This window comes from Taudactylus pleione, unplaced genomic scaffold (genome assembly GCF_031769625.1).
Source record: "Taudactylus pleione unplaced genomic scaffold, aTauple2 ptg000178l, whole genome shotgun sequence".
In the NCBI taxonomy this organism is placed as follows: domain Eukaryota; kingdom Metazoa; phylum Chordata; class Amphibia; order Anura; family Myobatrachidae; genus Taudactylus; species Taudactylus pleione.
In genome coordinates, this window is record NW_028284580.1 from 5,244,025 (window position 1) to 5,314,163 (window position 70,139).

General features: G+C 45.4%; 1 protein-coding gene across 1 annotated transcript; it reads right to left on the reverse strand.

Moving 5' to 3' along the window:
• Positions 1-46,271: 46,271 nt before the first annotated feature.
• LOC148520031 (sulfate transporter-like) lies at positions 46,272-59,086 on the reverse strand. Its single transcript, XM_088475794.1, has 3 exons — positions 59,051-59,086; positions 52,408-53,007; positions 46,272-48,681 (listed from the first exon to the last, which is right to left on the reverse strand). The coding sequence occupies exons 1-3, from the start codon at positions 59,057-59,059 to the stop codon at positions 47,083-47,085; spliced, it is 2,208 nt and encodes a 735-aa protein (XP_088331920.1). The 5' UTR covers positions 59,060-59,086; the 3' UTR covers positions 46,272-47,082.
• Between the last annotated feature and the right edge of the window lie 11,053 nt (positions 59,087-70,139).

The window sequence follows — 70,139 nt, forward strand, 5'->3', positions numbered from 1 at the left end:
CGGACCAGATGTCCAAACCAGCCCTTGACTTATGACACAGGCGCATGCTTGGCGCTGCTACTATGTTGATGCACGTGCGGCTACATTGCACACAAGTCACAAACACATAAAAAAAATAGTTTTTTATTTTTTGGAGCACTTTGAGGGTTACACCACCCTTTAACAGACAGACGCACGCTTGTCGCTGCTGCTTTGAGGATGCAAGTGCGGCTACAGCCCACACAATTCACAAAGACAGAAAAAATAAGAAAAATATTTTTATTGTTTGTGTAGCACACTTTGAGGGTGTCACCACCCTCTAACAGACAGACGCACGCTTGTCGCTGCTGCTTTGAAGATGCAAGTGCGGCTACATCGCACACAAGTCACAAACACATTAAAAAAATAGTTTTTTATTTTTTGGAACACTTTGAGAGTTACACCACCCTTTAACAGACAGACGCATGCTTGTCGCTGCTGCTTTGAGGATGCAAGTGCGGCTACAGCCCACACAATTCACAAAGACAGAAAAAAAAGAACAATATTTTTATTGTTTGTGTAGCACACTTTGAGGGTGTCACCACCCTTTAACAGACAGATGCACGCTTGTCGCTGCTGCTTTGAGGACAGTATCATATGCAGTGACAGTAGACTTGTCAGAAATTGTTGGCACGTCCTTCAGTCCGCACCAGATGTCCAAACCAGCCCTTGACTTATGACACAGGCGCACGCTTGGCGCTGCTACTATGTTGATGCACGTGCGGCTACATCGCACACAAGTCACAAACACATTAAAAAAATAGTTTTTTATTTTTTGGAGCACTTTGAGGGTTACACCACCCTTTAACAGACAGACGCATGCTTGTCACTGCTGCTTTGAGGATGCAAGTGCGGCTACAGCCCACACAATTCACAAAGACAGAAAAAATAAGAAAAATATTTTTATTGTTTGTGTAGCACACTTTGAGGGTGTCACCACCCTCTAACAGACAGACGCACGCTTGTCGCTGCTGCTTTGAAGATGCAAGTGCGGCTACATCACACACAAGTCACAAACACATTAAAAAAATAGTTTTTTATTTTTTGGAGCACTTTGAGAGTTACACCACCCTTTAACAGACAGACGCATGCTTGTCGCTGCTGCTTTGAGGATGCAAGTGCAGCTACAGCCCACACAATTCACAAAGACAGAAAAAAAAGAACAATATTTTTATTGTTTGTGTAGCACACTTTGAGGGTGTCACCACCCTTTAACAGACAGATGCACGCTTGTCGCTGCTGCTTTGAGGACAGTATCATATGCAGTGACAGTAGACTTGTCAGAAATTGTTGGCACGTCCTTCAGTCCGGACCAGATGTCCAAACCAGCCCTTGACTTATGACACAGGCGCACGCTTGGCGCTGCTACTATGTTGATGCACGAGCGGCTACATCGCACACAAGTCACAAACACATTAAAAAAAAAGTTTTTTATTTTTTGGAGCACTTTGAGAGTTACGCCACCCTTTAACAGACAGACGCACGCTTGTTGCTGCTGCTTTGAGGATGCAAGTGCGGCTACAGCCCACACAATTCACAAAGACAGAAAAAAGAAGAATATTTTTATTGTTTGTGTAGCACACTTTGAGGGTGTTACCACCCTTTAACAGACAGACGCACGCTTGTCGCTGCTGCTTTGAGGATGCAGGTGCGGCTACAGCCCACACATTTCACAAAGACAGAAAAAAAAAGAACAATATTTTTATTGTTTGTGTAGCACATTTTGAGGGTGTCACCACTCTTTAACAGACAGACGCACGCTTGTCGCTGCTGCTTTAAGGATGCAGGTGCGGCTACAGCCCACAAATTTCACAAAGACAGAAAAAAAAGAACAATATTTTTATTGTTTGTGTAGCACACTTTGAGGGTGTCACCACCCTTTAACAGACAGACGCACGCTTGTCGCTGCTGCTTTAAGGATGCAGGTGCGGCTACAGCCCACACATTTCACAAAGACAGAAAAAAAAAGAACAATATTTTTATTGTTTGTGTAGCACACTTTGAGGGTGTCACCACCCTTTAACAGACAGACGCACGCTTATCGCTGCTGCTTTGAGGATGCAAGTGCGGCTACAGCCCACACAATTCACAAAGACAGAAAAAAGAAGAATATTTTTATTGCTTGTGTAGCACACTTTGAGGGTGTCACCACCCTTTAACAGACAGACGCACGCTTGTCGCTGCTGCTTTGAGGATGCAGGTGGAATCTAGACGGGATTTGAAACCGGGGACACACTACCTCCATCAATTGTCTAAATCCCACTGCACTAATGGCGGATACCGAACGCACGTCTAACACCAACATAGCAGTCATGGCCTCAGTTATACGTTTTGCTTCAGGATGACTGCTGTCGTACTTCATCCTCATCGCTAGGGACTGTTGGAGGATCAATTGTTTAGTAAAAGTAGTGATGTTCCTACTTCCTCTCTGGGATGATGAACAACTCCCAGCAGCAGCAACAGCACTAGAAGGAAGTGGTTCTTCATCTTTCCCTATTTTATTTTTATCGGAGAAAGTTTGGTCATCCATTTATGTTATATTGATATATACGTGCGGCTAAAGCGCACACAAACACAGAAAATATTTTTTTATTTTTGCTGGAGAGTAGTGCACTTTGTGGGTTACACCACCCTTTAAGAAATGAGCCAGCCGGCTCTTTACTTATGGGACACAGGCGCACGCTTCACGCTGCTCCTTTGTTGATGCACGTGCGGCTACTGCGCACACAATTCACAAACACAGAAAATATATATTTTTTTGGTTTGGACTGGAGTGTACTTTGGGGGTTACAGCACCCTTTAACGGTCAAGCCAGCCGGCCCTTTACTTATGACACAGGCGCACGCTTGGCACTACTTTGTTCATGCACGTGCGGCTACTGCGCACACAATTCACAAACACAGAAAATATATATTTTTTTGGTTTGGAGTGTACTTTGGGGGTTACAGCACCCTTTAACGGTCAAGCCAGCTGGCCCTTTACTTATGACACAGGCGCACGCTTGGCACTACTTTGTTGATGCACGTGCGGCTACTGCGCACACAATTCACAAACACAGAAAATAATTTTTTTTTTGGTTTGGACTGGAGTGTACTTTCGGGGGTTACAGCACCCTTAACGGTCAAGCCAGCCGGCCCTTTACTTATGACACAGGCGCACGCTTGGCACTACTTTGTTGATGCACGTGCGGCTACTGCGCACACAATTCACAAACACAGAAAATAATTTTTTTTTTAGTTTGGACTGGAGTGTACTTTCGGGGGTTACAGCACCCTTTAACGGTCAAGCCAGCCGGCCCTTTACTTATGACACAGGCGCACGCTTGGCACTACTTTGTTGATGCACGTGCGGCTACTGCGCACACAATCCACAAACACAGAAAATAATTTTTTTTTTGCTTTGGACTGGAGTGTACTTTCGGGGGTTACAGCACCCTTAACGGTCAAGCCAGCCGGCCCTTTATTTATGACACAGGCGCACGCTTGACACTACTTTGTTGATGCACGTGCGGCTACTGCGCACACAATTCACAAACACAGAAAATAATTTTTTTTTTGGTTTGGACTGGAGTGTACTTTCGGGGGTTACAGCACCCTTAACAGTCAAGCCAGCCGGCCCTTTACTTATGACACAGGCGCACGCTTGGCACTACTTTGTTGATGCACGTGCGGCTACTGCGCACACAATTCACAAACACAGAAAATAATTTTTTTTTGGTTTGGACTGGAGTGTACTTTCGGGGGTTACAGCACCCTTAACAGTCAAGCCAGCCGGCCCTTTACTTATGACACAGGCGCACGCTTGGCACTACATTGTTGATGCATGTGCGGCTACTGCGCACACAATTCACAAACACAGAAAATATTTTTTTTTTGGTTTGGACGGGAGTGTACTTTGGGGGTTTCAGCACCCTTTAATGGTCAAGCCAGCCGGCCCTTTACTTATTACACAGGTGCACGCTTGGCACTACTTTGTTGATGCACGTGCGGCTACTGCGCACACAATTCACAACCACAGAAAATAATTTTTTTTGGTTTGGACTGGAGTGTACTTTCGGGGGTTACAGCACCCTTAACTGTCAAGCCAGCTAGCCCTTTACTTATGACACAGGCGCACGCTTGGCACTACTTTGTTGATGCACGTGCGGCTACTGCGCACACAATTCACAAACACAGAAAATATTTTTTTTTTAGTTTGGACTGGAGTGTACTTTGGGGGTTACAGCACCCTTTAACGGTCAAGCCTGCCAGCCCTTTACTTATGACACAGGCGCACGCTTGGCACTACTTTGTTGATGCACGTGCGGCTACTGCGCACACAATTCACAAACACAGAAAATATATTTTTTTTGGTTTGGACTGGAGTGTACTTTTGGGGGTTACAGCACCCTTAACGGTCAAGCCAGCTGGCCCTTTACTTATGACACAGGCGCACGCTTGGCACTACTTTGTTGATGCATGTGCGGGTACTGCGCACACAATTCACAAACACAGAAAATAATTTTTTTTTTGGTTTGGACTGGAGTGTACTTTCGGGGGTTACAGCACCCTTAACGGTCAAGCCAGCTGGCCCTTTACTTATGACACAGGCGCACGCTTGGCACTACTTTGTTGATGCACGTGCGGCTACTGCGCACACAATTCACAAACACAGAAAATAATTTTTTTTTTGGTTTGGACTGGAGTGTACTTTCGGGGGTTACAGCACCCTTAACAGTCAAGCCAGCCGGCCCTTTACTTATGACACAGGCGCACGCTTGGCACTACTTTGCTGATGCACGTGCGGCTACTGCGCACACAATTCACAAACACAGAAAATAATTTTTTTTTTAGTTTGGACTGGAGTGTACTTTCGGGGGTTACAGCACCCTTAACAGTCAAGCCAGCCGGCCCTTTACTTATGACACAGGCGCACGCTTGGCACTACTTTGTTGATGCATGTGCGGCTACTGCGCACACAATTCACAAACACAGAAAATATTTTTTTTTTGGTTTGGACTGGAGTGTACTTTGGGGGTTTCAGCACCCTTTAACGGTCAAGCCAGCCGGCCCTTTATTTATGACACAGGCGCACGCTTGGCACTACTTTGTTGATGCACGTGCGGCTACTGCGCACACAATTCACAAACACAGAAAATATTTTTTTTTTAGTTTGGACTGGAGTGTACTTTGGGGGTTACAGCACCCTTTAACGGTCAAGCCTGCCAGCCCTTTACTTATGACACAGGCGCACGCTTGGCACTACTTTGTTGATGCACGTGCGGCTACTGCGCACACAATTCACAAACACAGAAAATAATTTTTTTTTGGTTTGGACTGGAGTGTACTTTTGGGGGTTACAGCACCCTTAACGGTCAAGCCAGCTGGCCCTTTACTTATGACACAGGCGCACGCTTGGCACTACTTTGTTGATGCACGTGCGGCTACTGCGCACACAATTCACAAACACAGAAAATAATTTTTTTTTTGGTTTGGACTGGAGTGTACTTTCGGGGGTTACAGCACCCTTAACGGTCAAGCCAGCCGGCCCTTTACTTATGACACAGGCGCACGCTTGGCACTACTTTGTTGATGCACATGCAGCCACAGTGCACACAATTCACAAACACAGAAAATATTTTTTTATTTGGTTTGGAGTGTACTTTGGGGGTTACAGCACCCTTTAACGGTCAAGCCAGCCGGCCCTTTACTTATGACACAGGCGCACGCTTGGCACTACTTTGTTGATGCACGTGCGGCTACTGCGCACACAATTCACAAACACAGAAAATATATTATTTTTTTAGCACTTGGGGGGAGCACCCCTGATGGACAGAGCACCCCCTGGACAACACTACAGCACCCCTTTAGGACTGGGACACTGCACAGGACTTTGGAGTGGACACAGCCCCTATGGAGAACTGACTGCACAACACAGTCCAGCCAGCCCCTATGGACTTTGAAGTAGTGGACACAGCCCCTATTAACAACAGCAGCACAGCACAACACAGCCAGCCCCTATGGACTTTGAAGTAGTGGACAACAGCAGCACTATACTACACTACACTACACAGCCCTAACTCCCACCCTCCCTCTTCACAGTCCACAGCCGAGTGAGAAAATGGTGCCGACGTGGGTACCTTATATAGGATCCAAAACCCGCGAGACTCAGAAGGCGGGATGATGACGTTTTGCCTCGATTTCAGATCCGAGTCAGGCGGGAAAAGTCGAGCCTGACTCGGATCGGACTCGGATCGGGGGGGCTCGGATTTCAGAAATCCGAACCCGCTCACCCCTAAGATATATATATATGAAAAGAGGTGGAAAACAGCGCCTCCTATTGCAGTAATTTTAAGGTACAAATAAAAATCCTTCACCAGGACTTATCACCCTCTATGTGCTGGAGGTGTACCTTATATGGTGGACTACACCACTTGATAATTCACATGTAATGACTGCAAAAGCAAATCATCAGATCCTTATCCCTTTGGCACAGTGCTTTGATAACCATCCAATAAGGCTCAGAGCAAGCATGTAAGAAATTTAGAATAACATAGTGTAATTCCACACACACAAATTTATTCACAAATCACATCCAATAGCAAATGCCCGTACATGAAATAAATTCAATAAAAGCTTATCTGAAGTGTATCGTCTCCCAATCGGTGGAGGATATAGTATATGACTTTGTCACCTCAACGCATTTTGTCCTTGTGTATTTAATCCTTGGACTTCATCAGGAGGAATGACATACTGGTATGCTTATGCACTTATAAATACCCCTATCTATTAGCCTAATTGATAGGCGTGTGTACCGAGGAATTGCGGTTTACGTTCCATACACCGGAAAAAATGATATAAAATTTATTAAATACATTAAGAACATATAAGAGAAGGTTATATAAAAAAATATTGCAAAGATAATATGATCGCTAAAAATCTCTCCAAACAATGGCTACAATAACAATGTAAGATCAATAAATGAGCATAAATATGTAAAATTAGTTTAAAAAAATTCATAAAAATGGGGCAATTTTCGTAGTTATCATTAAGACCATGAGGGACAAGGGTATTTAACTCATAAATCCAAAACATTTCTCGTTTGGACAGCTTATTATCATGATCCCCCCCTCGTTCACCTAATAACACATGTTCAATGGCCTGAGGCCTTCTAGAGTTATGGAATAGATTAAAGTGTCTCGGGATACTATGTGTTTCTAATCTATTCTTAATACTCTGGACATGCTCCTGTATCCTTATTTTCAGTAAACGCTTAGTTTTACCAATGTTTTTAAGTTTACATGGACATTCAAGAACATAGATGACCCATGTGGTCGTACAATTAATGGATTCTTTTATTTGATAACTTTTAGACTCATTATAATTCCCAAAGACACGACTATTGGGATGAATATATTTGCAAATATTGCAATGACCACATTTATGGAAACCTTTGCATTGGTTCTCCCAGGGAACCTTATTTTTGGGGACAATCTGTCACAATTGGCTAGGGGCCAGAATATCCTTTAAATTCTTAGCCCTTTTATAAACTACCTTAAGTTTTTCTGGTAGGAAAATATTAAGTACTGTATACATCTGTAGAATACTCCAATGTTTAGTTAGCACCTTACATACTCTTTTTTCATCCCTATTAAAGGGAGTAATAAATAGTACCTCCTCACTCTTATTTTTAGTTTTACTCTTATATTGTAACAGGTCTAAACATTCAGTATTCCTTGTTTTGATAATGGAATCCCTAATAAGTTCTTCTGGGTAGCCCCTGTCCCTGAAGTTATTCATATATTCTTTCAATTGAACTTCACAATGTTCTTGAATACTACAGTTCCTTTTTACCATGCATAATTGAGAATATGGTATATTAGTTTTCCATTTTTTAGCATGGCCACTCTTGTAGTGCACAAAAGAATTAGTATCAACTGGTTTGACAAAGCTCTTTGTTTGTATCTCATTATTTACGTTCATCAATACCAGATCTCGATATTCCACTTGATGTTTATCAATCATATATGTGAAGGCTAAATTATAGTTACTATTACCAATAAAATTCATAAAATCTTCAAAGGTACATTTTGGCCCCCTCCAGACAATTAAAATGTTGTCTATATACCTTGGGTAAAGAACAATATTAGCACTAAAAGGAGTTACACCATAAATAAATCGATTTTCCCAACTGCCCATGTGTAAATTAGCAAAACTAGGTGCAAAGACTGTCCCCATAGCAGTCCCGCAGGTCTGTAGATAAAAATTGCCCAAATATATAAAATAATTATGCTTTAGAATAAAATCTATTAAAACACAAGATTCAATACCCTTCCTATGGTCTATTGACGTATAAAGGGACTGAACATCAATAGTCACCCAGAAGAAATTTTGTTCCAATTTAAAGTCTTTTAATATTTGTGTCTCTAGTATATGACCTTAATCCTTGTACATACTTTTTCAAGAAAATATCCACATATTCTGAAATATTTGCCATCAGTGAATCAATACCGGCGATGATGGGCCTGCCAGGTGGATTAATTAGACTCTTATGTATTTTGGGAAGAAAATAAAATATAGCAATAACTGGATTATTTTTGACCAAGTACTGATATTCATCCTTATTGATGATCTCTTCTCTTAATGCCTTTAATAGGATCACTCTAAGTTCCTCTATATATTCAGACGTAGGATCCTTCTCTAGTTTATTATAAGAGGTCAGATCATTCAATAATCTTAGTCCCTCATTCTCATAATCCTTGCGACTCATGATTACCAGACCTCCCCCTTTATCTGTTTGTTTCAAGACAATTTGATTGTTATTTTTCAATTTCTTTAGAGCATTCTCAAAGTTAGTTAGATTACTTTTAATCGTTGTCTCTTCAGAATTATCACACTCTCTACAGAGGTCTTTTTTTGCTAATTTGCAAAACATTTCTATTTGACTGCTTTTTGATTTGATAGGATAATATTTAGATGGTAATTTTAAACCAGATTTAGATATATTACCTATATTTTGTTCTCTTGTTTCTTTCCTCAAAAAATGCTGTTTCAATGTTAATTTTCAAATAAATGTATTTAACTCAGTAAATAACTGAAAGTTATTTGATTTTTCTTTAGGGGCAAAGGATAAACCCTTATTTAAAAGGGAGATCTCAAATTCTGTAAGTACATGGTCAGACAGATTAAATATACCCTTTGGTTTGAGATCCATACTAGCTATTAGCTCTGAAGATTTCTCCTTTTTTTGTACTCGCTTAGTGCCCCCCCTTAGTTTGAGATCCATACTAGCTATTAGCTCTGAAAATTTCTCCTTTTTTTGTACTCGCTTAGTGCCCCCCCTTCGTCCCCATTGTCTACATGTCTTCTTTTTAACGGTGAGGATCTCTTCACTAGTTCTTGGCAGTCTATAAACCCTTTGTATTTTTCTCTGGGGTCTGAGGCCATTGGTGATAAAAAAATCGGAGTCAGAGTTAGAGTCTAACCGACTTAGTGCAGAGAATCTGTTTCTATTTTCAAAATTGACCCTTTTAGGTGTCCCTATTTTCTTCTTATATCCAAAGTTTGGTTTAGATTGTACCCTCTTCCATTCATTCTGTCTATTAGGATAGGGATCAACTCTATGTCTGTACTGAACCTTCTCTAGGTTACCATTCCATTTGAACACTCTACCTTTCTGGTAGTCCATTTTATCCCGTGCAAATTTCATCTCTTTTACATGTATAACCTCTGTTTCAATCCTCTCCAATTTTTTGACTAATACTATTTCATTTGTTTTATATCTTCACTATTCTTATATATCTCCATGCTTGCTTCTTTGTCTTTTAACTCATTCTCTATGACACTGAGATCTCTCTTTTTCTCTTCTATAATCAATTGTATTAACCTGGAGGAACATTCATGTAGCACCTTGTCCCAGTCTTTGTGAAATTGTTCATTTTTACTGGTAAAAACTGGACCCTCTTTCTCTGACAAGAGCCACATTACTCCCAGGTGTATCACTCCGCCCACTTCTTCCATAGTGCATGTCCATTTACTTCAACTGAGCATCAAAACAGCATCCTATACCTACACAACATATATTTACTATCATACATATCTCAAACAATAAATTGATTAAACAGGATTCATATATTTACACAAAAACAATATATATACATATATATATATATATATATATATATATATATATACAGTGTATATATATATATATATATATTATGTATAATATGTTGTATTGTATAATCGTGATTGGTATGGGATGACAGTGTTTGGGGTCTCGGCGGTCAGAATTATACAATACAACATCCTAAACCTAACCTCCCCCACATGCAGCCTAAACCTAACTCTCCCCCTAGTGTCTAACCCTAACCCACCCCCTAACCCCAGTACTTACCTTCAGGATCTTGGCTGTCGAGATGCCGGTAGTCTGAATCCAGACACCTGCATTCCTAATGTAATACAGTGTATAACTAATTAGGTAGAGTTTAGGTTTAATTAATATATTTACACAAAAAAAAAATATATATATATATTTATATATATATAAATATATGTATAATATGTTGTATTGGATAATCGTGATGGGTATGGCATGACAGAGCTCAGCTTCCCAGTGGTCAGAATCCCAAAGCTGGCATCCTGATGCCTAAAGGTAAGTACTCCTAACCTATCCCTAACCCTACTCCTAACCTTCCTTCCCTCCCCGCAGCCTAAACCTAACCTCCCTATAGTGTCTAAACCTAACCCCTGAAAAAGTGGGCTTGGCCACATGCCACAAAGGGCATGGCCACTGAAAAAGGGGAGCATGTCAACATGACACACCACCATTTCTCGTCACTCTGGGAGCATTCCTTTTCATTCCATATACACCTTAATGCCCGCAGTAGTAGTGCCCCTTATAAAGTGCCCCCTGTTGTAGTACCCAATATACAGTGCCCCAGTAGTAGTGCCTTTTACACATAAAACAGACATACACAGACAGACAAAAAACTTACCTTACCTCCATCCTCCCGCTCAGCACTATGGGAGAGACGTCATGACATCTCTCCCTTCACCCAGTGTGGGTTCTGGGAGGTGTAGCTCATGAGTGAGCTCCAGCCTGGCTCTGACACTGGGTGCAGCAGCCAATAAGAGTCTGTCTTACTCTCACTGGCTGATAAAACAAACACACCACCACCGGGTAGTATGAGTGTACTACCTAGTGCCGGCATGTTTGTTTTACTGTGTAGTGCGGAATGCTCTCACTATGGGCCGCACTACACACTAACCACTGACCTGAACACCGGTCCCCTGCGCCGCCTGTCCAAGGGCACCCAGGGCGCAGATCCCACCCAACCCCCCTTAGTTATGCCACTATCTGGTGGTCAGCTGAAGGTGATTACCGGCTCCTGCTGTGGCATATCCAGCTGTGAGTATCACTACCCTCTAACCCTAACCATCCCCTCCAGCAGCCTAACCCTATCCTCCCATTAAGTAGCCTATACCTAACCCCCCCAGTGCCTAACCCTAACCATCCCGTTCAGCAGCCTAACCCTAACCATTCCTCAAAAAGCCTAACCCTATCCCTCCACCTAGTGCCTAACCCTAACCATCTCCTCCAGCACCCTAACCCTAACCATTCCCTCCAACAGCCTAACCCTTACCCTCCCCCTAGTGCCTATCCCTAACCATCCTCTCCAGCAGCCTAACCCTAACATCCCCTCCAGCAGCCTAACCCTAATCAAGCTGCCTATTCCTGTCTGAGAATGTCAGTATTTCACATGTCGACATTTAAGATGTTGAAATTGTGCACATGTCTACATTCTGCAGGTGTTCACATGTTCCATGTCGACATTTTAACAATGTCGACATCATAATTATCTACATTGCGGTGTCAACATTATGATTGTTGACATTGTAAATGTTGACATAATGACTGCATCCCTTTCATTTGTCCTTTCTTAACTAGGAGCATCAGAGCTTATTGGCCTTGCCAGGAAGCCATGTATGTTGGGAATGTTGTCCACCTGGCACCCTTCCAAGGTGTTTATGCGGCTCTCAGCTACCCTGATTTAACAATAGTTAATAGTTTTTGGCCTATGAGCATGTAGCTATACCACATATGTAGCTCTTATCATAGAGATAGTTGCACAGTGCTGGTTACTTTAAATCATTGTAGCATTGTTACCCCATCTCACTTTCAACTTCACATTTATACTTGTCACTCCACCAGTGATAGCATATAATATAATGAGATTATGGTGCTGGAATAAAGATAATGGCAAAGTAACATTTTCAAAAAGACCAAGGGGTAAATTTACTAAGATTCAATTTGGTCCCAATTTGCATTTTTGGGTGATAATATAACTTTTTTGCAAATCGGGAATTTACTATCATTAAAGTCAGGTGATTTCTTAATTTTTTCAGGTTGAAATCGGGTGGTTTAATGCCGCAAATTCGGACATTTTGAACAATAGAAATTATATCACCATCGGCTCAATTTGGAAGTTCTTTTCACTTTTTTAATACAAATCGGGAACTTACCTTTATTCGTTTTGTTAAAGTCGCCCATTGTACACTCAAATCGGGGACTCAATAGAAGTTTTAAATGCACCACCTCCTGAGCTGCGAGTTGCCATCGAACATATACAAATCAGTGTGATTTGTGTATGTTTCTGAATGGCAAGCGTGTTCTAAGGGTTAATTAAACAAAAAAAATTACGTGTGGTTCCCCCCAAAAGGCTAACTTTGAAGTCAATGGTGGGAACCGCAGAATGAACTTTAGTAACCTGCGGCTCTCCATTGACTTCAATAGAGGAGCCGTTCAATGGCTGAGAGAGGCAGGGGCTCACCTCTCTCAGTCAATGAACGCGCAGATACAGCTCTATAAAGGCAGAAGCCGCGTCTGAGTGTTTCATTTTAGAGATATCAACCATCCTGGTTGGTATCTGTTGTGTGGGTCAGAAGTTTTCTTTTTTTGTTTTAAAAAAACATTGGATGCCTACTTTGGACAAGGGGACCACTCCTGGTAATGTAGGTGAGTATGTGTGTGTGTGAGAATGTATGTAATAAAACTGTTCTTTCATGGTGTGTGTTGTGTGTTGTTTACACATTTCACTACAGGTGAACTACAGGTACCAGCGGACCTTTAATGCCCCGCATGCTGGTACTTGTGGTTCTCCAAGTACCAGCATGCGGTGAAGGCTTGCTGGGACCAGCAGTTCGACTGTAAAGACACTGTTGTTAATTCTATTTTTTAGACACCACATACACTATCATATCGCCACCCACTACCCAGGGGCGGCGGGGATAGCCCCGGGCTGTCAGCCTAGGCCAGGTGTGCCCTAGTTTATCTTTAAACTGGATACTGTATCCCCAAAGGGCCTCAATGAATACCATCCGTATAATATCTTCTTGCGGTAATACCCATAAGCCGCTTGCGACCGATGCTTTGTGGTGTGCCTTATATGGTATATGAGGATTTCGATTGCTGGAATTGATATATATTTTTTTCTTTTTTTCTTTTTTGTCTTGTTTTGCAATGTCAGCACATGGTTATTTTTTCATTCCATTTGGATTATTTGGTGATTATTAGTGACAGTCCAATATTCTGGATATTTAACCCTTTAATGTGCACTTCGGTGCCTGTTTTTATATATTTGGTGTCTAATATGTTGGTTTTGTATGTTATGTGTGTCTCCATGTGGTTATCCCTTTGTTGCCTGTTGATCTAGCCACCTATAGTATTCATTGTTGAATATGGTGATGTTCAATATTCATCGATGGTTTCATCTTTGACATCGATGGTTGTTGTTGCCACTATTTTGAATGGTTTGAATGGTTTGTGTAGCTCTGTCTTGGTAATTTAGTGTCGTTTGTCTTTTTTGTAGTAATTGTCCTAATGTAGCTTGTAGTGGTGAACATCTTCGATTTACAGTTCACTCTGATATTGGTTTGCTGCTGTGCCACGTTACTTAGTAATTATCTATGCGATCTATCTGTTTGATTGATCTTATTCTTTCTGTGTAGTGCGTTTTTTATGAGGGGATTGTCCCTATACTAACTGTAGTTGTGATTATCTATGATAGGCCATGTAGTACATTACTGGCTTATTGTTATGCTGTGTTACCTAGCAACTGCTTAGGCGTTTGGCTGGCACTGACCTGTCGCGTCACTTCCGGGGCTGGTGCGTTCCACTTGGTGGAGCGCATGCTATTTCCGGTCTTGACGCGATGCAGGCATGAACTGTATTTGTTGACTAATAACACGCTAGCGGCTGATGCTGCATTAGCGGTATGTCTGCTTAGCACAATATAGTGTTGTAAGTATTCCCATAGTGCTCTGATGCAGTGTATGTGATAGTAGTTTCCTTATGTTCACTCATTGTGTTGATTGACAGGGTGGAGCTTACTAATTGATGTGGCTATATCAGCAGGCACAGGGGATAGTGTTCTGTGTGTCTTGTTGGTGGTAGCTTTGTGGCGATTGTCTCTGTCTTGACAAAGGTCCTGGTAGGACCGAAACGTCGATTTCATCATGCTATATATGTGAGTTATTAAAGATTCCTTCTACTGAATGGTGAGTGCCTATTCTCTCTTCCTTATGCTTTGGACTTTGCTGTCTCTAAATAGAGCACCCCACATGGTGAACTTGATGCTATGAGTGCAGCTCATTGGATTAACTGTATATATATATATATATATATATATGTAGCTATATATCTGGATATATATTCTGCAATAGTAATAGGATATTAGGGAACAGTGTTGTTATTCCACATAGATGAATGTTCAAATGTTATGAGATAATGGGCCTGATCCAGAGCCACTCGCGAGCACACACCACTTGCAAGCGGCTCGATGTGTGTGATCTGTGCATGCGCCGCATCCGGCATGCGCAAGCCCCGCCGGGCGACTGAATTTCAGTCACTACGGGGCTCGCTACAAGAAGGGGTGGCTGGCGATGGTGACTGACAGCTCACCCCGTTTTCTAGGCGGGTAGGGGGGTGGTTGGCCAAACGCAGGCATTCCCTTAGGAATTCCTGGCTTTTGGGGGAGGACCTACTGACATCACAACTGATGTCAGTAGTAGACTTCCTGCTCTATTAGAGCAGGTAGTCCGCTCGGTCTTGCGGCAGCCAAGACCCTACCACAGGGTCTCGTCGCAAGGCCGCTGGTCGCAATTATCGCGACGGGCTCCTTGCTGCTCGCACAAGCTGTGGATGGGCTCCAACAGCTTTGCGAGTGGCAGGAGACAAAAAATAAATAAAAACGCCCACATTACCTGCGAGCGGACCGGCCCTTACGAGTGAGTCTGAATCAGGTCCAATATGTCCTCCTCTTCAGGGTCAATTTAAGATAGTCCTCACATTCAGTTTATATAATTCCCCTCAACCCCCAATATATAGAGGTATTCCTGCTATCTTTGGCCGTTTGGCTGGCACTGACCTGTCGCGTCACTTCCGGGGCTGGTGCGTTCCACTTGGTGGAGCGCATGCTATTTCCGGTCTTGACGCGATGCAGGCATGAACTGTATTTGTTGACTAATAACACGCTAGCGGCTGATGCTGCATTAGCAGTATGTCTGCTTCGCACAATGTAGTGTTGTAAGTATTCCCATAGTGCTCTGATGCAGTGTATGTGATAGTAGTTTCCTTATGTTCACTCATTGTGTTGATTGACAGGGTGGAGCTTACTAATTGATGTGGCTATATCAGCAGGCACAGGGGATAGTGTTCTGTGTGTCTTGTTGGTGGTAGCTTTGTGGCGATTGTCTCTGTCTTGACAAAGGTCCTGGTAGGACCGAAACATCGATTTCATCATGCTATATATGTGAGTTATTAAAGATTCCTTCTACTGAATGGTGAGTGCCTATTCTCTCTTCCTTATATATATATATATATTAGGGGTGTGCACCGGCCACTTTTCGTGTTTTGTGTTTTGGTTTTGGATCTGGATCTTTCTTCGTGTTTTGGATCTGGATTGGTTTTGCCAAAACCACCCTTCCGTGTTTTGGGTTCTGGGTTTTGTGTTTTGGATCTGTATTTTTTTGAAAAAAAGCATAAAAACAGCTAAAATCACAGAATTTGTAGGATTTTCTGCTCCTATGCTATTATTAACCTCAATAACCTTAATTTCCACTCATTTCCAGTCTATTCTGAACACCTCACACCTCACAATAGTGTTTTTATGTCCAAAAGGTTGCACCGAGGTAGCTGGATGACTATGCTAAGCAACACGAGTGGGTGGCACAAACACGTGACCCATCTAGGCGTGATACTGCAGTGGCAGACAGGATGGCAGTTAGAAAAACTAGGCCCCAAACTGTACATAATGCAAAGAAAAAAAAGAGGTGCAAGATGGAATTGTCCTTGGGCCCTCCCACCCACCCTTATGTTGTATAAACAGGACATGCACACTTTAACAAATAAATCATTTCAGCGCCAGAGTCTGCCACACAACTGTGGCTGAAATGATTGGTTCGTTTGGGCCCCCACAAAACAAGCTGGCAATTAATGTGTCCCTGCACAAACTGGCTCTACAGAGGCAAGATGTCATCCTCATCCTCTTTATCCACCGATTCCTCACCCTCTTCAGTGTGCACATCCTCATCCTCACAAAGTATTAACTCGTCCCCACTTGAATCCACCACCACAGGTCCCTCTGTACCTTCTGGAGGCTGGTCTACCTGGAAGAGCTGATAATTCATTTTGATGAACATCATCTTCTCCACATTCTGTGGAAGCAACCTCCTACGCCTTTCGCTGACAAGGTTCCCGGCTGCACTAAACACTCTTTCGGAGTACACACTGGAGGGGGGGCAACTCAGGTAAAATAGAGCCAGTTTGTACAGGGGCCTCCAAATTGCCTCTTTTTCCTGCCAGTACAGATATGGACTGTCTGACATGCCTACTTGGATGCTGTCACCGATGTAATCCTCCACCATTCTGTCAATGGTGACAGTATCATAAGCAGTGACAGTAGACATGTCAGAAATTGTTGCCAGGTCCTTCAGTCCAGACCAGATGTCCAAACTTGGTCCTGCCTGCCCTGCATCACCGCCAGCGGGTTGCTTAGGATACCTAAGTTTTTTCCTGGCAGCCACAGTTGCGGGAGAAAATGAAGAAGGAGCCGTTGACGTGTCACGTTCCGCTTCAGCTGACAGTGTGTTCACCAGCAGGTCTTTGCACCTCTGCAGGCTTGTGTCGGCCGGAAAGAGAGACACCACATAGGCTTTAAACCTAGGATCGAGCATGGTGGCCAAAATGTAGTGGTCTGATTTCAACAGATTGACCACCCTGGAATCCTGGCAAAGCGAATGAAGGGCTTCATCCACAAGTCCCACATGCCGAGCGGAATCGCTCCGTCTTAGCTCCTCCTTCACTTTCTCCAGCTGCTTCTGCAAAAGCCTGATGAGGGGAATGACCTGACTCAAGCTGGCAGTGTCTGAACTGACTTCACGTGTGGCAAGTTCGAAGGGCTGGAGAACCTTGCACAACACGGAAATCATTCTCCACTGCGCTTGAGTCAGGTGCATACCCCCTCCTTTGCCTATGTCATAGGTGGATGTATAGGCTTGTATGGCCTTTTGCTGCTCCTCCATCCTCTGAAGCATATAGAGGGTTGAGTTCCACCGCGTCACAACCTCTTGCTTCTGGTGATGGTGGGGCAGGTTCAAGAGTGTTTGCTGGCGCTCCAGTCTTCGGCACGCAGTCGCTGAATGGAGAAAGTGGGCACCCAAAGCGTCTCCTGCACGCCCCTGTCGCTTTTCAGAAAATTCTGCACCACCAAGTTTATTGTGTGAGCAAAACATGGGACGTGCTGGAATATGCCCAGATGTAATGCCCGCACAATATTGGTGGCGTTGTCAGATATCACAAATCCCCAGGAGAGTCTAAGTGGGGTAAGCCACTGGGCGATGATTTCCCTCAGTTTCTCTAAGAGGATGTCGGCGGTGTGCCTCTTACTGAAACCGGTGATACACAGCGTAGCCTGCCTGTAACGAGCTGGCATTTCAGAGATGCTGCTACTGGTGACGCTGCTGCTGTTGCTGCGTAAGGTGATACATCTACCCAGTGGGCTGTCACAGTCATATAGTCCTTAGTCTGCCCTGTTCCACTTGTCCACATGTCCGTGGTTAAGTGGACATTGTGTACAACTGCATTTTTCAGGACACTGAGGACACTTTTTCTGACGTTTCTGTACAGTCTCGGTATCGCCTGCCTAGTGAAGTGGAATCTAGACGGGATTTGGAACCGGGGACACACTACCTCCATCAATTGTCTAAATCCCACTGCACTAATGGCGGATACCGGACGCACGTCTAACACCAACATAGCAGTCAAGGCCTCAGTTATACGTTTTGCTTCAGGATGACTGCTGTCGTACTTCATCCTCCTCGCTAAGGACTGTTGGAGGGTCAATTGTTTAGTAAAAGTAGTGGTGTTCCTACTTCCTCTCTGGGATGATGAACGACTCCCAGCAGCAGCAGCAACAGCAGCAGCGGCAGCAGTAGGCGCAGCAATGCAGGATCCTCCGGAGGAATCCCGGATAGGAGAGTCAGTCATGCCAGTGACATGGCCTGCAGGACTACTTCCGATCCTGACTAAGGAGGAAATTGACGAGGAGGGAGTTGACGGTGTGGTTTGCAGGCGCTTGGATACAACAGGACAACAGGATTTAGGTGTCCCTGGACTGCTTACGGTCATAGCCAAAGTTTCTGAACTTGACAGTAACTTTTTATGAACGCGCTGCAGGTGCCGTATAAGGGAGGATGTTCCTAGGTGGTTGACGTCCCTACCCCAACATATTTCACCTTTACATATGGTACATATGGCAAGACAGTTGTTGTCCGGATTTGGATAGAAATATTGCCAGACCAAAGAGGTGGAATGTTTGGTCTTCTGCCCAGGCATGACCGTGATGGGCTTTTTTATCCCACGGATAACAACTGTCTCCCCCGGAGCCTGATTTAAACAAACCACATCACCATCAGAATCCTCCTCGCCAACTTCCTCCTCAGCGCCAGCTACACCAGTATCCTCATCCTGTTGTACTTCAACAGTGACATCTTCAATTTGCATATCAGCAAGTGGACTGTGGGTGCTCCTTTCAGCACTTGCAGGGGGCGTGCAAATGGTGGAAAGAGCCACCTCTTCCCGTCCAGTGCTGGGAAGGTCAGGCATCGCAACCACCACCACACTTGGACTCTCCTTGGGGATTTGTGATATCTTCTTAGAAAGCACAGTTCTTCGCTGTGCTTTTGCCAGCTTAACTCTTTTGATTTTTTTAGTGGGAGGAGGGCTTCCATCGTCATGTGAAGCTGAACCACTAGTCATGAACCTACTAGGGATCGACCTTAGCCGTTCCTTGCCACTCCGTGTCGTAAATGGCATATTGGCAAGTTTACGTTTCTCTTCAGCTGATTTAAATGTCTTTTTCAAGGTCATTTTCCTGAACTTTGCCATTTGGGATTGTATGTGCCCTCTACTATGACATTGGGCATCGGCCTTGGCAGACGACGTTGATGGCATGGTATCGTCTATGTCATGACTAGTGGCAGCAGCTTCAGCACAAGGAGGAAGTGGTTCTTGTTCTTTCTCTATTTTATTTTTATCTGAGAAAGTTTGGTCCTCCATTTATGTTATATCGATTTGATATATACGTGCGGCTAAACACAGAAAATAATTTTTTTTTGGGTTTGGACTGGAGTGTACTTTTGGGGGTTACAGCACCCTTAACGGTCAAGCCAGCCGGTCCTTTACTTATGACACAGGCGCACGCTTGGCACTACTTTGTTGATGCACGTGCGGCTACTGCACACACAATTCACAAACACAGAAATTAATTTTTTTTTTGGTTTGGACTGGAGTGTACTTTCAGGGGTTATAGCACCCTTTAACGGTCAAGCCAGCCGGCCCTTTACTTATGACACAGGCGCACGCTTGGCACTACTTTGTTGATGCACGTGCGGCTATTGCGCACACAATTCACAAACACAGAAAATATATAATTTTTTTTTTGGTTTGGACTGGAGTGTACTTTCAGGGGTTACAGCACCCTTTAACGGTCAAGCCAGCTGGCCTTTTACTTATGACACAGGCGCACGCTTGGCACTACTTTGTTGATGCACGTGCGGCTACTGCGCACACAATTCACAAACACAGAAAATATATAATTTTTTTTTTGGTTTGGACTGGAGTGTACTTTCGGGGGTTACAGCACCCTTTAATGGTCAAGCCAGCCGGCCCTTTACTTATGACACAGGCGCACGCTTGGCACTACTTTGTTGATGCACGTGCGGCTACTGCGCACACAATTCACAAACACAGAAAATAATTTTTTTTTTGGTTTGGACTGGAGTGTACTTTCGGGGGTTACAGCACCCTTTAACGGTCAAGCCAGCTGGCCCTTTACTTATGACACAGGCGCACGCTTGGCACTACTTTGTTGATGCACGTGCGGCTACTGCGCACACAATTCACAAACACAGAAAATATATAAATTTTTTTTTGGTTTGGACTGGAGTGTACTTTCGGGGGTTACAGCACCCTTAATGGTCAAGCCAGCCGGCCCTTTACTTATGACACAGGCGCACGCTTGGCACTACTTTGTTGATGCACGTGCGTCTACTGCGCACACAATTCACAAACACAGAAAATATTTTTTTTTTTGGTTTGGAATGGAGTGTACTTTCGGGGGTTACAGCACCCTTAACGGTCAAGCCAGCCGGCCCTTTACTTATGACACAGGCGCACGCTTGGCACTACTTTGTTGATGCACGTGCGGCTACTGCGCACACAATTCACAAACACAGAAAATATTTTTTTTTTGGTTTGGACTGGAGTGTACTTTCGGGGGTTACAGCACCCTTAACGGTCAAGCCAGCCGGCCCTTTACTTATGACACAGGCGCACGCTTGGCACTACTTTGTTGATGCACGTGCGGCTACTGCGCACACAATTCACAAACACAGAAAATAATTTTTTTTTTGGTTTGGACTGGAGTGTACTTTCGGGGGTTACAGCACCCTTAACGGTCAAGCCAGCCGGCCCTTTACTTATGACACAGGCGCACTCTTGGCACTACTTTGTTGATGCACGTGCGGCTACTGCGCACACAATTCACAAACACAGAAAATAATTTTTTTTTGGTTAGGACTGGAGTGTACTTTCGGGGGTTACAGCACCCTTTAACGGTCAAGCCAGCCGGCCCTTTACTTATGACACAGGCGCACGCTTGGCACTACTTTGTTGATGCACGTGCGGCTACTGCGCACACAATTCACAAACACAGAAAATAATTTTTTTTTTGGTTTGGACTGGAGTGTACTTTCGGGGGTTACAGCACCCTTAACGGTCAAGCCAGCCGGCCCTTTACTTATGACACAGGCGCACGCTTGGCACTACTTTGTTGATGCACGTGCGGCTACTGCGCACACAATTCACAAACACAGAAAATAATTTTTTTTTTGGTTTGGACTGGAGTGTACTTTGGGGGTTACAGCACCCTTTAACGGTCAAGCCAGCCGGCCCTTTACTTATGACACAGGCGCACGCTTGGCACTACTTTGTTGATGCACGTGCGACTACTGCGCACACAATTCACAAACACAGAAAATAATATTTTTTTTGGTTTGGACTGGAGTGTACTTTCGGGGGTTACAGCACCCTTAATGGTCAAGCCAGCCGGCCCTTTACTTATGACACAGGCGCACGCTTGGCACTACTTTGTTGATGCACGTGCGGCTACTGCGCACACAATTCACAAACACAGAAAATAATTTTTTTTTTGGTTTGGACTGGAGTGTACTTTCGGGGGTTACAGCACCCTTAACGGTCAAGCCAGCCGGCCCTTTACTTATGACACAGGCGCACGCTTGGCACTACTTTGTTGATGCACGTGCGGCTACTGCGCACACAATTCACAAACACAGAAAATAATTTTTTTTTTGGTTTGGACTGGAGTGTACTTTCGGGGGTTACAGCACCCTTAACGGTCAAGCCAGCCGGCCCTTTACTTATGACACAGGCGCACGCTTGGCACTACTTTGTTGATGCACGTGCGGCTACTGCGCACACAATTCACAAACACAGAAAATATATTATTTTTTTAGCACTTGGGGGGAGCACCCCTGATGGACAGAGCACCCCCTGGACAACACTACAGCACTCCTTTAGGACTGGGACACTGCACAGGACTTTGGAGTGGACACAGCCCCTATGGAGAACTGACTGCACAACACAGTCCAGCCAGCCCCTATGGACTTTGAAGTAGTGGACACAGCCCCTATTAACAACAGCAGCACAGCACAACACAGCCAGCCCCTATGGACTTTGAAGTAGTGGACAACAGCAGCACTACACTACACTACACTACACAGCCCTAACTCCCACCCTCCCTCTTCACTGTCCACAGCCGAGTGAGAAAATGGCGCCGACGTGTGTACCTTATATAGGATCCAAAACCCGCGAGACTCGGAAGGCGGGAAGATGACGTTTTGCCTCGATTTCAGATCCGAGTCAGGCGGGAAAAGTCGAGCCTGACTCGGATCGGACTCGGATCGGGGGGGCTCGGGGGGGTTCGGATTTCAGAAATCCGAACCCGCTCACCCCTAATATATATATATATATATATATATACACAGTATACTGTATATAAAATTCCAAATGGCTTGCCACTCTCCTTCCCATATGCAATATACCCAGGGCAGTTTCTAGGGTCTGAGGCTCCCAGTGCGAGCAGTCAAAATGCGCCCCCCACCCTCGAAGCAGTAATATTGTGGAGTGGGCATGGCGTCATCGTGAGGGGGTGTGGTATCACAGTAAGGGAGCATGATCTAGAAAGACCACAGAATGACAGCCACCGTGACTACTGAGTACAGGGGTGTCTAACCTGTCAGAGGCAAAGCGCTGAAAAATATAAGTAGCTAAACAAAAGATAGACTGCATGCGCTGTCAAAAAATGGGGTGTGGCCTAGCTGTCACAAGCCCACGCCGCAATTCTGTGTGCATGCCTGTGGTGTGAGATTTGCAGAAGTATGACCTTGCATCACACCCGGTTTTAGTCGCGTTGGGAGCGAGCCCAGCCAGATCCACATAAAATACACTGCAGCAAACCACTTCCACATAAAATATATTGGAAAAGCCAGAGGCACATAAACTACGTTTTAAAACCACATCCACCTCAAATACATTATTAAATCCAGAACCACATAAAACACATTGAAAAAACATGATTCACATAATACACACTTCATTCCAGCCCCCTCCCTTGCAATTCCATCCCGACAGGTCTTAGGCTTCCCCCCCACTGGCTCTCAGGCAAAAGTGCCCATTATGCAGTGCCCCCTGTAGTTGTCCCCATCTGCAGTGTCCCCTGTATTTATGCCCCTTATGCAGTGCCCACAGTGGTAGTGTAACTTATGCAGAGCCCCCATTAGTAGTGCCCCCTGTAGTCATGTCCCCTGTAGTCATGCCCCCATCAGTAATGCCCCCAATAGTAATGGTCCCTGTTGTAGTGCCCCAGTAGTAGTGTCCCCAGTTGTATTGCCCCCAATAGTAATGCCCCCTGTAGTAGTGTCCCCTTTATAAATTCCCCAGTATTAATGCCCCTGTATTAGTGCCCCCAATAGTAATGCTCCCTTTGTAGTAGTGCCCCAAGTAGAAAAGCCCCAAGTAGTAGTGCCCCCAGTAGAAGTGTCCCTGGCCCCTGAGTAATGCACCCAGTAGTGGTGCCTCCTAAGCAATAACCCCAGTAGAAGTGCCCCCCGAGTAATGTCCCCAGTAGTAGTGCCCGGGTGCCCCCAGTAGTGGTGTCTCCCCCAGTAGAAGTGCCCCCAGAGCAATGTCCCTAGTAGCTGTGCCCAGGTGCCCCCAGTAGTGGTGGCTCCCCCAGCAGAAGTGCCCCCAGTAGTAGTGCCTCCCCCCAAGTATTGTCCAGGCTGCCTGCACACACACAAAAAAAAAAAACAGTACCACTTACCTTCAGCCCCGCTCTGGCCCCAGCTTTGGCGTCCGCTCTGCTCGGCTGCTCCTCTCTCTGCACTATGGGAAAGACGTCATGACGTCCTCCCATAGTGCACATTGTGGGAGCCGGAAGCCGGAAGCAGGAGCCTCCGTCTCCGTCTCCGGCTGCTCTGCTCTGCCGGGCGCCCGCTGGTAACTGAATCTCAGCGGGCGCCCGGCATTTAACATGCTGTTTCTACAGCAGGGGTAGGAGGCAGCGCGCCCCGTGCGATTGCACGGGTCGCCTGCCCCTAGAAACGGCCCTGAATATACCATGGTGCATGCTACAAACTCACACATACAGTTCCAGTTGCGGCACTCAGCGGTCTCTTTTCACAATAAAAAAGGCTCAAATTGTCCGGCAACATTTCGGGCTTTATTTGCCCATTGTCGGGCTACATATAAACAAGTGAATAAACATAAATCTTATCTTAAATACCCACTTGGGGAAGAACAGCGGATCTTTAAGGTAAGATTTATGTTTATTCACATAAATATATATATATGTATATATATATATATATATATATATATATATATTTATTTATTTTTTTATCTCATACACAAAGCACGATGCAGCAATATATCGGGTATGCCGCACAGCCATTGCGTTATGTCTCTGAATGACGTTGTTCACAGACATATCGTCTGTACACACTGGCTGATGCACACATGATATACCAGCTGTTTAATTGAACGTCCGTTTAATCTGCCAGTGTGTACCCAGCAGGGCCGTAGGGAGGGTGGTGCGGCCAGTACCTCCGCACAGGGCAGAATCCTCCTAGGTCACCAGCTGCAAACTACCGGCTCCGGAGGTCTGCATGAAGAGATCTCCTGCAGTGCTGCGCGGTGCTCGCAAAGCGACGTGATGAAGATCCCCGCACTCCAGCCTCCACCTGGCGGAAAGCACTGCTGTCCTGATACGGTGCTAGGACCCAGCATTACACAACATTTTATTACACTCCTCTCTCTCCCCAATATCTCCTACATAACACCATAAGATTACCTACACCCCACTAAGGGCCTGATTCGGACCCGCTTGCTAAGCCGCTTTGGGGCGATAGTCGCCTGTTTGTGCATGCGTATGCGTCAATATGCGCATGCGTGCATCACTCAGTGCGATCGGGAATTGTGTGCTCGTAGTACACAAACTGGACGCTATTTTGAGTTACAGATAGCGCTGTTTGTGGGTGGTAACAGGGGAAGGTGCTTGTGAACGGGGAGTGGTGCTGCGAACACAGGCGTGTTTGGTCGTCAAAACTGAGTTTTATGGGTGTGCATAATTAGCATGGAGGCATCATTGTACACATCACTGAGTTGTATTTCAGCCTGCAGTGATCGCAGCGCTTGCGGTGGAGTAGGGTCGACCTCAAAGGCTGCGTGCAGCTCCGATGGCTCTAGATGGTTCCGATTGTTCCTACACTTTCTGGAGATGACGTGTATTAAGAGAGAAAAGTGGGCGTCTTTATATCGGTGTGCGATCGCTCTGCCGTGGCTCTCTAAGACATAGAGGGCGTCCTTTGAACAGACAGTGCGATCGCAGCATTTGCATACCCAGCGCCTTTTAACTGTGTGAGATCGCAGCTTAGCGTCCAGGTCTGAATGAGCTCCTAGGTTCTAGCTTACAGACAAAGCACATCATTCAGTGAATGACACCCACTGTACATCCACATAATCACAATACACGCCAGAACAAAAACAAGCAGTCTTATAGCCAGCCAAATTTGAACAATCCCAAGGCTTAAAGTATCTGCTAAAGTAGCTGACAGGAACACTCCCCATTGCCCAAATTTCATGGGGAAAAAAACTGTGGGGTCAAAGCTAATATAAAAACAACAACTTACTTTTACCAACTAATTTCCATTTCAGTAGGCTCCTCCTCAGCCAGCTGAGCAGTTCTGCTTTACAACTGGGAGTGCAGCTTCAGGCAAGGAGACTGTGTGGGGAATGGGATCCATGTGGGTAGAGGTGGGGCTTAGAGTACCAGACAGGATGGGTGGAGCTTCTGGTAAGGGGGGGTGAATAGGCAGAGCTCCAGGAGCACAAAGGGGTTGGGCTGAGCTTAGCAACACTGGCGATGGTGCTTCTGACAGCTGCAGTTGAGTAGGCGGGGCTATTGTTGACAGGGAGTGGGGCTTAAGACAGCCGCGGGTGTGGGCGGAGCATCGGTTGAGTGGCAGAGCAGGTCATTGATTCATTTCATTCTCTGTAATTGAATTGACTGGGCTGCCGGGCGTTAACGGGGCAGAGTCTGCACTGCTGTATTGTAGTGTGGGGGAGGGAGTGACTGAGCTGCAGAGCCGAATGCCCCTAGACATTCCAGTCACCCTAGGCATTTGCTTAGAATGCCTATGCCTAGGGCCGGCTCTGGATGTAGAAACTACCCAAAGAGAAAGACTATAGATAGATAGATAGATAGATAGATAGATGTAGAACCCAGAGAGAGAGAATGTAGTGTCACAAGCTGCCACCGCATCTTGTTGGACAACGGTGCGCCCAACAGTTCCCTTAGGCCTGTTGCTGGAAGACGGAGTCATTGTATCGTCTATTCATGAAAGTGCTCCCTCTAGCCATAAGGCATCTCTGTCGGGACCGGATTCGTTACTCCTTCTAGTTCTTTCCTGTTGATGCATTGCTCGGAAGCCGGTGATAGCATTTCACGTGTTTCCAGTTCTGGTGTCTGATTCCTGTTAAGTCGAGTGACTTGTACCTCAGCCTGTCTTGAGTGTCTCCTACCGTTTGTGTAATCTCGGCGGCACAGGCCATAATTCAGTGTCTCCTGCTACTTGTGTCATCTCGGTGGCACAGGCTATTATCCAGTGTCTCCTGCCGCTTGTGTCATCCCGGCGGCACAGGCCACAATCCAGCAACTCGTGCCTACGTAATCCAGCGTCCTGCCGCTTGTGTCATCTCGGTGGCACAGGCCATAATTCAGTGCCCCCTGCTACTTGTGTCATCTCGGTGGCACAGGCCATTATCCAGTGTCTCCTGCCTCTTGTGTCATCCCGGCGGCACAGGCCACAATCCAGCAACTCATGCCTACGCAATCCAGCGTCCTGCCGCTTGTGTCATCGCGGTGGCACAGGCCATAATTCAGTGTCTCCTGCTGCTTGTGTCATCTTGGTGGCACAGGCCATTATCCATGTCTACTGCCGCCTGCGTCATCTAGGTGGCACAAGTCACACTCCAGTGCCTCCTGCCGCTTGTGTCATCTCGGCGCCACAAGCCGCACTCTAGAGTCTCCTGCCGCTTAGTCATCCCGGCGTCACAAGCTGCATTCCAGTGTCTCCTGCTGCTGTGTCATCTCGGCTGCTCAAGCCTCACTCCAGTGTCTCCTGCCATTTGTATCATCTCGGCGGCACATGCCGCACTCCAGTGTCTCCTGCCACTTCTGTCATCTTGGCAGCACAAGTCACACTTTTGCGTCTTTTTGCCGACGCAACTCTGCATCCTGTTACACGGCACAAAGGCCGTACCTTGCCAAGCACTACCAGCCCTCACGGCTGCTACACAGCCCAAAAGCCTCACCTTGCCAAGCACTACCAGCCCTCAAGGCTGCTACATGGCCCAAAGGCCGCACCTTGCCAGGCTCTACCAGCCCTTAAGACTGCTACATGACCCAAAGGCCACACCTTGCCAAGCGCTACTAGCCCTCAAGGCTGGTACTAGGCCAAGGCGCACCAAGCCAAGCACCACCAGCCCCCAAGGCTGCTATTCGGCCAAAGCCGAATATTGTTAACATTACCAGCCATCAAGGCTGTTGCTGCCCTTCATTCTTAGGGGTACCCCGACAGTCATAACTACATAATCCTTAGCACTATAGCTAATCAGTGGTGAATCTAATCCTAGATTCATAACATTATCACCGGCCTTAAAAATTTTAGGATGATCACAGTGTTTAAGGTTTGTGATCATCGAACCCATCCAGAATCTGGCTCAAATCTTCACAGCACAGATCCAAGCCCTGAACCAGAAGGTTCAGGAACATTCTCTTCATGTAGAGGAATCCTGAGCTGCCTCCGCTCCAGCAGATCCTCAGGAGCCCAAATTAAGTTTGCCAGACCGAGTTTCAGGCAGACACAAGGACTTTCTGAATTTTAAAGAGAGCTGCAAGTTATATTTCAGACTACGACCTGGGTCATCTGGCTCCGAAACCCAATGAGTTGGTATTATAAACTCGTTGCTTCAAGGTGATCCCCAGACCTGGTCCTTTGGTCTTTCTCCCATGCACAGTGCACTTCAAACTGTGGATGCATTTTTCTTCACATTAGGTCTCCTCTATGACGATCCGGATAAGGAAGCATTGGCGGAGTCTAGTCTTAGATCCTTAAAACAGGGACAGAGAGCTGTGGAGGATTACTGCACTGAGTCCCTGATTCAGAGCTGGACACTATGACAGAGCACTCCCTCTGAATCAGGGCCGTCCCTCTGTTTTTTTTTAGCGGCCTCCTGGCACTCGCATAGCTGTGACCACCCACAGCTATAGCGAGCAGCCAAAAAGATGGTCGCGATGATCACAACCATCACAACCATCGAGCTTGCGACTAGACCCTTGCGGTAGGGTCTCGTTGCCGCAAGCCCTGGAGTGCTTTTGGCTCTATCAGAGCCAAGAGCACTCCCACTGACATCACTTGTGATGTCAGTGGGGCCGGCCCCAGATGGTAGGCGTTCCCATGGGAATGCCTCCGTCTGGGCAGACACGCCCCTGGCACGCCCACCAAAGGGGGCGTGCTGTCACTCACCATCGACAGCACGCCCCCTTTGTAGCGAGACCCGGAGCGACGGCATGGCCGTCGCTATCCGGGTCTCGCGCATGCGCACGACGGAGCCGGCTCCCTCGTGCGCATGCACACTGGGCCAACATCGACCCACTTGTGAGTGCTCAGCGCTCGCGAGCGGGTCTGAATCAGGCCCTGAGTTCCGCAAGTGGTCTATTGACTCTGGGTTAAACGACCCAGCACTACGGAGTCAATTTCACTCAGGCCTTTCAGACCAGATCAAGCACATTTTAGTGCAGCACTCTGTTCCTGAGACATTTAATGACCTTATGCATCTAGCCATCCACATTGATCGTCGACTTTGGGAATGAAGGTTTGAGAAGGAGCTCCCAATGTCCTCTCCTCAGTCGCCAGTGTAGGTGACTTTGCCGGACCCAGGGAAACACATGCAGTTAGGAGCTTTCCACCTATCTGCTGAAGAGAAACGTAGAAGATGGTCACAAGGTCTTTGCATGTACTGTGGAGGAAAAGGACATACCGCCTTCTTTTGTCCAGTCAATTTGGAAAAAGGCACGGTCTAGGTATATTGGGAGAGTTGTATCTAGGCCTTGCATCTGTCTCTCCCTCTAATTCAGTCATTATTCCCACAGTAATTCAGATGGAAGATCTTCAAGATCCCGTTCTGCCTTTCTGGATAGCAGTGCAGCTGGCAACTTTATGGATATTTAGTTCTTTAACACCCTGGGACTAGCGTCCGAGTCTTTACCACAACCTCTCTCAGTTGTTGGCCCTAATGGCAAGGAACTGTCCAAGATTACAATTTTCACCCAAACACCTCCCTTTCGGTTGTCTATAGGAGCCTTGCATTCAGAGGAAAAAACTTTCCTGCTGTCTATAGGAGCCTTGCATTGAGAGGAAATAACTTTCCTGCTGCTTCATGTGTCTGCTAGCGCCATTGGTTTTAGGCCTACCATGGCTCAGGAAACAACCCCATCATCCATTGGCATACTGGAGAGATTCTTCAATGAGGAAGCACCTGCTCTTCCCACTTCACCACCTTTCCTGTTCTCCAGCTGCCACCGTCCAGTCCAAGTTGGCCTCCAAGATTCCGGCTCCTTATCGAGACTTGGAAGAGGTTTTATCTAAGAAGAAGGCAGACACTCTACCTCCTCGCTACCCTTATGACTGTGTAATTTACTTGCTTCCTGGAGCAAGGCTTCCCAAAGGCAGACTATATGCACTGTCTCTTCCGGAAAGCAAGGCGATGCAGGAGTACATTCTAGGATGCTTTAGAGAAGGGCTTCATTCGACCCTCCAAGTCTCCAGTTGGAGCAGGCTTCTTTTTTGTGACCGTGCATACATTTTTGAGGGATGAACAAGATCACTGTGAAGAATTCCTATTTGCTGCCTCTTATTTCTGTCGTGTTCGACCAGCTTTGTTGAGCATTCATCTTCTGCAAGATCAATCTTAGAGGAGGGTATAATCTTGTTCGTATCAGGAAAGGTGATGAATTGAAAATGGCCTTCAACACTCATTCTGGCAATTATGAATATCTGGTGATGCCGTTCGGCCTGTCCAATGCCCCAGCCATCTACCAGGATTTCATCAATGATGTATTGAGAGAATATCTTGGAGTATTCAAAGTTGTCTATCTTGATGATATCCTGTTTTATTCTAGCTCCCTGGAACACTCCCGTCAGCACCTGAGACAGGTGCTATTGAAACTCCTAGAGAACAATTTATATGCTAAACCAGAGAGTGTGAGTTCAAGATCCAAGAGGTACAGTATCATTCCTTGGATATATAATCTCATCTTGAGGGTTCTCTATGGATCCAGGCAGAGCCAATGCCATCTTGGACTGGGTTCAGGCTATCAATTTGAAAGCTGTGCAACGCTTTCTTGGCTTTGCCAATTACTATAGGAGATTCATCAAGTGTTTCTCGTCCATTGTCACTCCTATCGTGGAGCTTACTAAGAAAGGAGCTGATGTTGCTAACTGTATAATTTCGAATAGGGTTTCCTGTTGCACTAGATACCATATATGCCTATATAAATCAATATCGTAAACCCCACATATATCACTATCTCTCGTTCGGAAAACGTGGGGGTGCTACCACGGACAATGTATAATACCACAAAATAATACAAAAAAGAAGGAAATGTCCATTGCGGTGCACTAATCAGACAACATGACATAAAACATAACTTTTATTAATTAATCAATAATATAAGGACTAAAAAGCGAAATATTTAAAAAGGGGATGGTGATGTGTGTGATATGAATGAATGTATGAATAAAAAAGCGTGCGCTCCTCTTATATTATGTATCCTGATGTCAATATCATTGGACTGGTTAGCATGTATGATCCAGGATAGGTAAAAACCTTATCCTCTTGTTACTAAAATCCATGTATGGGAGTGTAGTACAATCTATATCATGTAGGTTGAGGTTTACGTAATTTGTGGGATCCTATTCCCTTGCAGATATCTAATGGGGTGATTCCCTTTACTGCAAGTAAAATAGTATTGTCCTCTAATATCACAGCCCACGCTACCTAAATTGTATCATCAATTGGAGCGTGTAAGGATTGCCATTTCACTGTTATAAATGATGATATAGATTGTACTACACTCCCATACATGGATTTTAGTAACAAGAGGATAAGGTTTTTACCTATCCTGGATCATACATGCTAACCAGTCCAATGATATTGACATCAGGATACATAATATAAGAGGAGCGCACGCTTTTTTATTCATACATTCATTCATATCACACACATCACCATCCCCTTTTTAAATATTTCGCTTTTTAGTCCTTATATTATTGATTAATTAATAAAAGTTATGTTTTATGTCATGTTGTCTGATTAGTGCACCGCAATGGACATTTCCTTCTTTTTTGTATTATTTTGTGATGTTGCTAACTGGCCTGTCAAAGCTCTCCAAGTTTTCAACTCTCTGAAGTCCACCTTCACATCTGCTCCGATTCTTCGTCACCCAAATTCAGATCTTCCATTTACTGTCGAGGTAGATGCCTCCGAGGTAGGCGTGGGTGCAATTCTATCACAGAGGGATCCTGGAGATATTAAGTTACATCCCTGCACCTTCTTCTCCCAGAAGTTTGCCTCAGTGAGAGAAACTATGATGTGGGGAATCGTGAACTATTGGCCATCAAGTGGGCATTTGAGGATTGGAGGCACTATCTGGAAGCAGCAAACCATGTGATCATGGTGCTCACTGACCATAAGAACTTGTCATATATAGAGACTGCTAAGAGGATGAATGCCAGACAGGCACAGTGGGCATTGTTCTTCACCCTCTTCAATTACATTATTTTGTTCTGGCCCGGCTCCAAGAACCTCAAAGCAGATGCGTTATCTCAAAGTTTCCAACCTGTTCAGCCTCTCACTGTCCTGGAAGAGATCATTGTTTCCATTTCTAACATCCATTTTAGCATGACCAGGAGTCTTGCAGATTTCTTCAGTGCCTGTCCATCTGAAGCTCCAGCTGAGAAGCCACAAGGGGTGTTGTTTGTCCCTGAGAGATTCCGGAAGGTAGTTCTGTTGGACTTTCATTCTTCCAAAGCAATTGGTCATCTGGATATCTCTAAAACAGCCGAGTTACTATCTCGCTCAGTTTGGTGGCAATCCATGGTTCAAGATGTTCAGGAGTTTGTGTTAGCCTGTGACACATGTGCTCTACACAAATCTTCTTGCGCCGCTCCTGCCGGTCTCCTGCTTCCTCTTCCTACTCCTTCTAAGCCCTGGACCCATATCGCCATAGACCTTATTGTGGACCTACCATCTCCTTCCATTGTTCCATAAGGAGTTATCTTCTCTGTTTATTTTACACAATTACAAACTCAATGGTTTACCCGAGGGACTCAGACCCTGATTCAGACCCGGACGCTCTTTCAGGGAGCTCGCTCTGAATCAGGGTGTTTTTTTTTTTTAATTGGAGCTGGCCTCCTTTACAAGTGGCCAGGTGATGTTCGCGATGGTCTCGACCATTGGGCTTGCGACGAGACCCTTGTGGTAGGGTCTCGTTTTCGGCAAGCCCCAGTGAGTTTCCGGCTCTAATAGAGCCGGAACCTCACCACTGACATCACAAGTGATGTCAGTGGGGCCGCCCCCAAATGGCAGGAGTTCCTTCGGTAACGCCTCCATTTGCACTGCCACCCCCCTCCCTGCCTACAAAATGGGGCGAGCTGTCAATCAATATCGACAGCCGCCCCCATCTTGTAGTGAGCCCAGGAGTGACGGAGCTGCCGTTGCTCACTGGGGCTTGCACATGCACGCGCCAGACCTGGCTCCGGTGTGCGCATGCGCAGTGGGGGACCAGTGACCCGCTTGCGAGCGCTGTGTGCTCGCGAGCGGGTCTGAATCAGGCCTTCAGTTTGTGGCATGTTTTTGGAAGAATTTTTGCTCTGCCTTAGGCATCAACATCAGTTTATCCTCCGGGTACCATACACAGTCGTACGGACAGACGGAACAGGTGAACCAGTCTTTGGAGTAGTATCTCCAATGTTTTTTTTCCAAGTATCAGAATGACTGGGTTTCTCTTCTTCCCATTGCAGAATTTGCTTTCAATAATTCCTGCCACTCATCATCCTCCATTTCTTTCTTTTGTAACTCTGGGCTGCACCACAGAGTTAACTCTTTTGACGTGGTCTCAACTGGTACTCCATCCTCAACATCAGTTTCTAGATTTCAGTCTGTCTGGAAGAAGGTCTGCCAATGTCTCTTTAAGGCTTTTTGTTGCTCCAAGACCTGGGCAGATAAACGTCGGAGACCATGCAACTTCAAGGTGGGAAATCTGGTCTGTTTGTCCTCCAAGAACATCAACATCTGCCAGCAATCACAAAATTTGGGTCACAGATTAACTGGGCCCTTTATAATTATCTCCCAGATCAATCCAGTGGCCTTTCATCTTAAATTGTCTAACACCCTCAAGATAAATAACACGTTTCACTGCTACTTGCTAAACCGGTGTTCTCTTCTTCCAGGTTCGGCTCCAGATGGTCAGTCAGATGGCCTGTCCTCATCAGAGGCCATCAGGAATTTATTATCGAGAGAATCTTGGATTCCAGGTTTACACATGGGGGTCTTCAGTTCCTGGTTCATTCTAAAGGGTATGGACCAGAAGAGTGGTCCTGGGTTCCCGTGAGATGTTTGCATGCACTTGACTTGATAAGAAAATTATTTCAGAGCTTCCCTGAGAAACCTAGTGCTAGGGGTTTGTTAGCCCCTCGTCAAGGGGGGGGGTACTGTCACAAGCCGCCGCTGCGTCTTGTTGGACAACGGTGCTCCCGACAGTTCCCTTAGACAAGTTGCTGTAAGATGGAGTCATCATACTGTCTATTCATAATAGTGCTCCCTCTAGAAATATGTTATCTCTGGCGGGATGGGATTCGTTACTCCTTCTATCTCTTTCCTGTTGATGCGTTGCTCAGATGCTGGTGATAGCATTTCACGTGTTTCCGGTTCTGGTTTTTGCATCCTGTCAAGTTGAGTGTCTTCTACCTCAGCCTGTCTTGAGTGTCTCCTAACGGTCATGTCATCTTGGTGGCACAAGCCACACTCCAGTGTCTCCTGCCACTTGTGTCATGCCGGCGGCATAGACCACAATCCAGCATCCTGCCGCTTGTGTCATCTCGGCGGCACAGGCCATAATTCAGTGTCTCCTGCCACTTGTGTAATTTCGGCGGCACAGGCCATTATCCAGTGTCTCCTGCCACATTTGTCATCTCGGCGACACAAGTTGCACTCCAGTGCCAACTTCAACTTGTGTCATCTAGGCAGCACAAGCCACACTCTAGAGTTTCCTGCCGCTTGTGTCATCCAGGTGGCACAAGCCACACTCCAGTGTCTCCTGCCACTGTGTCATCTCGGCAGCTCAAGCCACACTCCAGTGTCTCTTGCCATTTGTGTCATCTCAGCAGCACAGGCCATTATCCAGTGTCTACTGTCACTTGTGTCATCTCGGCGGCACAAGTTGCACTCCAGTGCCACCTGCCACTGTGTCATCTTGGCAGCTCAAGCCGCACTCCAGTGTCTCCTGCCGCTTGTGTCATCCTGGAGTCACAGGCCACAATCCAACAACTCCTGCCTACACAACCCAACGTCCTGCCACTTGTATCATCTCGGTGGCACAGACCATAATTCAGTGTGTCTTGCAGCTTGTGTCATCTTGGCGGCCCAGGCCATTATCCGATGTCTACTGCCGCTTGTGTCATCTAGGTGGCACAAGTCGCACTTCAGTGCCACCAGCCGCTTGTGTCATCTTGGAGGCACAAGCCACCGTCTAGAGTCTCCTGCCACTTGTGTCATCCCGGTGGCATAAGCCGCACTCCAGTGTCTCCTGCCGCTGTGTCATCTCAGCAGCTCAAGCTGCAGTCCAGTGTCTCCTGTGTCTTCTCAGTGGCACAAGCCGCAATCTAGTGTCTCCTGCCACTTGTGTCATCTTGGTTGCACAAGTCGCACTTCTGCGTCTTTTTGCCAATGCAACTCTGGATCCTGCTACACTGCCAAAAGCTCGCACCTTGCCAAGCACTACCAGCCCTCAAGGCTGCTACAAGGCCCAAAGGCTGCACCTTGCCAAGCACTACCAGCCCTCAAGGCTACTACACGGCCCACAGGTCGCACCTTGCCAAGCACTACCAGCCCTCAAGGCCGCTACACGGCCCAAAGGTCGCACCTTGCCAAGCATTACCAGCCCTCAAGGCTGCTACACGGCACCAAGCCAAGCACCATCAGCCCCAAGGCTGCTACTCAGTCAAAGCCGAATCTTGTTAACATTTCCAGCCCTCAAAGCTGTTGCTGGACTTCATTCTTAGGGGTACTCCAACAGTCATAACTACATAATCCTCAGAACTACAGTATAGCTACTCAGTAGTGAATCTAATCCTAGATTCATAACATATAGACAGATAGAGTAGAAACCCTCCAGAGAGAGAGAGAGAGAGAGAGAGAGAGAATGTAGATAGATGGAGTAGAAACCCCCACAGAGAGAGAGAATGTCGAAAGATAGATGTAGAAACCCCCCAAAGAGTGAGACAATGTAGATAGATAGATAGATAGATAGATAGATAGATAGATAGATAGATAGATACTGTGTAGTTCCCAATAGAAAGAAGGTAGGCAGCACTCCAATGTTGAACAAATAGCCAAAGTGTATTAAATAGAAAACATCTTTACACAAACGGTGTCAACATTTCAAGGTCAACAGCAAACCTTTTCATCAGGACTTGTGTATAAACAGTGAACGAACGAAGTGTCTTGCCTTAAATAGAGTGAGCTGTTAAGACGCGTGTGTGATCACGCTGGACTCTCCCGACAGCTGACCAGCGCCTGGAATCAGGGAAGCTCCAACATGTCCGTACAAGTTGACGTCATCCGCGTCCTAGGCAACCAAGATCCGTGGCGTCGTCAGACCAATCGGGGGAGATTAGAGTGAAAATACTGGCTGTGCTGAATACTAGTAAACAAAGAAGTGCATGTGCTTTAAAAATATGATATAAAAATGCTGGTGCATAACAGCATGAGCTTTAAATAACAATGTGCAATAATGTAAAAATATGTTATTTCAATAATAAAACAGGATAAAAACTCGTCTATTAATGGAAAAATGAACACAAGAAAATATACATCCTAAATCCATATAAAGCATGAAAGAAATGCATATCATGTGTATACACTAACACTGGACACATATTTATAAGTCACTGGGTTAAAACATGACTTGTAGAAATGAATAATGCCCTGGACATGTCACATGTCTACTAAAATAGTTCCAAGCAATATTCAGTAGTGTGGCAGTGAGTCAGGTGCTTATACTGCACCAACTGAAGACTAGCAGAATGGATCTCCTGAAGATGCCGCAATGAATATTGCAAGCATCTAATTTGAAAACATGGCCAGATTAAGTGGCTACTGCGTTACTGAAGCCGTCGATTTGTTATAAGAAGACATTCCATGCTATAGTTTCGTTTAAGCCCCGTGGTGCCTGAGTCTCCAACAGGTGTATCCATTTGGATTCGCATAGTGATAGTTTTTTGTTGCGGTCCCCTCCATGTAGAGACAATAGTATATGATACTGTATATGATTTTATATTTTAGGCTTGATAGTGTGTGGTTCTGTGCTTTGAAGTGTCGGGCTACTGGTTGATCGATGTTTTTATAACCATAAAGGGGCGCAATTATGAGGTGGTCGCCGTGGTTGATCTTAAGGGGAAGCAATCGGGAAGCCGACTGCCTATATACCGGCAGCCGGCTTCCCGACTGTCTTATCCCGGCAAGGGTGAAATGCCGGGCGTCTAGATGTAGACGCCCGCATTTCCCCGACGCCGGGAGACCGGCGCCCGGCATCACGATCGTAGTGATGCCGGGCACCGCAAGCGGACAGCCAAGGGGGGGGAGGGTTAGGTTTAGGGCTCCCGGGGGGGACTTAGGGTTAGACACCCCCCAGGAGGGTTAGGGTTAGGCTAGGGGGAGGGAGGGTTAGGGTTAGGCACCCCCGGGGGGGATTTAGGGTTAGGCACCCCCCCGGGGGACTTAGGTTTAGGTAGCGGGGAAGGGGGTGGTTAGGGTTAGGCACTTAGAGGGGGGATTAGGGTTAGGCACTTGGGGGGGAAGTTAGGGTTAGGCACCCCTAAGGAGGGTTAGGGTTAGGGAGGTTAGGTTAGGTTAGTGGATACTTACCTATCCACGATCGGGATTTCCAGCACTGTCGGGCTTCCGCTGCGTCGCACTCTGCTCCTGTCGGGCTGCCGCTGACGGGAATCGTCATACCCATTCCGAACCTAAGCTCCCCGATCCTATCATGTTGGAACGCAATTTCCCAGGATTTGTTGAGCTTGTGGAGGAACCACAGACAATGCCAATGTAAAGTCTCCAAGGCCCTACCTCAGAAAAGGGAGAAGAGTGAAACAGCACGGCTAGTCCTCTTTGGAGAAGGAATGTCTGACTCACCAATTTTCAGTGAGAATAGCCCCAGTCCAGATTGGGATATGCTGCCGTCTGACATAGACCTGTGAAGTTTTGCCCAAGATCAACAAAATTATGCTGCCCTTGGGATTGTCATGGCTAGTGTTATAGAAGTTAATGGCATAAAAAAAATGGCTAACCACCAGAGGGCACTCCATATTTTGTCCTTAAAGGCGATCTACTATATAGAGTCAAAGTGGAGCAAGTGAAGAAGATTGAGCAGCTGTTAGTGCCCCGGGTACTTATAACACTAGTGTTGCAAGCCGCTCATACCCATCTTTGGGGAGGTAATCTCGGAGAAGAGAAACACTGGAACGTATTTTGCTCTGATGCTTTTGGCCAAAAATCACGGCTGAAGTAAAATGATACTGCAAATGGTGTCCTGTGTGCCAAAAGACCAGCCCAAGGCCTCATTTGAGAGAACCACTAGTGCCAGTGCCTATTGTTAAGGTACCATTTGACCGTATTGCAATGGATCTCATTGGTCCACTGAAAAAATCAAAGCGGGGTAAACAATATGTTCTGATGATCTTGGATTACGCCACCCGCTATCCAGAAGCAATACCCTTGCAGAATACCAAAACAACTACTATTGCCAGGGAGTTGATGCTCCTCTTTTCTCTTCTTGGGTTCCCTAAAGAAATCCTTACAGATCAGGGGACTCCATTTATGTCCTAAGTATTGGAAGAATTGTATAAGAAGTTGGGAATAATACGACTGCATGACTCAGTATACCACCCTAAGACGGATGGGTTGGTGGAAAGATTTAACAGGACCTTAAAGTCTATGATATACTGGGCTGTCCTGGATAATAAATGGGAGTGGGATGAAGTACTCCCTTACCTCATGTATGCCATACGTGTGGTACTCCAATCCTCAACTGGGTTTAGCCTTTATGAGCTCCTCTTTGGAAGGCAACCAAGAGGCATCCTAGACATCTTGAAGGAAGGCTGGGAAAAGCAGAAGATAGAGGAACCAAACATTGTAAATTATTTAGAAAATTATATGAACAGCTGTATGAAATAGGGCATATTGTTCGAGAAAACCTTATAGAGGCCCAAACTCGTCAGACACAAGCCTATGATGCCACAGCTCAGGTCAGAAAGTTTCATCCAGGGGACAAAGTTCTAGCGTTGGAGAAAGTAAGTTGTTTGCCCATTGGCATTGGCCCTACAATGTGGTAGAACCTGTAGGACCGGTAAATTACCATGTCAGGCAGCCAGTATTTTTTGTTGCCAGTGTTCTATGGAAGATTTAACACATGTGAATGCCACATTTTGTGTTTTCCCCTAACCCTAATGAGAGAATAACACACATGTGACTGTACATTTTCAGAAAGCTTATATTTTTATGACAAGGGATTTATTCAATATGTCTCTGGCCCTGATTACAAATATTGCTTTTGTGTAATCTTTGCTGCCAATGATTGCTAAGAGAACATAATATAACAGTCAATTCTATTTTTGTTTCCCTCTGAAGATTTACTGTATTTTTATTTTTACCCTAATGAGGGAATGTCACACATGCAAGCTTTTATACTCCTATATAAAATACTCTCATGTACCTAAAAATGTGGATTGATTTGACAGCTTTAAGTAAGAGTTCAATGCAGTTATATGTTTGCTATTCTGATTATACAAATGCAGTATACAATTTCTATTGAAGAAAATATGCATACTTACCGACTTCTGTGTAATCCTTTCCGGGAGCAGCCGGAGTAGAGCTGCTGCTCTCAGCTTCGGGGGGCGGAGCCAGACTATAGCTGTTATTAGGCCCCACCGCCCTTACAGGACAAGCCCAAGAATCACGGGTCCGTAAGAAGGGGGGGTGCTAAATGACTTACTTTGTGACATTTAGACCCACCCCCTCCCTAAGGACCCACAAATTTCTTGGAAAATCTCCCTATCCTGCCCACTTCACTAGGAAGTGGACGGAATGTGGGAGATCTGCCTAAATTTTTGGGGTTGCGGGAGGTTACCCGAAAAATCGTGAGCCTTCCGCGACTCCCATGAGTGTAGGCAAGCATGAATATATTTGGTAAATATATTTGAACCAAAAACATTGTATATTAAGAAACAGCGTGCAGTAAACAATAACCTATATATGCAAACAGTGTATGCTCCTCAGAGCCAGCCCTAGCCAAATTAGTGCCCTAGGCAAGATATTGGGTGGTGCTCTCTCCTCTCACTGTGCTGTGGCCCCTTTCCCCATTGTGCTGTGCTTCCAGCGCAGATCACATCACAGCACCCATCCCCCAGTACAGCACCCCTCTCCCAGCACAGATCACAGATCACTGCACTCATCACCCAAACAGCACCCCTTACCCAGCACAACACCCATCTCTCAGCATAGCACCCTTCACCAAGCACAGCACCCTTCACCCCTCTCCCAGCAAAGCGCCCATCTACCAGCCCAGCACCCCTCTCCACAGACATATTAAGATAGGAGGGGGCCCATGTTCACTCTCCAACTGGGGCTCCCTGCTCTCCCTGGCTGCCATCAGCAAACTGACAGCAGCGGTAGACTCTGGGTGTCCGGAATCTACTGCTCACATGCAGATCACTGGGAAAATGATGGGGCAGCCATTTTCCCAGTGATTTCCTACTGGTCATGACTGTGCCCGGAGTCTACTGTGCTTGCGCAAAATGCCGGGAGAATGTCTGTGGCGGCCATTTTCCAGGCATTTTCTCTAGCACTACTCCATGGGACATTGAAAAGCTACGTATAAAAAAAAAGTATGGGTGCAGGGTTTGTGATGCGGGACTTCCCTGGACCCAGGGGTCCATGTGCACCACACTCCCTACACCCATTTTAAATATGCCCCTGCCCCTCTCCCAGCACAGCACCCATTACCTCTCTCCCAACACAGCACCCCCTCTCCAGCCCTAACTCAGCACAGCACCCCCTCTCCCAGCACAGCACAGATCACAGCACCCATTTCCTCTCTCCCAGCACAGCACCCATCACCCTGGCCCTCACCCAGCACAGAACCCTCTTTCCCAGCACAGAAAGGTGTCATCGCCCCTCATCTGACACATCGCCACTATCCCAGCACTCCCCCTCACACAGCACTACACAACTCACCCAATACCCTGGTGCTCATTCAGCCCAGAACCCCACTCCCAGCACAGCACAGATCACAGCACCCATCACCCCTCTCCCAGAATAGCACCCATCACGCAGCATCCAAGCTCTCTGTCACTGTCCGCAACAAGGGATTCCTCAGTTGGAGGTTTGGGAGCCGGGTGGTTAGGGTTTCTGGAAGCAACAGATAGTGTTTCAGTAATAATGTCCTCTTTATTAGTCAACCCAGATGTTGGCTGGGCCTGACTAGAGGCGCGGAGTCTAACCCACTTGGTGGTCTTCACCAGTGACCCCTCCTATTGGGATTTGAGTTTCGCCGCACCAAGTGAGCAGGTCGTGGTCCTCTGGTCAGGTACCTGGGAGTGACAAGGAGACTGTGAGATGATATTTTAAATAAGATGGCTGAGAGCCTGCGAACACCATGTTATGATATGGAATGGAGATGAGTATGCAGGATAATGAATGCAGAGAATACTGTGAGTTCATACACTGGACTACAATAAAGGGAACTTGAAATGTGAAAACACTGGAGATCCCAGGAAGAGCTTGCACTAGAGAGTATCTCTGGTGATCCGGACACAGGACTGGTATAGACAAGTGGCAGTAGGAGTCAGTACTCAGATGCTGTACTACGTACACATGCAGGACTGGTGCAGGAGAATGGCACTAGGAGTTAGTACACAGATGCTGTACTGAGTACACACACTGTAGATCCAGATGCAGGACTGATGCAGGATAATGGCGCTAGGAGTCAGTACATGGATGCTGTACTGAGTACACATGCTGGTGATCCAGACACAGGACTGGTATAGATGAGTGGCACTAGGAGTCAGTACACAGATGCTGTACTGAGTACACAAGCTGGAGATCCAGACGCAGGACTGGTGCAGGAGAATGGCACTAGGAGTCAGTGCACGGATGCTCTGCTGAGTACACATGCTGGAGATCCAGATGCAGGACTGGTGCAGGAGAATGACACTAGGGAGTAAATTTACTAAGAATCAAGATTGGTCGAGTTTTGTTTTTTTAATCTCAATTTGCATCACCAAATCTCGGGTGATTTTCCCATTTTTCATCTCGCAAATTTACTAAGAAGTGAGTTTAGGTGAAAGTGGGTTTTCCGATGGTGATGCAGATTGAGATATCTCCCCCAAGTAGCAAGTTTAGATGAGATTACTCACCCGAGATTGCAGTATTTTCTCTCTACAAATCTCTCCCGAGCTAGCAGTGATATATGTGAAGGCTGTTTGCGTGTTGTACCTGTAAAAAATGGGTTAAATGTGTTAAAAAAATGACGTAGGGCCCCTCCTCCCAAAGCATAACCAGCCCCAGACTGGTCAGCTGGACCTACGTGGAACCAGCCAATGAGCGGCCACTACATGTAAAGCAATCACTGATTGACTAGCGGCCCATGAGAAATAACAGGTGATTTTTTGTCATCTGTCATTTCGCAAGGTGTAAGTATGTAACAGCATATACTTACACATGTTTGGCATGGTTCACTTAAGTTGTCTTTTTGTTTTGACAAGACCCTGGATGCTACGGAGAGCAGCGCCAGGATGGAGGTGAGTATAGGATCTTTTTTGCAGGTACATCCAAACGGATTTCTACATGGGACAAGTGAACCGATCGGCTGATACAGGTAAATATGTGTGATTGAGGTAGGTGTGTAATAAATTTATACTATCTACGGTGTGTGTGTTGTGTCTTTGTTTAACAATTTTTTTTACAGTGGAGGTACGGGTGCCGGCAGCCTGCTGGCACTTGTAGTTCCACAAGTGCCAAAGGGCAGGCATGCTGGCATCTGTAGTTCCACAGTCAAATACAATAGTTTACTTCTATTTTACACTTCATACCCCCATACCCACTGCTCCAGGGGTGCGAGGAAGACCCATGGGCTTCAGACCAAGCCTGGGGTTTAGGGAGAGGGGGGACCCCTTCTTCGGGGGTCCGCACCTCCCCTGATATCCCCGACTTGGCCTGACCGCCTTGGGGTGTGAATGCATTGGCCATGGAGACCCGGTAATAGGGTGTTCTGGCTGTGGCATTACACCCTGGTCGGTTTGGGTCCGGTGCTGGTTTTAAATATAGGGGGACCCCTATGCAATTTTTCCCCCCTATATTAAAACCAGCACTGGCCCTACAGCCAGGTGCTGGTTCCTAAAGTATGGTGGAATCATACTCGTTTTGTTCCCCATCATTTTTGGAACCAGGACTGGCTGACAAGTCCATGGCTGGTTAAGCCTTTTGGGGGGGACCCTATTTAATTTTTTGTTTGAAAAAAAAACCTAAGTTTAATATGTACAGGCAGAAACATACACAAATCACACTGATCTGTGTATGTTTCTGGCAAACTCTCAGCTCCGGCGGTGAGTGTTTAAAACTTCAATTTGACAGAGAGTTTGCTGTCATCTCACCCGAGATTGTCATCTCGAATCTTGGTAAATTTGCGAGCTGTATATTTTAGGTGAATTGTACTTCCGAGTTTTCCCAATGGTGATAAGATTGGAGTTTGCGATCTCACCCAAGTTTTGAGTGAGAAGAGAGAACTCTCTCCCAAACTCACCAGAGTTTGCCTTTAGTAAATTTGCGAGATGAAAAACATGCCTAAACTCACCAGAGATTGTCATCTCAACCAATCTCGATTCTTAGCAAATCTACCACTTGTAGTCAGTACATGGATGCTGTACTGAGTACACACACTGGTGATCCAGTGTGCAGTAGAATGGACAGGTGCAGTAGAATGACACTAGGAGTCAGTACACGGATGCTGCAGCTCCAGCAGTGAGTGTTTAAAACTTCAATTTGACAGAGAGTTTGCTGTCATCTCACCCGAGATTGTCATCTCGATTCTTGGTAAATTTGTGAACTGTGGGCCTGATTCAGAGCCGGACGCTCTGACCAGAGCGCTCGCTCTGAATCAGTGCCCTCCTACCTGAAAATCGAGCGGCCTCCTGGCCGCTCGCATAGCTGTGGGTGACCATATGCGAGCGGCCAAAAAGATGGTCGCGATGGTCAAGACCATCGTGACCATTGGGCTTGCGATGAGACCCTGCGGTAGGGTCTCACTGCCGCAAGCCCAGGAGTGATTTTGGCTCTATCAGAGCCAAAATCACTCCCACTGACATCATAACTGATGTCAGTGGGGCCGGCTTCAGACGGTAGGCGTTCCCATGGGAACGCCTCCGCCTGGCAGCCATGCCCCCGGCACGCCCACCAAAGGGGGCGTGCTGTCACTCACCATCGACAGCACGCCCCCTTTGATGCGAGACCCCGAGCGACGCATTCCTCGTCGCTCGCCGGGTCTCGCGCATGCGCACGACGGAGCTCCCTCCATCGTGCGCTTTCGCCCAACATCGACCCGCTTGCAAGCGTCCTTTGCTCGTGAGTGGGTCTGAATGACCCCCTGTATATTTTAGGTGAATTGTACTTCCGAGTTTTCCCAATGGTGATAAGATTGGAGATTGCGATCTCACCCGAGTTTTATGAGTGAGAAGAGAGAACTCTCTCCCAAACTCACCAGAGTTTGCCTTTAGTAAATTTGCGAGATGAAAAACATGCCTAAACTCACCAGAGATTGTCATCTCAACCAATCTCGATTCTTACTACAAGGGGTAAATTTACTAAGTACATGGATGCTGTACTGAGTACACATGCTGGTGATCCAGACACAGATTAACACTGAAGTTTATAACTAGAGTTTCAGCACACAGACAAGTGCTGAAGTAATCACTGGAGAAGTCTGATGCTGATTAGTACTGAAGTTGTTTAACTGGAGTTAGGACACAGACAGGGACTGAAGAACTCACTGGAGAAGTCAGACGCTGATTAGCACTGGAAGGAGTCACTGGAAATAAATAGAATAAAGCCAGGAATGAATCCAGACACTAGGATATAACACTGTTAGGAAAGAACGTGGATCCTGGAAAGCTGCAACAGCTAGTGATCACTGGAAGTAGCGAAGTTGAACAGCAACTTCCTGTTCCTGGAATCAGACTAAATACCCTAAGGTAGTGGTCCATTAGAGGATAGTGTCAGCTGACAGCAACCAATGCTACCATTGGGTGGAGGGCCGATCAGGTGATGTAGACTGTCATGGTTGCAATCATGATGGTATCTGCAGGAAACTGAATCAAGGAGCAACACATGGAAGTCCTAGGAGAACCCAGGCATAATCCTCAGTGCATCACCCGCTGCAGCACCTGGCATCTGACAACTCGAGAGGTCAGGAGAAGCTGGCGCTGAGGTAAGTAACGGCCAATCCCAGGCCGCATTCTGACACCCTCACCCAGCATAGCACCCCACTCAGCAGAGCACGGTGGCTCCCCTCACCTGACCTAGCACCCCTATCCCAGCACAGCACCCCACTCATCCAGCATCCCAGCCCTCACCCAGCACAGCACCCCCATCATCCAGCACAGCACAGTGTCAGCACCCACCCTAACCCAACACTTTGGGTTAGAACTTTACATTTAAAGGGAACAAATCCCGTTTATCCAAATAGGAATTGGTGGTACCAGTGCATTTAACTCTGCTGATGAGACATCTGGAGCATAAAAATGCAGCTTAATGTAACTACTTGTCTGTTAGGTCAGCTATAATATATACTATTGCTCTTAAACCATAATAGGGCAGCAATAATACACAGTTGAATTTCCAAGTGCATGCTATTCCTCCTCATAAGGTATACTGGGCTGTTCATAATATACATCTTATACAATCTGAGGCCACAGATGTTCCGAAGGTTTTTTGCATACACATGGGATTGAATTTCATAAACTGTTCAATTAGTCAGTGTTTTATATGATTGTGTATTGGGTATTAATCCTATGATCATAGTAATAAATGTTTGTATATTTTATTTAAGCTCTTGTTTATTTTGTTTTGTGTGTTTGATACTTTGTTGGCAAGTTTTCAGAACTTGTCTTACGAGTGCTGCAGCATTGGCTGCTTTTTAACATAGACTTAGGCTGGGTACACACCTGAATGATTTGGCCAAATGTGAACGACAAATCGGGTATATCGTGCACTGTGTATGCCCGATTTGCATGCTCCCGTGATCGCATGTGATATCGTGTGATTGGCTGTGCTGCACGCCCAATCACACGATATCGCATCCGAGCAGGTACATATTAATGAAGGACAGAACAGTGATCATTCCATCCTTCATTAAATCTTTTAAGTTTGTGCCGGCAATCATGCGATGTCCAGGGTAAAGGCAAATCGCCCTGAACATCGGCTCGATTCCCAGTCGTTTAGGTGTGTACCACTACCCACCCTTACCTTCCCTTTCTGTTCTTTTTCAATATACGTATAGCGCCTTCTACCCACTTTTTTTTATTACTTAGATCTATAGTTACACCTTAGATGTCTCCTTACATTTGCCAATAAGCTGTATTGTGCAAATATTAGAGACAAACTGTTTTTGTTAGTGTGACATTGGTCAACAAATATGTAAGAAACAACACAGTGAAAACAGTATGATTAAATGTGATTTATTCATTTGTTATTTATAACATTAGACTTATACCAAACAAAAATTCCTTTATAGCTTATTAATAACTAGAGCTACATATGGACTTTTCTATTTATACTAAGGATGGCCTTAGTATATAAATTAGCACTGGATTAATTAGATTAGTACTGGATTAATTAGATTCTACATTAAAATCCATAAACTGTAGAATATATCATGGGCAGCAGCCTCCTTATATTTAGTTTCTTGTCTGCAGTTATTGTGTCTTCCTTGTGTGCCCCTGTTTTCGGTATGCTTTGTTTTTTCCACTGTCCTGCACTGTGGATTGCTTGGGCACCTTACAAATCAACAATAATAATTTAGTGCTTCTGTAAGCAAGACATGTTGACTCGACACACAGTTGTATATACAGTAGTTATGATACCTGCAATATTTTGTCAAGATGAGAGCAGTCAATGAATATCAAGTTTTCTTTTTACTTAAACTAGGAAACATATTGAAAATATGAATATGATGATATACAAATGCATGCTAGTACAATGTCTTTATTTTCACTTTTGGCTTTTCTTTTGACCTGTTTAATAATCACAACTAAAACTTGCATGCAAGGTTTTTGTTATTTCCTTATTTTGCACCGTCAGCACTTCAGGGAAATATAGTCTATTTTTGAGTGATTGGTGCAGACTGGTAAATGCTGTTTTGCCTACACAAGGCAGACAAAGTCATCATTGTTAGATGTATTTTGAGCCAAATAAACATACTATAGGAAAAGGTGCATTTGTAAATTCAGCAAACCATTTTCTAAACTTGTACCTAAGATTCTTTCTCCAATTTTAATTCCTAAGGTCGTCACTAATAGTTTGATTTGGATCAAAGGAGAAAGCATTGTCCATTAGCTGAATTTCTTTCTGTTTCTCTCGGAACTTTCTCTCAGCAAATGTGACTGCATCATGCACACTATGAAAGGCCTGGAACTCAACATCCCCAGTGCTACTAAAATATCCTCCATCATGAAGTGAGCGTCGCACTGATGGGTTGCAGTTTACAAGGAACACATGGACTCCAATCTCCTCATAGTCTTTGCGGACCTCTTTGAAAATGCCGAGACCCACTGTGTCTATAAACTGCATGGCACCGCAATCAATGATGAGTGAGTGAATGTCAAGTTGTGGGACTGAGATTTTAGAAGTTGTGGCTCTATTTTTTACAGTTTTAATCAAGTTAAACCTGGCAATAAACCTATTACTTGTTTCCCTTGAAGCAGCTTCCTCTTCATTCTTGGCCTTCCTTCGTAAAGCAGACACCAAAGAAGGGTTAATACCTGTTTTGCTATATAGGGAATTTCTAAAATAGTCTTTGTTGGCATAATAGAGAGAGGCATCAAAACGGAATATTTTAACATTTGGTATATTGTTTAGTTCTTTGTATGTGAATTGGTCTTCATAGATCTCTGTGCCACTGACTTTACCCAGTAAAGTAGCCCTTGGCCTCTGAGTGCGAAAAATCACACAGAGCAAAGAGAAGCATACAGATACCAGCAGCCCAATCTCAGTTGAGATTAAGGCAGAAGACAACATGCTGACCCACCAGACCATCGTATCAATTCTGCTAATCCGCCACATGTTTGGAGTGTCTGCAAATTTCCTTAGTGCGCCCCTGAGACTGGTAATAGTGATGACTCCTAAAATGCAGTTTTGAAGTGAGTAAAACAGTGGAGCAATGGCAAGCAGTACCAGCAGCAGCACAGCAGAGCTAATGACGCCATTGAGCTGCGTATTGGCACCTGTAGATTCTCTTAGAAGACTTTTGGCAAGAGCAGCACAGCTTGAAAAGCATGAAAAGAATGATGGGATCAGGTTGCACATGCCAATAGCTATCATCTCCTGATTGGTGCTGATGGTGTACCCATGTTTCTTGGCAAATATTTCAGCAAGGGATACTGTCATGGCAAACCCAATTATTGCTATTGGGACAGCATCAGCAGCTATACTAGGAATCATGCTCCAATCTGGGGCTTTCGGGGTCTGGAACCCAGTAGGAATGTAGCCACATATTAAGGACTTATATTTAGTATTAAAGCTAAAGTAATGGGAAACCAGTGTGGCAACAATAATGACAATCAATTCTACTGGAAATGGGATCTTCATCTTACTCTTAAATCTATCATTAATTTCTTTGACAGGTATAATAGTGATCAGTGCAATTAAACTAGTTACTAAATCACATATGTTTGTGTTCTTAATATATGAAAAGATATCAATCCAAGTGAAAATCAAAGCTCCAATCCCATCACGCCGTGGAATCTTTAATCCAAGCAGATACTTCATCTGTGAGGTCAGAATGGTAAGGGATGAACCAGTGACAAAACCACTCAGCAAGGGTTCTGACAAATACATGGAGATGAAGCCTAACTGACAGATTCCCATAAGGATCTGGAAAACAAAGAACATATAGTATTACCAGCCATTCATAAACAATATCATATAAAAAATAATAATTTACTATATCTATATTCTTTAATATAGTCACAGGAATCATCCATAGAGCTACCCTCTAAGATAACATATAATAATATATAATTCTAACCTTAGATACACTTACTATCTGATATAATATACCAAATATCTATACACCTGCCATCTACTATATTAACAACTATCTACATACACCTACCACCAACATAAACCAACCATACAAATGCCTAACATCTTACATATATTTAAAAATCATTGGTCTGTTTATTTGTCTGTCTGGTTATGCATTCAGACACCCCTGCACCATTTGGGATGAAACCAGCGTGAAGTGGTCCAATTGGATCCTGTCCAGGTTTTAGGAGGGTTGAGGTCCCGGTCGGACCTCCCGTTGGTGTAAGCTGGGCAGAACTTTGACCCAGTGAGCCTTTTCTGCGCCTCCACTGGATGGATTTGGATGAAAACTTCACAGGGGGGTGGCAATTGGTCTGGGATGCCTAATGGAGTGGTTGGAGTCCTGGTCAGACCTCACGAAAGAGTGCACCATGCAGAACTTTGACCAAGGGAACCTGTTCTGGGCCTTCCACTGGATGGGTTTGGACGACATCATATAATAATCTTAAAACAAATAGAATTTAATCTTATATATAAAATTCATTGGTCTATTTGTTTGTTTGTCCATTTATGAATTTGGACACCCCTGCACCAATAGGGATGAATCCAATGCGAGGTGGTCTAGTTGGATCCTGGCCAGGTTTTAGGGAGTTTAGGGTCCCTGTCGGACCTCCCGTTGGTGTATGCTGAGCAGAACTTTGACCCGGGTAGCCTGTTCTGAGTCTTCCACTAGATAGATTTGGCCAAAAACTTCACAGAGTGGTAACATTGGATTCTAGAAGATATACTAGGGGGTTGAGGTCCTGTTCAGGCCTCCCATTGGTGTACGCTGGGCAGAACTTTGGCCCTGAGTCAGAAGCGCTTGCTATTTGTGAGTGCTCGCTCTGAATGAGGGCTGGCTGTTTTTTTTTTTTTACACCGCCCTTCAGGCCACTTGCTAAGCTGTGGGTGACCACCCACAGCTTTAACGGGCAGCCTGGCGATGGCCACGATTATCGCGACCATCGGGCTTGCGACGAGACCCTTGTAGTAGGGTCTCATCCACTGCAAGCCCCAGTGAACTTCCTGCTCTAATAGAGCAGGAAGTTCACTACTGACATCACTAGTGATGTCAGTAGGGCCACCCACAAACGGCAGGCATTCCTTTGGGAACGCCTCCATTTGTGCAGCCACCTCCCCTCCCCGCCTACAAAATGGGGCGAGCTGTCGATCAACATCGACAGCCGCCCCGTCTTGTAGTGAGCCCTGGAGTGAGTGATTTCTCACTCGCTCCGGGGCTCGCGCACGTGCAGTGCGCACGCCGTGCATGCGAAATGGCCCACCATCGACCCACTTGCTAGCGCTATGCACTCGCGAGCGGGTCTGAAATAGGCCCTTTGACTCGGGAGCCTATTCTGGGCCTTCCATTGGACGGATTTGGATGAAAACTTCACAGAGGAGTGGCAATTGGTCTGGAATGCGACAACCCATAAAAAAAATGGCACTGGGCAGCCACATCATGGGTGTGTTGGAAAAGCTGCTAAGCTTCTAATTATTTTTAAAATGTTGACAATTACATCCAACTCATTGAAAACATAAAGTGAAAATTTAAACCCGGGCAGTGCCGAGAATTACAGCTTGTCTACTATATAATTTTACTAGATAGTGTGTCTATGACATGCAGAGACAGTGCGAGTCAGACGGTGGACCACACGTGCACCGGTCAGCACACCCCCTGTTGTGAGACGCAACTGCCACTAATATAAAGAACAAAATGTACAATATTTATGTTTAACCACCCTCGGCTAGCTTGGACAGCGCACTTATCTACCTCACCGCTTACTTAATTATCACCAAACCACTGTTGATTCACCATGGCAGCTAAAGCACACACATGCACATTTGTGATTTTGCGCACACTGCAAGTGGCCACCAGCATACAAAATACTTTCTAATAAAAAACAACTACAGCCTGAACAGAAGTTAGAGACTGAAAAGGAAACAGAGTGAGACGAAATAGAATAAAAAGAGAGAGAAAGAAAAACTAAGGAGAAAGAAGATATACAGTAGTAAAGGAGAGACAAAAAAAGAACACACAACATGAGGGAAGGGTTCGCGATGAAAGTGTCTTGGGCGATCGGGGCATCAGTCCCAAATGGAGAAAGTCCCGGGAATCTGCAGCCTCACTAAGCAATGCCCGACTGCAAACATTGGACAGGGCCACAACTGGGGGTAGGGGCATTAGAGGGCACGTGCCCCAGGTGCCGGATTGGAGAGGGTGCCGAAAGCATGCTGTGCTGCCACAGCGCGGCCCACACATCATGATCACTGCCATATTTACAAGCCAAGCTCCATCCTCCCTTCCCGGCACATAACCCGGTCCTGTCGCCATCCGACCAGTAACAGTGCCCATCCCAATGCCAGAGTATCTGCCCAGCCGGCAGCAGGTGCCCCAGCGTGCCTGCACCAAACCTCCACCGGCCCTAGGCAGGCTTAGATGCCCTATGGCATTCCAAATGCCCTAGGCATTTGTTTAGTTTGTCTATGCCTAGGGCCGGATCTGAGTTAGAAGAAGGGGTTAAGAGCCACTCGCTGCTTTACAAACTCCATTGCAACCATCAAAGAAGCCAGGGAGGCTTATATTACATTCAAATGGACCATTAATTCTCTACCTCTACTTCAAAATCATCATAATAAGCAGCTTTAACATCAAACTGACAATTTTTTCAAAGACAGAAATAAGGACTATTCATCATAAGTTGTGAAATATAAGAACTACAATAAGCATAAACCATTTTTCTGTACAATGTAATGTTCTAAAAAATAGTCAGCACAATAAAGTTTTTTTTTCCCTATCAGCGCTGGAGTGGGGGTCACCAAATTACTGCCTTGCCCTGGGTGACAGGCGACTGTCTCTCCATTTGGAGGTCTGATATCTGCGTTGGTTCACTGGCAAACAGCATCCGCTGGTGAGTAATACTCAAATTTCTAAGAGATCTTCTGAGACCCATGGTGGAGAAAGCAGCTTGCGTCCCAGTGAATGATAGATCAGCAAAACTGTTCTAATATAATATATCAGCTATCCATACACCTACCATCTAATATAATATACCAACCAAACATAAACCTGCTATCTAATAATAAATAAAAAAACAACCAACCGTATACCTACAATATAATATAATACCAACCATCAATACACCTAGCAACAAGAGATGAGTGGCTCAGATTTGATGGGATATGTTCGGATCTCAAAAACGTCATCTTATTGTCTATCTGGCTAACACGTGTTTTGGATAGCCAATAAGATAAATCCGAACTAGCGCGATAGTTGGCGAAAAGAACCGAGTAAATCATTCATGGACAAAACCAACATCTAATATAATATTTTGTATTATAATATAATGCATTAAAGGTTATTTATCCTTATATCTTTCATATACCCAATTTTTTAAAAGTTGTTTGTTAAATACAAGATCTTACATAATTTGTGATTTTTAGCTTTGTAAAATATGTCGCTGAAAGTGCTAGGTACTACAAGATTCAGTTTTCCTGTTTCCTCAATTATTATACTTCAGTTTCCTTTTGGCTTACCTGGTAGACACCGACAATGAAGGTTAATGATGTGGCCACAGTAATGGCATAGCAGCTTTTATCACATACAATTCCATTAGCTAGTGTTGTGTTCATTACTGCTGTGGTGGTCCCATCTGTAAGATACCCTGCTGCTTTTAACTGTTTGTTAACAGCTTCTCCTACCATAAGGCACAGCACTCCATACGTCCCTACACAATTATGACGAGAAGTGGCTGTGAGGAAATAGATAATGCAGCAGAAGAAATTGGTGTATAGTCCATATATTGGGTCCTGATTTGCTAACAGAGAGTAAGCAATTGACTGTGGAATGGTAACAATACCAACTATGATGCCAGATGTGATATCGCCGGGCAGGTACTTCTTGATCTTGTAACGTGGAAGCCATTTGAGTACTGGAAAGAGTGTTAGGAAGAAGTTAGTAAGCACTGTTGGGCCACTTGTGCAGACTTCTCTGGCTTTCTTAGTGATGAGCTCTTTGGTGCTGAGTTTTGGTTGTACATGTTCCTCTAGCTTCACATGCATATAGTTAAATGACTGGGACTCTTGATGTTCACTTTCCTCTGAAATGTAATTGTTAGAATCCTCAGGGTCTTCAGGCTAAGACAGAACATATAGATAATCAAGTGAAAAGTCTAATTAATTGTGTACAATATAGGAATCAGCAAAATAGAACTGTACACAGCTCCAAAAGTGAGTAAATGAGACACCCCAAAATGCCAACTCCCATTCTTCATATTTTTATGAATGAAATGAAAATAAACAAGAAAAAAAGAAAAAAAGACAATAGAAAATAAACAAGAAAAAATAATTCTAAATTAAATAGTGACTGTAAGGGATATATTTACTAAGATTCTTGTCTGTCAGAGTTTGAAACACACTGTGCATCGCAGGGACACGAGTGAGTTTTTCCCAGTCAAACACAAAAATTTACTAAGAATTGTGTCTGACTGAATCATGTTTTCCGATGGTGTCATAGAAGCCAGCAGCTGATTGGCTAAGAGCAGCTGGACTCATAGCCAGTCATGGCTATTGTGCAGGAAACCTTGTGGGCTCCCTGTCAGTTGAGTAGCGCTATACTGTACAGACAGCATACCTGTGTGTGGGGTCCGGGCAACTAGGTTTGTTACTTTAAGAAGACCAGATTTTACATAGAGAAAAGGGCCGACCAGCGCAGGGAGTAGTAGTGTGAATGTGCGTGCGAGTGAGTGCAAGTGAGTGAATGTGTAATAAAGTGTTAACATGCGGTATCTGTGTACTGTCTTTTACATGCGGTGTGCATGTACTGTCTTTTTTTGTATGTTTTCTTCACCGTAGGGGTAAAAGCAGGGGCGCCGAGAGGGGGGGGGCGGGTACAAATTACCTGGGCCCGGGCTTCCTGAGGGGCCCGGAGGGGGCCTCGGGTCAGATGCCGCCCCCCCTCCCTCACAGCAGCCCAGCACACAGCGTGTGCTGAGCTGCAGTTAGAGACTGCTCGTGGTTGCTGAGCAGCAGCCACAGCAGTCTCCTATGCCTGTGGGGGGGGAGCGAACACACTGATCGCGCCCTCCCTGGCTTTGCGCCAGGCTGAGGGGGCTCAGAGCACCCCCCTCGCCAGCGCGCAAATCTTTTTTTTTTTTTCGAAGGGGGCATGGCCACGCCTCCCGTGATTAGCCCATGCCCCATGTTACCCAGGCCCGCCGCGGCTCTTGGCGGGACGGGGTACAGGTGCCAGCGGCCTGCTGGCACTTGTGGTTCTACATGTGCCACAGGGCAGGCTTGCTGGGACCTGTAGTCCCACTGTGAAGAACAATATTTTTCTCTCACACTTTTTAAACTCTCACCCTATTACATTTGGCCCTGAGACTGAAAATGGAACTTGGTGTGGAAAAAAGCTACATAGCACTTCGTATGCTGATTAAGAGACTAAGGGGGCCTATCATGAACAGCTCCCGATAATTAACTTTCTGACTCACCACGGCTATCATTGCTCCTGTGTGGTGACAGCTGTTGTGATATTAGCTGTCCCCATGAGCCGCTTCACTGCTCCTTTTCAGAGCCGGGTGCTTAGTTGCGGTACCCTGCATTCTCCGACTAGAGTGCCGGCCATAATGCTGTTAGCACACGTGCTAAGGATTGTATTCAATTAGAAGCAAAAAGCCGAGATGCGCGAAAAAGTATCGCCGATTGCAACTTTTTGCAGGCGGAAACTTATCTCTGTATTCAATTCCATCCGCTTTTCGCGTACGCGGAAACTCAATGTAATGTAATAGGCAAAAAAGATTCGCCTCTGAATAGCAGGAGAAAAGAAGTGCACATTTTTATTTTGGGGTGCAAAGGCGGGGACACCTCTCAGCACTCTTGGGACAGTCCCCCAAAGGACAACTGCATCATAAAAATCCTGAAAAAACTTAAGAACACCCCAAAAAAGTACTTTGAAGTTGGGGGCAAAAAAGCAAAAAGTGGGGGGATAAGTTCGCAAACTAGCAAAATAAGGTTCTGGGGTGCTCTAAGAAGGGGCCGTGTTTTTGGGATTGCAGGTGCTTTTATGATGGTGGAAATTCACAATTATTAAAACAGCACTTTAGAGACATTACAATATTCTAGCACCCATTTTCAGGTACCCCAAATTTGACAGGACTACTTATTTTCTCCAAAAAATACTGCGTTATATCATTCTTCACCACTTGTGCAAATACACTAATTAGTGGCAATTGTGCAAACTTAAGTACCCCAAACAGTTGTATTAGGGGTAATCGGGCACTACTACATTGATCTCCAATGTTTCTGCATCTCTTGGGGGGGTTCAGGCTGATTTCCCCGATTCTGACACCACTTTTCACCTGTTCTGACTTCGCATGTCTCCGTTTTCGCATCTTTTCGAACTGAATAGGGCGAATCGCGGGTACGCGCACAATAAGTTACCGCGGCTAAAATCCGCGATATATAGGTGAAAACTCCGTGATGTGAAACTTTATCGCATACGCGAAACTAATTGTCTAAGCCGGAGACCAGCATTGTGGCCCTAATTTAGTCGAATATCTGCTCGCACCTCAAGGGCAGCCATTGTAGCATAGTCTAGTATCACAATTTGTTTCGTATATATATCCTATGAAATAGGAATATATTGCACAATTTATACTCACCATGTAACCTTAAACTAATGTTTGCATATTTAATGCTGTCCTAAATTTTTACATTACCATAATTTAAGTGCATTTTTATTATATAATAAGGGCCTCATTTATCACCGAGTGTTATCATTCACAATGTGTTTTAAAACTCATTGCGTATGATAAATGGTGCTTAAGCCAATCAGCTCCCAACCGTCATTTTTCAATCAGATGACAATTAGGAGCTGATTGGCTGGAGCACCATTATCATACGCCACGAGTTTTATCACTTGGTGCATATGACAAAACTCGTTGATAAATGAGGCCCTATATATATTACATATTAAATATTCTGGGTGTGAATCAGAGTTGCATGTAATTGCATCAAGGTTACTCAGATGTCCGATGTTCACGCAGCTGATCCACTGCTGCCTCCTTCGGCTTTTGCAACGCGTTGAGAGGGATACCTTTGCGTTCTCATTACACTGGATGATCTTTGGACTTCATTTACAACCCCCCTGGCAAGGATTGCGCAGCTTTAAGAGACCTGGATGTTTCCACTTCACTAAACCTATGAACAGCACACAGGATGCTAAAAGGGACTTTTGGAACACATGCCACAGACTGGTAATATCTTGCGCTGCTTATTATTTTCCTTTGGACACTAAGGAGGGAGTTCTAATCCCAGTATTCATCATTTGGAAATTACTAACAGTTGCATAATTTGCATTTCAACTGGTGACTTTGGCCCTCATTCAGAGCCGTTCGCTATTTGCAGTCGTTCGTTCAAAAACAAGGGGTGGCTATTCAAATGATCCGTTCGCACATTGCAGTCTGTTCACACCTCTAAGTCTGAACGAGCGAGCAAAACATACGCTCGTTTATTTGATAATAACGCCCCCTGGGCGCTCGCACCATACGTCATGTCCGCTATTTATTAGATTAATCGAGTACATCGTACAGCGTATGAACTGCTCGCTATTCTTGTGGTTGGTTTTTTCAACCGCTATTTTGCGAGCAGTTCTGAGTTTAAAAAAAACAAGTGACGTGGTCAATGACGCTGCTGGATTAATTATGCACACCCTTAAAACGCCCGTTTTGACCTTTACGCACGCCTGTGTTCGAATTCCACTCCCCCGTTTTCAAGCACCTTCCCCTGTTACCACCCACATACGCCTCATTCTGTCACTCAAAATAGCAGGCACTCGCTATATAGCGAACAAACGATTTTCGGCCGCACTGACTGGTTCGCGCATGCGTACTAAAAACCGTACGCATGCGCAGATGTGCGAACATCGCTCGGAACGAGCGTACTGCCGCTAACGAGCGGCTCTGAATGAGGGCCTTTGTTCTGATAATTTAATGTGAGAACTAATAACAGCTGCATAATTAGCATTTTTTGGTGATCTTGTATTGACATTATAACATGAATTCACTGTAGCACTATGTGCAATATTTTTAGTGTATTACATGTGTTTGAATTAAATATATTTTGCTTTTTAATTGTTAACCGTCCATCTCAGTATATTATTTTTACCATATTTATCATCATAAGCACTTAGCGCTGGTTCATATACTACTATAGGCTTTTGCAACGCCACTGCGTACAAAGATGCAGCAGCTGTGAAATAGCGTCCATCTCGGAATCAGGCCCTAAATGCCGACCTCCACCTGTATTCAGAGTCAGCTACATCTATGTGACCGCACCTCCCCATCTGTACCCTAGTAAAAGCAGACATCGTCATCAGCACGGATTTGCACCAGCCCTGTCCTTAGTGCAGCAGATCTCTGCATATGCTCCCATCTGAACAGCCTGCCAGTCCATTAACACGCCCTCTACAGACTCAGTCTACGTGCATAAGCCCCATTGCCACCCACTCAGGGGCAAGTGGAGATCCGACTAGGATGAAAACAACTTTGAATCGCCCATAATTGCTGAAAGTTGCCGTGTAGACCCTGACTCGTGCCAAGACGGCTAAAAAGCGCAAGATTTGTATGCAGCCGAAATGACGTGTTACTCTGAATCAGTCTCACTGTGTATAGCAAGGGTTCCCAACCACGGTCCTCAAGGCACACTAACAGTCCAGGTTTTAGGGATAGCCATACTTGAGAACAAATGACTTAATTAGTACCTCAGTTATCTTGATGAAACCATCTGTGCACAATCATGGATATCACTAAAACCAGGACTGTTAGTGTGCCTTGAGGACCAATGTTGGGAATCACTGGCGTATAGGATACTGCACCTAGCCAGAGGGTGAAACTAATATTTTACTTTCAACCTCTTAATCATTATCTTAGCAAACATTTTTAGATGGTATTAACTGAAAGAGAAAGTGGTTTAAGAACTTAAAAATATTAAAACAGAATTGATCTAAAAAATGGTATCTTAACCCACTACAATATTTCACACTTTTAATACTGGATGACAATAGGTAAAAATGAACTGACATTTGTATTGTTGTTCCAATCTGAGGCTCTCATTGTTCTGACTCTGTGTAGTGTGTACGTCCGATTGCGCGTGTATGTCGGTCGTTCATCGCATCATGTCAATTGCGGTGCTGGAAAGCAGATGGGATGATGTGCTGAATGACCAGGTGCTGTTACATGCAGCATGTAACATCACATCGCACCGTCATGTAATGTCACATCGCACCGTCATGTAATTTCACATCGCACCATCATGTAATGTCACATCGCACCGTCATGTAATGTCACATTGCACCGTCATACACCAGATTATGCAGTATATGGCGCGCGCAATGTATCGTTATATCGCATCGCACTGTCTGCTGCGTCACACATCGTTTACCTATCTCAATATTAAAGTTACTAATGGACATAAGTTATTTAAAGAAAAACAGACTAGCGTAATGCCGAACTGATTGACAGACACACTCTATATCCCAAGCAGAAAAGCTTATGACTCCCAGTTGCATACATTACTCTGGATACACAGTCACATACAGTATACAAATATGTGCTCACTTTACTTCAAGGGTTCCCAACCACGGTCCTCAAGGCACACTAACAGTCCAGGTTTTAGGGATAGCCATACTTGAGAACAAATTACTTAATTAGTACCTCAGTTATATTGATTTAACCATCTGTGCACAATCATGGATATCACTAAAACCAGGACTGTTAGTGTGCCTTGAGGACCGAGGTTGGGAATCACTGGTTTACTTTCACAGAAATGCACACTATAAAACCATTAAATCAGGATTATAGTATAATTAAATAATAATGGCTAAATAGCATGTATTATCTAACATTAATATTGTTTTTATTAATCTACCCTATACTGTCTGCTAAAAGGTGATATGTAACATGATTACAATTCAAACTGATTTAGAAGTGCTGTAGCATTCATAGGAATCTGATGGGACCATATTAGATTAATTTGTATGCAAAGTGTGAATAAAATATAAAGAGACACAAAGACATAGAAGTAGGTGCCCCTGTACCTACAAACTCTCTAAAATACTGAATATTCCTTAAGTTAATTTATTATTTTGTTTCTAAAATGTGAACAGAAAGGGTTAGCAAACCTGCCCCATGATGGATGAATCCTCTTTCTAATCTGGTCTGGTCTAGAGTATTGGAAAGTCAAGTACACCCACTGACAGATTTATAGCTGTTAATTGCAATGGAATAATGGCAGTGTCCAATCAGTAACTGCATTTGCAAAATAAAAACATTACAACTGTCAATTCAGGTTTGGTCTGTCATTGGGGAAACAATATTTAGCCAACACTAGCTATCTTTTAAATCAAACAAGACAGAATTCCATGTAAAGTGTCTACAAACAAATACATTTACTATTTGGAGACATTTATGGTCTCCCGTAATGTGCAAGAAAGATGTACATACGTCCAATTAAGCGCTTTCATTAACATTTTAATACCTTTACAAAAATCAACTTTACTAACAGAATGTAAACATGGATTAAATCCATTAATAATAAGACATTGTATCTGTAGCTATTATTACTAAGGGGCAGTTTGGGGGTGATTGGTCAAAGGGGTTTATCCAATTTTGTGGGCAAGTGAAGAATTTTTTCTTCTCCCTGTGAAGTTAAATTGCCAAGTTTCATATTGGGGTTTTGTATTACTTTCACTAGATCAACGCAATTATAGGCATATTTATCATTAAATATTTGCAGGATATTCCCCAAAAACATCCATTTTCAGGGGTACCCACAAATATTAAGTATTTCTCAAATGTACTATGGAGGGATCAAAGCAGAAATCTCCGATATCTGCCGTGATCCCTGAATTGCAGACCCCATAGAAACCTAACCCTAACCCTGACCACAATGGGTAACACCTCCTCCCTGTGGTAGCATATGGATTACTAATACGCAAGTTTTTTCCAAGACAGAGCCTCAGGCTCCCTCTCCGTCACCACCAGTGATCCATAAGTTGGCCAACGGTCACGTACAGTGCATTGGCTGTTGGGGACCCGAACCAGGAAGCAGTGTGATAGCATTACGCTATTACACTGTTTCCAGCTCTTTGCCATCGGAGCCTGTCTCCTGGCAAGAGAAACTTAGTAAAGTCACGTGAAAATATTCATTTGGCAGGGGCCATGCATTGTAGCAATAGGCTGCATCGCCCCTTCAAGGGGATGGATTTTTTGGTCTATCCAGTAGCCAAGGACTACCTGGAGGAAAAAAGAAGAAACACCCAGAACCTTCTTTCACTATTGTATTACTTATTTATCCCTTGAAAAATGTCCTCTGCATTGCATGTAGACATCCTAGTACTTGGCAAATAAAAACACTGATAGACATCATTCAATGCTTCCAATGGAAGCCTGTCATAAGTGATGTGTCCATAGCAGACTCAGCCATAGTTATTAATAGCAGCACTCTGATTGGTCAGAGCCCATCAGCTGCCATGATTATGTGCAGTTGAAGTTGGTGACAGAATCTAGCATCTACTCATAATATCAGGCTGAAACAGAAATCATATAAATTAGGATTTTAGTTTAATGTTCAAGCTTTAGGGTTAAAGCAATCACAAAAAAGTTAAATTGGTTGCTGTGACATGAAGTCATTTGTAAAAGTTCAATCTGAAAGCATGATTTTAGGGGGTAAAATTACTAAAGGATGATTTTAATTGATTTTAAATTGAGTAAAATCGACTTTTAGTAAATACATCCCTAGAAGCAATCCTAAATAGAATAAATTGTGTATTGGTTAAACTTTTAATGTTTGCAAATATAATAGTCAATAGAAACTCAATGAACAACGAAACTACATGTTAACAGTTGCCTTTTCTAGTAAAATACTAGTCTACTCCAAGAGATCTTTCATCACAACAGAATAATCTTTACACATGATTTACATCTTGTCATATTTATCATTTTTCAGAGATAGTAAATAGAAAAGTCATCAAGAGCAAATGCAAAAATCATGCTCAAGTTCATAAGTTTACCTCAGTAACGTTTTTATTCCAACTAAAGTCTCACTAGTGCAAATAATTTTATACTGTATTGTTTTCTAAGAGACCATGTGCTACATTTAAGGTTTTTTAGGTCTAATGGCCTTATTCAGAGCCGCTCGTAAGCCGGCGCTCGTTCGTTCTGAGCGATGTTTGCACAACTGCGCATGCGTACAGATCGAAATACGCATGCGTGAACCAGTCAGTGCGGCCGAAAATCGTTTGTTCGCTAAATAGCGAATGCCTGCTATTTTGAGTGACAGGAGGAGACGTATGTGGGTGGTAACAGGGGAAGGTGCTTGAAAACGGGGAGTGGAGATCCAAACGCAGGCATGCTTAAAGGTCAAAACGGGCATTTTATGGGTGTGCATAATTAATACAGCAGCGTCATTGATCACGTCACTGGGTTATTTTATAGTCAGAACTGCTCGCAAGATTGTGGTAGGAAAAACCAACCACAAGAATAGCAAGCAGTTCATACGCTGGTCGATGTACTCGATTAATCTAATATATAGCGGACATGACGTAGGATGCGAGCGGCCAAGGGGCGTAGTTTTCCAAAAAACAACCGCATGTTTTGTACGCTCATTCAGACCTAGAGGCGTGAACAGACCGCAAAGAGCGAACGGTTCATTTGAATAGCCACCCCTTTTTTCTGAACGAGCGTGACCACCCACAGCTATAGCGAGCGGCCAGGAAGATGGTCATGATGGTCAAGACGAGACCCTTGTGGTAGGGTCTCGTTGCCGCAAGCCCCAGAGAGATTTCAGCTCTAACAGAGCCAAAAGCACTCCCACTGACATCACTCGTGATGTCAGTGGGGCCGCCCCCAAATGGAGGCGTTCACATGGGAACGCCTCCGTCTGGGCAGCCACTCCCTCGGCCTGCCCACCAAAGGGGGCGTGCTGTCACTCAACATCGACAGCACGGCCCCTTTGGTATGAGACCCGGAGCGACGGATTGCCCATCGCTATCCGGGTCTCGCGCATGTGCATGATGGAGCCGGCTCCATCGTGCACATACACTCTGGGCCACCATCCACCCGGTTGCGATCGCTCAGCGCTTGCGACCGGGTCTGAATCAGGCCCATTGGGACGTTCTTAACATGGGAATATCAGTGAAAATAACATGTGACTTAAGTAAACACAATGGGCCTGATTCAGACCCACTCGCGAGCGGCTGTCCGCTCGCAAGTGGGTCGATGGTGTGCACTGAGCATGCGCACGACGGAGGGAGCTCCGTCGTGCGAATGCGTGAGACGCGACGAGCGAAGGACTTTCCTTTGCTCGTTGTGTCTGATCAAAGGGGGCGTGCTGTCGATGTTGATTGACAGCACGCCCCCTTTGGTGGGCGTGCCGGGGGCATGCCTCCCAGACGGGGGCGTTCCCAAGGGAACACCTACCGTCAGAAGCCGGCCCACTGACATCACTAGTGATGTCAGTGGGAGTGATTTTGGCTCTGATAGAGCCAAAATCACTCCAGGGCTTGTGGTCGAAAAACCCAACCACAGGCTTCTGGTCGCACTGGCGATGGTCGCGATGGTCAAGACCATCGTGACCATCATCCTGCACGCTCGTATGTGCTGTGGGTGGTGACCCACAGCTATACGAGCGTCCAGGAGGACGCTCCATTTTTATGGAGGACGGCCCTCATTCAGAGTGAGCGCTCTGCTTAGAGCGTCCGGCTCTGAATGAGGGCCAATGTTATAAGATTAAAGGGCATATTTATGGCAATCCGCATCTCAGATGCGGACTGGCTGTGATAAATTTGCCCAATATCACAATGTGATATTTGAATGCATCACATGGATGTATCAAATATAGCATACAGGGACAGAGCTTGCGATAAAGTTCTGTCCCTGCGAACCCACTTCACTACTGTATTTTTCACATAAAATACAGTGAGATGATATCCGCGCTTTTGAGATGTCCACCGGTTTTTCCCGAAAACTGCTCCAAAAGCCCTTTAATACATTTATGTGATTCTAAAATAATGTAAAAAGGGTGTGAAAACACACTTCTCCAAATTTTTTTTAGTAAAATTAATATTGATTAATAGGGTCCTAATAAGCAGAAAAGGTTTATTAATACACTTAACTCAGTTCATTTCACAGATGTACTTTACTAGTGAGTCCCGGGGAGCCCCATTAGACACCCAGATCGAAGAACATGAAGAGTGAACACCATCAGCTTGGTTACAGGAGAGGCTACAGTGTATTATTGTAACCAATTTTTATACCCTTGGGGGATGATTATTTGTAGAGACATTGGCTCCCCAGTCAATTAATACAAACAATAGGATTCAAACATAAGAGTAGTTCTCTACTCTATTTAACTGCAAGGGGCAGTAGCAACCTAGTTATGGATATAAACAAAGAATAATGCATTCATTCTCTTATTTATCTGCATGAGCTGAACACCAAGGTCAGACACCTGGGGGTAAATTTACTAAAGGTCGGTTTTGTGTTTTTGCTTGATTTTCTGTCTATTTTGCAAACCAACCAAAACCACATATTTTATAAAGGTAAAACTGATGGGAAGCCTAATAACCAGACAAGTTTAGAACACTTTAGAACACAGAGATTTACTAACGGTCGGTTTTAAAACAACCAAACTAAGTAAAATTTTTATGTACAAGCGGACTACAGGTACCAGCAAGGCTGCCCTGGCATGCCGGCACTTGAGAAACAACAAGTGCCAGCATGCCTGGACAGCAAGGGCCTGCTGGTACCATTAGACCGCCTACGAAAAAAATATTAAAATAAGCTTAGGACGCAAACACCAAAGTGGGTCATATTTTATTTAGGATAAAACTGTCAGCCATTTTTTTGTAGAACTGTTTTAAATTATATATATATATATATATATATATATATATGCACGTCCAATAGTCTGGCACTCCTTTGCAAAAGAAACCATCAGCCTGGGTGCTCCTGTTTGTAATCCTACAAATCGATATCGGGCAGTACTATGTTAATAGTCCAACACCACACAGGTCACTCCAGGGCTTTTCAAGAAAGTTTAATGTAGTCAACGTTTTTCGGGACAACACAGAGGCCCTGATTCAGAGCCGGGCGCTCTGACAGAGCGCTCGCACTGAATCAGGGCGTCTTTTTTTTTTTATGAAGCGACCTCCTGGCCGCTCGCATTGCTGTGGGTTGCCACCCACAGCTAATGTGAGCGGCCAGGATGATAGTCGCGATGGTCAAGACCATCGCGACCATCTGGCTTCCGAAGAGACCCTTGTAGTAGGGTCTCGTGGCCGCAAGCCCCAGAGAGATTTCAGCTCAAACAGAGCTGAAAGCTCTCCTACTTCCCATGGGAACGCCTCCGTCTGGGCAGCCACCCCCCCGACCCACCCACCAAAGGGCGCGTGCTGTCACTCAACATCGACAGCACGCCCCCTTTGATGCGAGACCCGGAGCGACGGATTGCCCGTTGCTATCCGGGTCTCGCACATGTGCACGACGGAGCCGGCTCCGTCGTGCGCATGTGCTCTGGGCCACCATCGACTCGGTTGCGAGCGCTCAGCGCTCGTGACCGGGTCTGAATCAGGCCCCGAGTCCCTTTGTCAAGATACAAAGCTATATACATAACAATCCAAAATGTGCTTACCTTATATCCCTAAAGCAGTGATCTAAGCTTTCGTCGGAAGGTGAGAGTTGCGTCCAAGCTCGTCCGGGGTCACACTCCAGATGACGTCAGGACCCAGTGGAGGTCAGTTACCATGGTAACACAAAGCTCCGTCTTTCATTCCGGTGGACACCTAGAATAAAAATTTAAAAAGTCAACAATAATGACTATGTCCACTCAAATGCATACACATAAATCAGTTGTATCAGTGAAAGTAAATATATTACTATAACAACTCCTGTGTCTGATTTACTACGCATAAGGAGGCAAAAGCAACATTTTATCATCATGACCTATTTATTTGTATCAAAAAACTCCTGAGTGGTATCTATCAAATATCAGATTAACATCTGTAAGACATACTGTATATAACCAGGACATGAAAATTATGGTATTTTTGAATACTGAAATGAAAACATATATTATACATATGTTATACATATATTGAGTCCGAAAGTTAAAGAGAATTCCAATTGATTTTTTCGTTAAGTCCGTATGGGTGCAGGGTGTTCAATCGCAATATCCATTTAGTTTCTAATTTAAGCAATCCTGTACTCTATCTCCCCCTCTGATATTAGGAGGGATATGATCTATGATCATGTATCGTAAGGATGCAAACGAATGTTGATGTAATTTAAAATGTTTTGCCACTGGCTGTTCTATGGTTTCCCTGGCCAATCATTGGCTCCCCTGACTGTGGCATCACCCCCAGGGCCGTTTCTAGGGGCAGGCGACCCGTGCAATCGCACAGGGCGCTCCGCCCTGACCGGTGAACGCAAAATACGCGGCGCTACAGGCAGCGTAGGACTCAAATTTTAAAAATTACCTGGTCCTGCATAAGCTCTGTCAGCGCCTCCCTAACCAATAATCACGGCGGCAGTAGCTTTGCAAGTACTGTCCCCTCTGTGGTCTCACATGGTGTTAGTGGTAGGGGCCCCCAGGCTGTCCGCTCCCATCTGCCGCACTACAGACTGGGCAGTGGGCATGCATGGGACAAGCAAAGCAGCAGAGATGTGCATGTGCTTCCCCATCACCAGGTAACTGCACCTCCGCGGGGGGGAGGGGGGAGCAGTATGTGTAATATTAGTTGGGAAGTGCAGCATGTGCTATGTCAGTTGGGGGGTGCCGCATGTGTAATGTCAGTTGGGGGGGTGAGGTGCAGCATGGGTTATTTCAGTTGGGGGTGCAGCATGTGTAATGTCAGTTGGGGGGTGCGGTGCAGCATGGGTTATATAAGTTGGGGGGTGCAGCATGTGTAATGTCAATTGGGGGTACGGTGCAGCATGGGTTATGTAAGTTTGTGGGTGCAGCAATATCAGTTGGGGGGTGCAGCATGTGTAATGTCAGTTGGGGGGTACGGTGCAGCATGGATTATGTCAGTTGGGGGATGCAGCATGTGTAATGTCAGTTGGGGGGTACGGTGCAGCATGGATTATGTCAGTTGGGGGATGCAGCATGTGTAATGTCAGTTGGGGGGTACGGTGCAGCATGGATTATGTCAGTTGGGGGATGCAGCATGTTTAATGTCAGTTGGGGGAGGTGAAGCATGTTATTACAGTAAGGGTGTGTGTACAGAGTACAGCATGCTGTGTCAGGGGGGTATGGAGCATGCTATGCCAGGGGTGTGTGGACATCTTAAGCCACGGGGGTGTGGAGCATAGTGTGCCCAGGGTGTGTGAAGCATGCAGTGCCAGGGGGGGTTTGGAGTATGCTATGCCAGGGGGTGTATGGAGTATGCTATGCCAGGGGGGGTGTGGAGCATACTGTGCCAGGGGGGGTGTGGAGCATACTGTGCCAGGGGGGTGTGTGGAGCATACTGTGCCAGGTGGGGCATAGAAAATGCTATGCAAGGGGGTGTGGAGTATACTATGACAGGGGGTGTGGAGCATGTTATGCCAGGTAGGTATGGAGGGGGGGGCACATTTTAAATGTTCACACTGGGAGCCAGATTGGCTAGAAACTGTCCTGATCTCCCCCCCCACTAGAAAGAGTCCAGAGCTGATTCTGGTAAATACAGAGGGACCCTACACATTTTTTCCCCCCGTATTTCAGAACCAGGGCCGGCTCAGAGCCCAGTGCTGGTTGCGTTGAATACGGGGGACCCCTATGTCATTTGTCCCCCCGTATTTTGGCAACCAGGACTGGTAGTGAAATTCCTGGTGCTGGTTGTGCTTAATACGAGGGACACCTATGTTGTTTGTCCCCTGTATTTAGCACCACCAGTACTGGGTCTCCATAGCCCAATGCTGGTTGTCATTTGGGGGAGTAGGGCCATGCCATTATTTTTTTCTTTACACAAGGTTTTTTTTTATCACAGAAGCATAGATGGGTCTCACTGATCCCATCCGTGCTTCTATGTTTATTTATACACAGATGCAGGTATCACAGATCTTTCAGATCCGAGCCTGCATCTGTCTGCTGCTACCTCCCCCGGGTCCTACTTCATGCACCACTAATGCCCCCGGGTCCCGGCCACAGCTAATGACTGCTGGCCCCCTGGGTTCCTGCCATAACTTATGGCTGTTTCCTCCCACCGAGCCCATCTGCCACTACCGCCAGCACTGACCTGCCATCTTGGTGCACTCAAGTGAAGCCACAAAAAGTACACCTGATAGACGCTCCTACTGAGGCTGGGCAGCACAGATGGTGTAATGGTTAGCATTATTGCCTCACAGCACTGAGGTCATGGGTTCAGTTCCCACCACAGCCCTACCTGTGCGGAGTTTGTATAGTCTCCCTGTGCTTGCGTTGGTTTCCTCCAGGTACTCCGGTTTCCTCCCACACTCCAAAAATATTCAGGTAGGTTAATTGGCTCCCAACACAAATTAACCCTAGTGTGTATGTGTGTGCGCATGTGATAGGGAATATAGAGTGTAAGCTCCACTGGGGCAGGGCCTGATGTGAATGACCAAATATTCTCTGTAAAGTGCTGCGGAATATGTGTGCACTATATAAATACCTGGTAATAAATAAACAAATAAATAATTAAGTTGAAACTTCCTAACTCTATAATAGCGGATTCATGAGTTAATAGTTTAAAAACTGTAACTTTCTAGTTTACCTAAACCCCAAAAGCACCTACCATTGAACAATAGTTACCTAATAAAACAAACACCAAGTCTAATTTCACCCCCTACCCTAAGTTATGCCTTCCCAAAAGTCCACCATAGAGAACAGCAGAAAAGTGGTCCTTGTTGAGTGTCAGAAAAAACTGTTACGTTTTTGCCCTGAAATTGCCCTGAAATGAGGCACCCAACGACAATTCTACCAGCCAATGCCAGATTTCAGCTCCGTACCTCCAAAAGTTTTTGAGGTGTAGCCCCTTAAACATCATGCCCCCTCCCTCCGGAATTCTCTATGGGAGAATTCCGTTTTTTTTAGGGGACCCCTACATCGTTTGTCCCCTGTATTTTGGTAACCAGGACTGGGGCTCCAAAGCTTGATGCTGGTTGTGCTGTGGGGGCACGTAATTTTATTTTTTATGTTACACATTCGTTTTTAAAACAATGCATGAATGGATCTCACTGATACGTCCATGCATCTGTGTCTTATTGATTTGATTTTCTCAGGTGCATGCCCAGGACCAGTGAGTCCCTTTGTCGCCCGCTGATGCTTCTGTGCTGCTGTCACTGCCCCACACACCTGAAGCCTGCCCCCACAGCCATCTCTCTGCACCTTTAAAACACCTCCTGTGTGCTCTCTGCTTCACCACCCGATAGTGTATCTATTATTTGTCCTACTGCCCTGCAGATGGCCCAGTTTTCTCGTCAAAACCCTGATGGTTAATAAATTCTAAAAAAGCTATGAAATTCCATAGACAAAAAACCTTATGGTTTCACATGTCCCATTAAGGCTGCTAAGACATGATCAGTTGCATAGACTGCATGTGTGTATTCCAATCAGCACACAATTTTGTGAATTAGCAGCTCCACCATTTTGTGAGTGACAGCAATCTCACTCTGTGAGAGTGCTGAATCCGCAGTTAATCACATGGTGTCATGGCATACCATATCTGTATTACGCAAGGAACACGTCCATTAAGGCGTCAGCCTTAATGATCGTAATTTCATTGCTTTTTGAAGTTTGTGTGGCATAAATGCAATAGGTTTTGTGAATTTTCAGATCATGTCTAAGCAGCTTTAATGGGACATGTGAAACCATAAGGTTTTTGGTCTATGGAATATATATATATACACACAGGGTGGTCCATAAGTGTGGAAGCACACTTATAAAAAGAAAATGAGTAAACAAATATTAATCCAGTGTCTACACATATGATATGGGAGTGTGGGAACACATTTTTTAGGGTACGTCACCAGTATGGCGGCCATCTTGAAGTCAACCATCTTGGATTCAACTCTAATTTTTTAATTAGTCATGTGACATATCAAACGGGTTGGGTACAGGATGCTGGTGCATAGGATCCCAATGGTCAGCATCGCGATGCAAACATCCCACCAGGATTAGTATATTGAAACTTGACAGTCAGTATCCTAACCCTCCCTTTTTTCCTACCCCTAATCCTTCCACCCCAGTGCCTAAACCTAACCTCCCCCTCCCCACACCCTAACCCTCCTCCTAAACCCACTATTTACTGTCGGGCTGGGATTGTGACAAGTGTCAGGATTCCGGCGCCAGTATTTTAAGTGCTGGCATCCCGACTGTCGGTATTCTGACCAGATCTCATATCAAACAGATACAGAATTTCATAAGAAAAGGTGTTCTATATATACTTAAACTTATGCATGAAGTATTATAATTGGACAGGCGCCAGTGTCGATATCCCCCATGTTGGAGCCCCAGTCATTGAGCCTGCCCGTGACCACTGGGAACTCCACAGGCTAGACGCACATGTGTAGAGGTACGCTGTGCTAAGGAATCTTGTTGCCTGTCCCACGCACCCGAATCTTACAGATGGTGCCTTCCTTCCCTGCTCTGTGACTTGGAAGTATTGGAGCTGTTGGCTGCCTGCTCAAACTAGCCTCTCTGTTCCAAGTATCAGCTGATACTGCTGGCAGACGGGCTCCTATGACACGGGGGCTGCTGGCTGGTCCATGCCCTGTGTGTACAGCACTACATAGGGGGACCACTACTGGGGGCATTGTATATGGGGACCACTACTGGGGGCACTGCATAGGGGGGGTGGCCACTACTGGGGGCACTGCATAGGGGGGGGGGGGTGACTGCTACTGGGGACACTGTATAAGGGGGGTGTTACTAGGGCACTGTATAGGGGGCGCTACTAAGGGCAATGCATAGTGGGGACTACTACTGGGGGCACTGCAGAGGGGGGGATTGCTGCTGGGGGGCACTGCAGAGTGGGGACTACTACTGTGGGCACTGCATAGGGGGACCACTACTGGGGGCACTGCATAGGGGTGCCCAAAACATATTCTTGCATCTGGGCCCACCACTCTCTGGTTCGGCCACTGTCGGCGGTGGCCTTGCTTGCCCGGGTTTTTTGGCTGCGGAGGGGTGGTCTTTCTGGGGGTTGGTTGCCTGGAGAGGGGGGTTAGCTGCTCAGTAATGTGGCTGTGGGAGGGTGGTTTACCTAGGGTACC

Excerpts from the sequence above, each read along its gene's own strand:
- LOC148520031 (XM_088475794.1), bottom strand. Across the intron at positions 48,682-52,407 it reads TCATTGTCGGTGTCTACCAG|ATCCTTATGGGAATCTGTCA; the intron begins GTAAGCCAAAAG and ends TTTGTTTTCCAG.